General features: G+C 39.0%; 1 protein-coding gene and 1 long non-coding RNA gene across 4 annotated transcripts; both read right to left on the bottom strand.

Moving 5' to 3' along the window:
* Positions 1–7,488: 7,488 nt before the first annotated feature.
* Positions 7,489–41,281, bottom strand: LOC309489648 (myosin heavy chain, fast skeletal muscle-like; the record flags this gene model as incomplete). 3 transcript variants are annotated; one of them, XM_082158514.1, is made up of 41 exons in its annotated part: positions 7,489–7,640; positions 7,782–7,913; positions 8,030–8,125; positions 8,215–8,319; positions 8,431–8,601; positions 8,690–8,815; positions 11,153–11,356; positions 11,477–11,785; positions 11,891–12,015; positions 12,107–12,272; positions 12,368–12,551; positions 12,638–12,834; positions 13,045–13,163; positions 13,366–13,492; positions 13,568–13,957; positions 14,063–14,153; positions 14,237–14,382; positions 14,476–14,652; positions 14,758–15,000; positions 15,922–16,177; positions 16,283–16,419; positions 16,525–16,648; positions 16,743–16,860; positions 16,951–17,038; positions 17,129–17,193; positions 17,293–17,593; positions 17,685–17,855; positions 17,940–18,089; positions 18,186–18,304; positions 18,456–18,594; positions 18,676–18,779; positions 18,861–18,959; positions 19,053–19,116; positions 19,228–19,320; positions 19,475–19,586; positions 19,758–19,785; positions 19,889–20,045; positions 20,130–20,273; positions 39,808–40,022; positions 41,005–41,044; positions 41,183–41,281. In XM_082158514.1, the coding sequence occupies 41 exons, from the start codon at positions 41,279–41,281 to the stop codon at positions 7,626–7,628; spliced, it is 5,946 nt and encodes a 1,981-aa protein (XP_082014640.1). In that variant the 3' UTR covers positions 7,489–7,625. The 3 variants fall into 3 exon arrangements, with proteins under 3 accessions (XP_082014640.1, XP_082014639.1, XP_082014638.1); XM_082158513.1 differs by lacking the exons at positions 39,808–40,022; positions 41,005–41,044; positions 41,183–41,281 and adding exons at positions 20,368–20,586; positions 21,115–21,166; XM_082158512.1 differs by lacking the exons at positions 39,808–40,022; positions 41,005–41,044; positions 41,183–41,281 and adding exons at positions 20,368–20,586; positions 21,115–21,166 and having other exon boundaries at positions 18,456–18,779.
* Positions 41,282–54,517: 13,236 nt separating this feature from the next.
* On the bottom strand, positions 54,518–60,923 carry LOC309489673. Its single transcript, XR_014202476.1, has 3 exons — positions 60,532–60,923; positions 56,737–56,830; positions 54,518–54,554 (listed from the first exon to the last, which is right to left on the bottom strand). It is a non-coding gene; the product is annotated as an uncharacterized lncRNA (long non-coding RNA).
* Between the last annotated feature and the right edge of the window lie 25 nt (positions 60,924–60,948).

Raw genomic sequence — 60,948 nt, 5'->3', positions numbered from 1 at the left:
GGCTGAGTTCGCCCTGGCTGTGTGGAACACTTGATATAACATGCTCTTATCAGAGCTCAATATTACAGGAATGATGCTATTCTAGCCCCTCTTCCTGGATTCTCTGTGAGTCCCTTGTGATTAGGCACTGTATGAGCCCCGGGCACCTGCCCTTGGGACTTTAGTGTTATGTCTCAAGCACGCACGGCGTTTTACATTGTGTTCCCCTAGCGTAAGATATCTTACGCAAGTACGAGAGACCTCTCGTAAGAGAACGTACTCGGTTACTAACGTAACCTCGGTTCTCTCTAGAAGAGGGAACGAGTACTTGCGTATCTTGCCGTGCATGCGTCATGTTCTGATTCGCTTCAGCGATGAAAAACTGACCAAACCAGCCTCTCTGGGCCGTATTTATAGCCCTGGCCCCACCCGATTTCGGCGGGACATGACGTAATGGGCGCGAAGCGCCCTCATTGGTACTGACGTCATGAGGAGCCTCTATCGATAGGCTGGTGCAGTTGCCGCAGAGCAGCCAATGGGCGCGCGAGCTGTCTCGCCCATGTCTGCATGCTGCTGCAATGTGTTTTACATTATTGCAAAATTAAGGATAATTTTTGGCTTCAATATCTCGAGGAAAAGAGGTTTTCCCCTAGCGTAAGATATCTTACGCAAGTACTCGTTCCCTCTTCTAGAGAGAACCGAGGTTACGTTAGTAACCGAGTACGTTTTCTGTGTCGGCTGCAAAGATGAAGTTGACGATACGCAATCTTCGCAGTAGCCTGAACGCGCCAGAGAGAAATGCGCATTTCATACGGATTACATAAGCAGAGAGCAGTCTGTTTTCTTTCGTTTTGAATTGTTCTGTTTAAAAGTGCACATTTTAAGCTGTCTAAAAATATATTTATCAGGTCTGTGAGGCAAGTAGGTTACCTTATACGCTGAGTTTTGGTTCATTTATGAGACGCGCTTCAGTTCACACGCCGGCGCCTACGTGTCCTGATTATCTATTTTCTACTATATTTACTTCTTATTTATTAAATCCTGGCAATTGGTTGATGAAACATTGATTAAAATTAAGATACAATTAATACAAAACGAAATTCACTTAAAAAAAAGGCTTTGTGCTTTCTGTTTGAGGTCTCTGTCAAAGTTTTAAAGCAGTCCTTTTAGTGCCGCTTTTAGAGTGGTCACGTCTGTAACATTGTTTTTTCCTCATAAATGGGAACACGAAAAATAAAATAAAATGAATGTTTTATGTTCTGTGGAGAGCCAACCCTTCCTCATCCGGTGGGTATTACTTTTGGTTTGCGCAGTGTAATTCACAGAATTAAAAAATATTTTGCTACCTAAATGTTAAAGATTTTTTGTGTCCTGTAACGCATGTGTAGCCCTAGACTATTTCCCTCATATTAAATATAAAACGCATACTGATATTTTTCAATATGTATTAAATGCATTTTCTGAGAATTTATATTTCAAGTTTTTACTGCAAATGTCCCGTTTATAACGCTGGAACTGCCCAATATTAAATAATTTATCCTCAACTAGTTTTGTGGTGTAGGTCTACGTATTGTATAATGTTAACTTCAAAAAAGGGGTGTGTCGCGATTCTGCCTTCTCACACCGCGACACCAACACAGTGTAGCGATTTCGGATTCATATTGCATATTGGTACAGCCCTAATTATTAGAATATAGACATTAAGAGAATAAATTGTTATGCAAGTACTTTTACTTTTAATACTTAAAGTACATTTAAAATCAGGTACTTTTTACTTTTTACTTAAAGGAGCCGTATGTAAGATTGTGGCCAAAACTGGTACTGCAATCACTTTCAAATTACTGTAGAGCGGTGTATCCCCTCCCCCTCCCCCCTGACTGGAGGTTGCCAGATAGGCTGCAGGATCCAGCAGGAACGTAGGCTGCTACGTAGCTGTGGTAACTAGAGCAGAGCTGGCAACCCCGATGCGGAAACACTACTGACTTCGTGATTGGTAGATAGGTGGAGGGTGGCGCTAGTTCAGGCCAAAACACAAGATGACAACATCAACATCAGTTGAGGGCTGCAACTTCACTTTTAAAATGACAATATCCTGGCCGGACTACTGTAGTCAGTGATATAAGTATTTGAAATGAACATGATTTCTTAATGTCTAGTGACATATCAGGGCCATTTTATGATTAATTGAAATACATTTATTACATACAGCTCCTTTAAGTAGGGTTTTCACTGTGGTACTTCTACTTTTACTAAAGTAAATATGTCTCTGGTTATTTGTACTTTTACTTAAGTACTGAGATTCAGTACTTCCTCCACCACTGACTAATATCGGCACTCTTGGTAAATATGAGCAAAGGTGCCTGTGACTGAAAATAAATCTGCATTGTTTCTCCTTTTGATCTTTCATTTCATTTTTTTTTTTTTACAAAATTCTAACCTTTCATTGAAGTAAAACAGTTGAAAGTGGGGGGAAACTTACATTATGAAATAAATGTTTTTCTCCAATGCATGTTGGCCACAATTATTGGCACCCCTAGAAATTCTATAAAAAAAGAGCTTTTCGGCAGCAAACCCCCAGATGGGTTTAGTGCAAACAGGGATAAAAGGTTCCCCATGCCCATGGTTAAATATACTGCTAGATCTTTAATGTTGTGGGCCTATTTTTTTGCTGGAGGTCCTGGACATCTTGTTCAGCTTTATGGTATCATGGATTCTAGCAAATACCAACAGATAAAACCAAAAATAAAATCTGACAGCATCTGCTAAAATTTTTATAATGGACCATAGTTGGATCTTCCATCAGGACAACGATCCAAAACAAACATCAAAATCATCTAAAAAATGTGTCGCTGAGAACAAAATGAAGCTTCTGCCATGACCGTCCCATTTCCCTGACCTGAACCCTATAGAAAATGAGTGAAGTGAACTGAAGAGAAGAAGCGCCAACATGGATCTGGGAATCTGAAGGATCTGGAGAGATTCTGTATGAGGAATGGTCTCTGATCTCTTGTCAGGTTTTCTCCAAACTCATCAGGCATTATAAGATAAGACTCATAGCTGCTATGATCATGCCAAAATAATGTTGCAATAATTGGCTGGCAATAATTGTGGTAAACGTGAACTAGAGAAAAACAATTATTATATATATTATATTTTTTTATATAATAGAAATAAAAATATATATTTTGCAATATATATATATATATATATATATATCATGATTTATAAATAAGGTTTTAAAAAATGCCCCAGGAAATCAATTTATAGCGGAAATATCACCTCTTTATGGAAAAGTTTATATTGCTGTCAACATTGTTTTTGGAAGATACATTAAAAATGCAGTTAGCTTCTGTGTACGGATCTACAATGCATGGCATAAAATGTGGTTAATAGTGGATAATTTGACGTGCTTCCGTGTAAAGTGTCTGTTATCAGCGGATTATGTTCATGTGTGCCCAGACATTTTAGAACTCACTAGCTGATGTTTTACGGCCATGTCCGGAATATAGAGCAGGCCTATGTATGGTAAACCTATATACAGTTAGGGTGATATTAAAGGACATAAACCGTGATATAAGATTTTGGCCATATTGCCCATCTCTAAATCATTTAATCCCTGCGTGCGTGACCTGTAAAGTCACATCCACAAACCTCTTTTGTATTTTTTGGTCACACCACAAGGGGTCACTGTGGCCTCAAAGCTTCAGCACTGCCACTCTTGAGCTCGAGCGCAACGCGTCATAATCTGAAGACCACGCCCACTGGGGCGGGGGGGACATTCCAAGTTCCAAACCGTCTCCATTGACTTTGCTTTGCGAGAGGCTGCTTCCTTGTCATTTATGACTTATAACAAAAGACAGAAAAATGCCTAAAAGCTGCTGTGTGACAAGGTGTACAGCAAACAAGCTGAAAAACCCAGAAATAAATGTTTATAAGCTTCCGAACCGTAAAAGCCAGCCTTTAAGGAGACAAAAGTGGATAGGCCTACAGGCAATAAGACGAGAAGCATCAGCAGGAAGAATGGGTAAATTGTGGGATCCTGACACTCAGTATTGTCTACGTGTGCAGTAAACATTTTGTCACTGGTAAGTCAAATATCCAAATGTCAGTTTTATATATTATATTTATCTAAGCTAAGCTGTAGCATTTTGACAGTATGCAACTTTTAGAATATGGATAAAGAAGCAAGCTATGCAGTAATGGTTATGCGTTAGTTACAGTAATTTTTAGGTTTGCAAGTGCGAAGCTACAGTTGCTTGCTAACGCATAACTAACACTAGCTTGCCAACTTATTTTAGTTATCGATATCAACTGCACCCCAACAATTTTTTTTTTTTTTTTTTTTTACAATATCATGTCGCGTTCCAGTGGGTGTAGTTCTCAGAGTAGTTCGAGAACTAGTTGCTCTCTGTCTCAATTGATCCACTTTTATGTCCTGAAACAACCGTTTTTTGGGGTCGACAGCTTATCAAAATTTATTTCTGGGTTATTTAGCTTGTTTGCTGTACACCTTGTCACATAGCAGCTTTTAGACATTGTTTTGTTTTTTGTTATAAGGAGGCAGCCTCTCGCAATGCAAAATCAATGGAGACGGTTGGATTGTTTCCCCCCCCCCCGGTGTGGGCGTGGCCTAAATACATCTCTATGTCTGTAAAACACGCCCCCCTCATTAACATACAGAGCAATAAATGTATAAATAAATAACTATATAAATAAATAAATGTATAAATAAATAAATGTGGAAATGAATAAATGTGGACATAAATACACATAAATAAATGTGAAAATACATAAACGTGGAAATAAATGCATAAATAAATAAATGAAAACAAAATGTGGAAAAAAATATAATTATACATAAATAAGGAAATAAAAGTATAAATAGTCATTTAATTTAGTTTTTTTTACATTTCTTCGCATATTTATTTATGTATGTATTTATTTATTATTAAGTCAGGTTTGGCATTCCATACTTATCACATTTATTGATCTATCTATCTATCTGTCTGTCTGTCTGTCTGTCTGTCTGTCTGTCTGTCTGTCTGTCTGTCTGTCTGTCTGTCTGTCTGTCTGTCTGTTTGTTTGTCTGTCTGTCTGTCTGTCTGTCTGTCTGTCTGTCTGTCTGTCTGTCTGTCTGTCTGTTTGTTTGTTTGTTTGTTTGTTTGTTTGTTTGTTTGTTTGTTCGTTCGTTCGTTCGTTCGTTCGTTCGTTCGTTCGTTCGTTCGTTCGTTCGTTCGTTCGTTCGTTCGTTCGTTCGTTCGTTCGTTCGTTCGTTCGTTCGTTCGTTCGTTCGTTCGTTCGTTCGTTCATTCGTTCATTCATTCATTTTTACTTTCTGCAGGTTTGGTCTTCCATACCTTAATGCACACTAAACCCACACTAATGCTGCGTCTCAATTCGCCTACATTTACTACACCCTAAAAGTATGTACTCTTTTTGTTTAAAAAAAAGTACATACTTTTGAGTGTGTAGCAGAAGAGTAGACAAGCTTGGGACTATCACGTCATAAAATAGCGTCTTTAACAGTTGCTCTCTGTCACTTAGTTACACGCATCCTGTCACGTAAACTGACCTGTCAATCATATTGTCAAAGATAAAATCCTCCACATTTAATTTAATTTAATTTCCTACTGTATCGGAGAGAAATGCAGTAGCACGTTGATCTGCAGTCACGGGTCTTTCATGCGGAGACTCTCCTCATAGTCATATGCATAACAATGCATTTAGAAGTTAATGGGCAAAAAACGGATCTTTATAAAAGTTCACGTTGTTGTTGCAGATGAAATAACACGGATAACATTACATAAATATTTTTTATCAGCTTAACCATATGGGGTCGACAGCACGTTTTGCTGGATTTTTTTTCACATAGCAGCAAAGTAGACTTAAAATAGGCCTAATCCGTCATTTGTGGTCATACAGACTTAAGAAATATGAAAAAATAAACTGTAAAATGTCTACTTTTGTTTGTGTCCACTTACAATCGAATCAAAACATTGTGTTTTTGTAAAATAAAGAGAATAAACAGGGTATGCTTTCTGCCTCTCGGTCTCGTGAACTTTTTTTCTGGAGCGCATCTCTAAACAAAACTCAGCGAATACTAGCGACACTAGTCACACAGACATGAGCAATATATCTTTGTGAGCATTTAAGTTTCTGCTATTACATGTAAATTATTTATTTCAAAACGAAAACAAATATTCTGTTTATGTAATCTGTATGAAAAGAGAGAGATGTCAGTCATTCTGATGGCAACTCATTATCGCACGCAATTGAAACGCAAATGATCTGAGGCAATCCATGCAAACCTGTCAACGCCCACATCAGCTCGATAAAACACATCAAGTTGTATCAGATTAATGTACTTTACGTCTTCTTGCGACACTGTAAGGAATAATAATAGTGCAATAGTAATATAAAAAAAAAAATACCTTAGAAGTGCTGGTTGCGGTTTCATTTCGAGGAGCAACGGATCCAGCTGAGGATTGTGAATAGTTATTTATTTATTCTTAAGTGCTTTGCTCTAATCGCGATATAGTGTATGTAAACCGCAAAAAGACAGCCGCCAGACTAAAGGACCCCCCAAAAACGAGCGTCAAAGTTTGGTGTGCTGGTGATTCGTGAAATAGTCTAATCTAAAAAAGTCTAATTTCTTAACCAGTCAGGACATTTGGGCCTGATGGGTAAGGAGTAAGATTTGGTTTCTGATTGTATTACATCATAAACAGCTTGAACAACTGACTTTTTATTCTGACTGTGTTTTTTTTTGTTTTTTTAATTTTTTTTTATTTATTAATATTGGTACACACTGTGTTTTACTATACTTTTTGTCACTGTTTACACTCTTATTTGTGTTTATAATCAATAAAAAAACATGGGAGAAAAAATAAATAAAATGAAAATAAAACAGGTGGTGTGCCAAAGTTGTAGGCTGGGGATAGTTGTGGGTGGAGCGGCGATTCCACATGTAGGTGAATTTATGTCTACACTTCTGTGAAGCCCTGACTCTGCCCCAGTACAGTTTGTGTTAAGCCATCGCAAGTCTGGTTGTTTGATGAGAAAGAGATGAAATGTAGTTGAAATAAACGCGTTAAGAATCCAAACAGCTGTTGCAGAGGAGGAGGACTATTATTCTGTTGAGAGGAACCATAGAGAGGAACTGATGAACAACTGACGGCACGGTTTGATGTCTCGTTGACCAATCAGCGGAAAAATGGGCGTTTCATTCCCGCTCAAATGTAGAGATGAATAAGCTGATTGTTTTCAACCCCAGAACGTAAAAACGAAATATCAAGCCAAAATCTTTTCTTTTTTTAAATGATAAATGAAAAAGGCGCAGTGTTCTATATTTCTTTCAATATTAAGTAAAAAAGTGAATGTTCGGAAGATATCGTGTTATTCCTGACAAAGCTATTATGTACTTTTATAACTTTAGAAATATTTCAGTACTTAAGTGATAATGTCATTATTTTGATCAATTCATTATTTGTTATTTATTTGTGAGTAACATTCCTCTAAAGATCACTCTAAAACAAATGTTTGCACATGGTAAGGACAGATTTATTTCAAAAAGAATTTTAAAAGTAATTCTACAGAACAATCATATTATATGACTTCAGTAGAGGCTCCCTTTGGGTTTGGGGGTTTCACTCTTCTTTGGCCTAAAACAAAATGAAGCACATTCATAAGTCATGTAAGTAATCAGTACATTTTCAAGAATAAGCTGAATACTACATATGTTTCTACTCTGTAAATGTGAGAACGCATCTACTGAGTACAGACTCTGAAATTATGCAACTGACCTTTCCAGCATCACGGCTCTTTACTCTGAGCTTGTTGACCTGAGACTCAGAAATGTCAGCACGCTCCTCAGCCTCCTCAAGCTCATGCTGCACCTTCCTCAACTTGGACAGGTGAGTGTTGGCTTGCTCCTCCTAAAGAGTAACATTTTTACCATGCTTGTAAACTAAGCTGTGGAGCAGCAGTGATATCTCACCAGTAAATAAATTACTAATTAATTAAAAATCAATGTGTAAAAATATATACATACCGCCTCCTCAGACTGCCTCTTGTAGACTTTGACCTTCAGCTGCAGCTTATCAACCAGATCCTGAAGTCTGTTGATGTTCTTCTTGTCCTCCTCAGTCTAAAAACAATTGCATAGATTTATTCTAAATATTTGACTATAAATGCATGTATGAATGACTCAATGGATTTAGTCAGACATGGTCATACCTGATAAGAGAGCTCTTTCACTCTCCTCTCATATTTGCGGACACCCTTAACAGCATCAGCTCCACGTCTCTGCTCAGCTTCAACTTCAGCCTCAAGCTCACGGACCTTTGATAGCACATAAAAATTCTCAGACAAGTACAAGTGTAGTCATTGGGAACCTGAAATAATGCTTTAATTTTAAAATGATGTTTGTTGTGATCCCTTAAAAGTTCTCACCCTGCTCTCCAACTTCTGGAGTTGTTTCTTTCCTCCTTTCATGGCCAGACTCTCAGCCTCATCCAGACGGTGCTGCAGGTCCTTCACTGTGACCTCCAGATTCTTCTTCATCCTCTCAAGGTGAGAACTGGTGTCCTGCTCCTTCTTCAGCTCTTCTGCCATCATTGCAGCCTTTTGCATTAATACAGAAAGTCATTAGATCCACATTTTTCAAGTACGGAAACATCTTTTGAAACATTTGGCAGCTACTGTTGCTCACATCAGTGATGGCCTTCTTGGCTTTCTCCTCTGCATTTCTGGCTTCCTGTACAGTGTCATCAACTTCACTCTGGACCTGAACAAGGTCAGCCTCAAGCTTCTTCTTGGTGTTCAGGAGACTTGTGTTCTACAAAATTAAAAGCAATAGTTTAACCATTTTGAAAGATGCTCTCAATTTCCTTCATTGTAAGTAGGGATTCTCCGATCAGTATTTTTGCAGCCGATCCTGATCATTCAGGCTTTACATAAAATGTAAGCTCTCTGTTGACTCCTTTCACCCTGAAAGGCATTTTTAATGATTTCACATCTAAGTGGCATACTTTTTCATGCTTGACATAATTATTAGAAAGTATACATGACATGTCATAAAATCAAGTTTGAGCTTGTTCACAATCATGTCAACTGCATCTGATCCAAATTCTGTGTTGAAATCTCAAAGCAATCAAAAGTTATGGCATTTAGAACCATGGTAGCCTTTTATCAAAAGTCCCAAAACCTCTCCAACCAAGTGATCTGAGTGTTTTACTGAACATAAGAACTACTTACATGTGTAAATGCCACAAAGCATAAAAATATTTATAATAACATAGAATAAGTAACAAGCAATAAGATCCCGAATGATGACTGATGATCTTCCAGCGCTGTTTCAGCTGTGCGCTCCAATTCTATGGCACACAGTAAATCTCCTGTCAATCTGAGCGATCAAACCAATCAAAGTGCGCTCCACATCATCTCTACCCACCATACCCAAGATCCAGTTTCCATTTTTTTTACTTTCAAATGACAATGGAAAAACTGCATCATTATCGCGACACAATCAGATCCTGGAAGTCCTATAGCCTAAGCCAAGGAGCATGTCATGTTACTCCATACGGATTTTCTTAAGAGCTACGCATCATGTTATGTTGTGTGGGCTCATTTGAATCGAGACAGCCTGTTCTCAATAAAGATGTGTGATTTACTATGTTTTACTGATGTTTCGCGAAGTTGCAAAACAAAACGTGGCACAAAAGCCTCATCTGTATACTGTTTACATGTTTACAACATTACTGTTTACCATTTTTATGGTATTATGTCAATAAATTGCGATCGGTTTGTGAAATTGGCCAAATTTAGAGACTACCGATAGACTATCGGCCGATACCAATCTGCGGCTGATCGATCAATGCATCCTTAATTATAAGAAACAAAATGCCCTTACTGGACAAACCAGGGACCTATGCAAGGATTCTGTTCGTGGACTTTAGTTCTGCCTTCAACACCATCGTCCCATCACTGCTCCAGACCAAACTGACCCAGCTCTCTGTCCCTAGCTCCATCTGTCAATGGATCACCAGCTTTCTGACAGACAGACAACAGCTAGTCAGAATGAGCAAAATCACGTCCGACAGCCGCACCATCAGCACCGGTGCTCCACAGGGATGTGTTCTCTCACCACTGCTCTTCTCCCTGTACACAAATGACTGCACCTCTAAAGACACCTCTGTCAAGCTCCTGAAGTTTGCGGACGACACTACTGTTATCGGACTCATCCGGAACGGTGACGAGTCTGCGTACAGACAGGAGGTGGAGCAGCTGGCTCTTTGGTGCAGTTATAACAACCTGGAGCTGAACACGCTCAAAACAGTGGAGATGATCGTGGACTTCAGGAGAAACCCCCCTGCACTCCCTTCACTCACCATCATGGACAGCACTGTGACTGCAGTAGAGTCATTCAGGTTCCTGGGCACCACCATCTCTCAGGATCTGAAGTGGGACACTCACATAGACTCTATTGTGAAGAAAGCCCAACAGAGACTGTACTTCCTGCGTCAGCTGAGGAAATTCAACCTGCCACAGGAGCTGCTCGTACAGTTCTACTCAGCTGTCATCCAGTCCATCCTCTGCACTTCCATCACCGTCTGGTTCGGCTCTGCTACCAAAACCGACCTCCGTAGACTACAGCGGATAGTTCGGACTGCTGAGCGAATCACTGGCACTACCCTTCCCACACTCAAAGTACTGCACTCATCCAGAGTGAGTAAAAGGGCTCGCAAAATCACTCTGGACCCGTCACACCCAGCACACTTTCTGTTTGAACTGTTACCGTCTGGTCGACGCTACAGAGCACCGAGCACAAAAACAACCAGACACAGGAAAAGTTTCTTTCCCCAGGCCATCTACCTCATGAACACTTAAATGTTCCCCTACTGTTGAACAAACATGTGCAATACTTCCCTCAGACATTTCATTATAGCACCTTATAACTTTATATATATTTATAATTTATAATCTTTTATTTTTATTTTATTTTTATTTTTTCTATTTTTTATTTATACCTATGTTACTTGTCACTTGTCTTGTCACTTTATATTGTATGTGTACTGGAAGCTACTGTCACCAAGACAAATTCCTCGTATGCGCAAGCATACTTGGCAATAAAGCTCTTTCTGATTCTGATTCTGATTCTGATTCTGATTCTTACTTGAGAGTGCAGCAGCCCAACACGCTCACTGATATCCACCAGCTCTTGTTCAGCCACTTTGCGGCCTCTTTCTGTCTGCTCCAGAGCAGCTCTCAGCTCCTCAATCTCAGACTGCATCAGAGTGTTTCTGCGCTCCACCATGGCCACCTGCTCCTTCATGTCTTCCTGTCCTCTCTGGGCATCATCAAGGTGCAGTTGGGCATCCTGAACATAACAATAGCTTTAGAATAAGCTTTCAATGTGCTTTCTGGTGACCTTAACCTAACAAAAGTTAGATTATACAAACATATTACTACATCCCAAAGTCGAACAGAAGTCAAATACCTTGAGTTGTCCCTGAACGTTCCTGAGCTGTTTCTGGGCCTCAGCAGCCTGGCGATTGGCGTGGCTCAGCTGAATCTCCATCTCATTAAGGTCTCCCTCCATCTTCTTCTTGATTCTCAGGGCATCATTCCTGCTCCTGACTTCAGAGTCCAGAGTGCCCTGCATGGATTCAATGACTCTCTGGCTGTTCCTCTTGATCTGCTCCATCTCCTCATCCTTCTCTGCAAGCTTCCTGTCAATCTCACTTTTGACCTGATTTAGCTCAAGCTGGACACGAAGAATCTTGGACTCCTCATGCTCCAGGGTGCCCTATGAAATATAAAAACAACATGTAATTTCAGAATTAAAATAATATTTTAACAACACAGTAAAATGGTTTGAGCAAGAATGACATATTAATCTCCAGATACTCACTTCGGCCTCTTCCAGGGCCGTCTGAATCTCTGACTTCTCAGTCTCCACTGTCTTCTTGGCCTTTTCCAGTTCATGGATGCTCTTACCAGTCTCACCTAACTGCTCTGTCAGATCTGAAATCTCCTCTACAAGTTATAAAGAAAATATTATCAACATAAATATATTGTGAATCACTACATCTAATTAATAAGTCGCTTTGGATATCTCGAATCTTACGCTGCAGATTCTTGTTCTCTCTCTTGAGGGTCTCCAGCTGATCCAGACTCTCCTCATAGGAGTTCTTCATCTTGAACAGTTCAGTACTGAGTGAACGAGCCTCTTTCTGGGCACCTTCCAGCTCTGCCTGACCTTCCTCATATTTCTGCTTCCATTCTGCCAGGACCTTTGGTCCAGATATTTCAGGGTCAGGTTTCATATGTAACATGTTGAACAAAGCCCATTCTGGCCATGCTTTTAAAAAAGAGAAATTGATTGTACCTTGTCAAAGTTTCTCTGCTTCTTGTCAAGGTTGGCAGCCAAACCATTGGCTCTCTCCACATCAATCATGAGGTCCTCCACCTCACCCTGGAGTCTCTGTTTGGTCTTCTCCAGAGATGCACATTTAGAGTTTACTGCCTCAACTTGTTCCTCTGCCTCTTGCAGACGCTGAGCCAGCTTCTTTCTGTTATATTTTTTGTAACATTTAGTCAGAAGATGCATGCAATTGTACAAATTATTAACACATATCACTTCTTTTGATGTTCATACTTGGACTCTTCAAGCTCCTCAGTGCGCTGGATGGCATCAGTTTCATATTTGGTTCTCCACTGAGCAACCTCACTGTTGGCCTTTGACATTCCCCGCTGCAGCTCAGCCTTTGCCTCCTGCTCTTCCTCAAACTGCTCACGGAGCAGGTCACAGTCATGACGGGCAGATTGCACAGCATGGGCCAGTGCGTTCTTAGCCTAAAGGACAAAGTCACATAATATGTACATTAATTCATTTAGCTGACACTTTTATCCAAAGCAACTTACTAATTAGCAATACAAAATGTGATAGCTTTATTGTATTACATTAGCTTTGTTGTATAGTGTTGTGTTAAGTTTTTTGCATTATATTAGCTTTGTTGTGTAGTAAGTGGAAATTATGTGTTTGTTTTCATTATGCTATATTACCTTAACCTCCTCTTCAATATGCCTCTTAAGCTCCTCGATTTGCTGAGTGAAAGCTTGTTTGCCTCTGGTGAGCTGAGAAACCAGAGCCTCCTTCTCTTCCAGCTGACGGCCAAACTCACCTGTATAGATTTAAATTCACTGTGTCAGATTGTGCTGTCTCTATCAGTTACTATTAAAACAAACTCTTGGAAAGCAAAATGTAAATAAGTGTGTTTTCTTCTGATAAGACTGTCAGAAATTCAGTGCTATATATAATCTTAATACACCACACCCAGTTACTGTTGGAATGCTATTAATTTATTCATGATTGTCATTAGTTACCATTTTCAGTTTGAAGTCTTGCTCTATGAGCACTGAGGTCATTTAACTGGCGAATATTCTCATCATTCTTGGATTTTATTTCACTAAGTTGGTCCTCAAGTGTGCGGCACATCTTCTCAAGATTGCCCTGCAAATACAAAAGTCATTAGATAATTGAAAAACTTCAACATGTTATGTATTCTTTAAACATAAAATGTCCTACTTTTCCTTTGGCAACAGCTTCCATGTTGCTGGAAAGATCATCAATCTCCATTTTGAATTCGCTCTTCTCTTTCTCAAGCTTCTGCTTGACACGCTGCAGGTTGTCGATTTGCTCTCCCAGCTCGGCCACACTGTCTGCCTGCTTCTTGCGGAGGGCAGCAGCAGTAGCTTCATGCTGGAGGGTGGACTCTTCAAGATCACGACGCAGCTTCTGGAATTCAGCTTCACGCTTCTTATTCATCTCGATCTGAGCAGAAGTGGCTCCTCCAGCCTCCTCAAGCCTCTCACTGATCTCCTCAAGTTCCCTGGAGAGATCAGCTCTCTGCTTCTCAACCTTGGCACGAGCAGCGCGCTCAGCCTCAATCTCTTCCTCCAGTTCCTCAATGCGGGCCTATAGTGGCAAGTAGTTCATTCGATTTTTATTGTTCATTGTTTATTGTTTTATTGTTTATTGTTTAATTATATTGATCGTAATGTTGAAAAAATCTCAAAATACCTGAAGCTCCTTGATCTTCTTCTGGAGTTGAGCACCCAGAGATTGTTCATCTTCTATCTTGCTAAGCAGCTGGCTTGTTTCAAAGTCTTTCCTGTGGGTGTTCAACAATAAGTGGTTTGCAAAACAAAAACAAAACTTAAAATGATGTTTTCAAAGATTTCCTGCTTTAATTACTTTTTTATTTTCTCCTCTGATTGCTGCTTGTCATTCTCCAGGTCCATGATGGACTCTTGGGCTAATTTCAGGTCTCCTTCAAGCTTTCTCTTGGCTCTCTCCAGGTCCATGCGGAGCTTCTTCTCTTGTTCAAGGGAACCCTCAAGCTACAGGACAATGATAAATAAAATATGTTCACAGAAAAAAAAAAAAAAAAGCTAATTTGATGAATTAATAACATGTTTAGATTATCAACTCACATCATCAACTTGCTGCTCAAGCTTTGTCTTGGATTTGGTCAGGGTGTTGACTTTGTCCTCCTCGGCCTGAAGATCATCCAGTGTCTGTTGATGTGACTCTTGGAGGGCTTTCTTCTCCTTCGTAAGCTTGGCAATGCTCTCATCCTGAGCTGCCATTTCCTCTGTCAAGTTCTTCACCTGTGTGATTTTTGTTCCAAATAAGCTTATATTTTACACTTCATTTTCTATATCAACACATAAAACAGAGATTAAATCTAATCTTAAACCAACTCAATCTCCAACCTTATTCTCAGTGGCATGTTTCTCCTTCTCCACTTTAGCCAAGGTGAGCTCCAAGTCATCAATGTCTTTCTTCAGCTCAGAGCACTCATCCTCCAGTTTCCTCTTCTTGGCTGTCAGTTCAGCATTGATTTCTTCCTCATCCTCCAATCTCTCAGTTGTCTCTTTGAGTTTAGCTTCAAGCTGGATTTTGCTTTTGATCAGACCCTCACACCTCTCCTCAGCATCTGAGAGATTCTCAGATTCCTGTTAAGAAAATAGGTTGCTATATCATTGGAAACCACATTGCTCATTTTAACGTGTCAGACTGCAACTCATACTGTGTGTGAAGAAAATCTCTCTTGTGTTAAATTTAGGGCAAGTTAACGCGACAATAATGCTTTAACAGTAAAAAAAAAAAAATTGTGACTTTAATGTAGGCTTTATTTGACGCTATGAATCACCTGTAGGTCAAGCGAGGGTTGCCAGATCTACGGTTTTTCCCTACAGCAAACATTATTTGTAGCTCCTCCCATCCAATAATAGACAAAATAAGTATATTCTTTCACTTTAATATATCTCGAAAAACATGCATGAATCTCAGAAGGTATTCTGATTTCATATATATATGAAAGATACAGTATACAACTTACTGAAATCCGTATCATGACTCATAATCACTCAATCTGGGTTTCAACCACGGAAAGATGTCAATAAAACAGCTTGTGAACAATATCACTTAATTTTACATTTACCTCAGGAAAGTTATCAAGTTGTCACTCACAGTTTGTTAATTAGCTATAAAAACACTAGAGTAAGAGCTTATTTACTGTTAATTATATATGTATGTTTGAATAAATTCGCCATGAAGTGTTTATAAAAACTACCATATAACTGAGTTGTACAAACATTTCAGCTTTTATTTGAGTGTAAATAGCCTATTATATCTGGATATAAATAGCAGTTGAATATAATAGCTCTGTTGTTAATTTAAAATGATAATTTTATAGTGTACCAAATGAGAAGGTTCTCTGTATTGTTTGCAGCATTATTTGGGAGAGATTTTTTTTCCTTAAGAAAAATCGAATTATTGGTATCAGTACTGGCATCGGCCGATATCGTTCTGAATAATCAGCTATCGGTATCAGCAGAGAAATTTATTATCGGTGCATCTCAAAAAATACTCACAGATGCTACTTGTAGCTGTAGATCATTTTTCTCTTGCAGCAGTGATACCATCTTCTCTTCAAGTTCCTTCTTTTTGGCTTCAGCCTTGGCAAGATCTTCTTTGCATTTTACAAAGTCCTCTTTCATGTTTGCCAGCTCTTTCTCAGTTTCGGCACTCTTCAGTAGAGGCTTAACCTTGTAGTAAACCTTCATCCATGGCCAGTGTTTGACATTCATGAATGAACGGATGTTGTATTGGATGGTGTAAATGGACTCCCTGTGAAAAATTCATCATTAAATGCCATAATCATTATAATTATATAAATTATAATTTCTTTCCACAGTTATTGTTGATGTCATCTTTACTAATTATAATACTCACCTCCTTTCCATCATCTTCACAAATTCCCTCCTCATCACGTAGCCACGGCAGAGAGCCTGAGTCATTGTGACCAGAGCAGCCAATTTCTCATCACGCATCTCCTCAAGAGTACCCAGAAGACCAGCTTTGAAGAACACCTGAATTTATGTAAAACAGTAAATAAAAAAATATTGATTTAACCTGTATAAGCTAAATGACCATGATCACCGAATCTTTGAAATTTGTAAAGCTAAATAATGAACCTTTGTGGTTCCAAATCTGTACTCGTCATGATTAACGTCGATGGATCCCAGGAGTTTCTCACTGGCCTTCTTGTTATCCATAAACTGTCCCTCTGGGATAACACTGGCATTCAGCACCTTGTATCTATGGAAGATGGGAAGATTTATCTAAATGATTTATATCTTCTAATAAAGAGTCTCCAACAGGAAATTGTATTTTCATGTGGTGTCATTTATACCTCTGTTTGAAGTCACCATAGAGGATTCTGCTGGGGAAGCCCTTTCTGCAGATTCTGATACCCTCCAGAACACCGTTACACCTCAGCTGGTGGATAACCAGGAAGTTCTCCATGAGACCTATAACGAAGTTTACACCATTAACTTGGTAAATTAATTTCATCATATAAATTGAGTGGCAGAATATCTGTAAACTTTTTAATACTTTACCTGGAGTCTTGGACTCGTTGGGAATCAGGCAACGCACAAAGTGAGGGTGAGTGCTCCTCAAGTTGGTCATGAGTTTGCCCAAGTTCTCCTGTGGAGAATAGAAAAGTGTTACCATGCTTTGTATTTCTCTTTTTCTTCAAATACAGAAATATTGCTGTGAGGTCATCTCTATACATACCCTGAACTGGGAGGACACAGTCTGCATGGAGCCACCCTTCTTCTTGCCTCCTTTTTTACCAGCCTCTATTGAGATAAATATACAAAAGAAAGTATAAATGCAAAAACAAGAAAGTTAGTTCAAAACTTAATCAAAGTTTGGTTAAATAGATTTTTTTTCTTTACCCTCAACAACAGGTGGGTAGAGAGTAGCCAGCAGTTTGACAGAAGACTTCTGGTAGAGCTGCACAGCAGACTCATTCAGTGGATCCTTGTTCTTGTCCAGCCAGCCAGAAATGTTGTAGTCCACAGTTCCAGCGTAGTGAACCAGGGAGAAGTGGGCTTCAGCCTTGCCTTTGACAGGCTTTGGTTTCTGGAAAGCATTGCTCTTCCCAAGATGCTGATCATATAACTTGTTCTTGAAGGAAGTGTCTGAAGCCTTGGGGAACATGCACTCCTCTTCAAGGATGGAGAAGATACCCATGGGCTGTTTATAAAAGAATGTTGTTTAAGTATTACAATTTTAAGATTTCAAGCATAGAAATTAGAAATGAATAAGTTCATAAACCAGTAAAAACCTTCTCAATGAGCTCAATGCAAGCAGCCAAGTCCATGCCGAAGTCAATGAACTCCCAAATAATGCCTTCCTTCTTGTACTCCTCTTGCTCCAGCACAAACATGTGGTGGTTGAAAAACTGTTGCAGTTTCTCATTGGTGAAGTTGATACACAGCTGCTCCATGCTGTTGAACTGGATGAAGAAACAGAACCATTTACTGACTTCTGAATATCACTCAATGTTCCATTAAAAACGAGATAAAATAATCATTCTTACATCAAAGATCTCAAAGCCAGCAATATCCAGCACACCAATGAAGAAGTTTCTTTGTTGTTTTGTGTCCAACATCTGGTTGATACGAATGACCATCCACAAGAACATCCTCTCATAGATAGATTTGGCCAAGGCGCTAACAGAGTTGTACACCTGTAAGTAGAATAGAGTGGATATTTCATTCTGCTTCTGCAGTAATTAGCCAGAATTTGAGGTTAAACACATGGCATGCTGGAAATGTTACTATACCTGTGCCACGGTCTGGCCTTTGGTCACAAACTCATTTCCGACCTTGACTCTGGGGTAGCACAAAGCCTTCAGCATATCAGCAGAGTTCAAACCCAGAAGATAGGCAACTTTGTCAGCCTCTGCAATTAAAAAAGTTGCACAAAAATCCATCCCTTTTCTTGCCATGAAAACTAAATGAAAACCACCCTTTTCTTTGTGAAAATAGAAATAAGGATCTCTCCATTCAAAGCACTGCATGTTATGACACATATTAGTACAATTTAGTCTCACCCTCTGTGCCATCAGGCTCAGCCTGCTCCTCACGCTGCTTCTGCTTGAACTTCATGTTGCCATGATGAAGCACTGCTCCAGTGAACTTGTAGATCCCCATTTTCTCCTCATTAGTAAAGCCCAGAATGTCAATAGCAGTCTGAAAATTACAGAGAAGAATGCACTCTAGGATCTTTTCTGCCATATAAACATACAGTATGTCAATATTCAAATGACTCACATCAGTAGCAACCAGCTCCTCTTTATCATCAATGCTGGCCACTGTGATCTGACCCATACTGCACATAGGGTAGTCATAGGGGTTGCTGGTGATTAGCGTCATTTCTGTAAAATACACAGATTTTTAGAAACAGTGTCTTACAATATTATCTGGCATTTAACACTGAATGAAATGTGTGCACCTACCAAGCAGCTCAGGCTTATGGTTGGTCATCATCTGGTAGAAGATGTGGTAGCCTCTCTCATCTGGAAGCTGGAATGTCACTCTAGACTTCTCCAGCAGATCTGTTGAGAGAATGTACTTGAGTCACAATCATCTGAAGAGTGACAGATCAAGACAAATGTTCAGGGTGGATCAATGAAATCGTGTCCACCTACATGTCTCAATGTCAGCACTAGCCAGTTTTCCAGTGGTGCCGAAGTGAATTCTGATAAATTTACCCTGTTTGAAACAAAATGGCACAATACATAAATAATCTCTTTATATAAAACTCCATTAGTCAATCCAACACAATTGACTAACTTTATTGTAAATAAAAAGTGGTTTACTTACAAAACGAGAGGAGTTGTCATTTCTCACAGTCTTGGCATTACCATAAGCCTCAAGCAGAGGGTTGGCAGCAATGATCTGGTCCTCAAGAGAGCCCTGTGATGTTTGAAGGGTTTTCAGTTATTTTCAGTTATTTTCTATTTAATGACTAAACACTATTTATAGGCACTTCACAAATTCACATATCATGTGAGATCAGTGTAAATCACCATCATTCAAAATAAAATGTATGTAGTTTTATATATCATACCTGCATTTTGCCAGGAGTATCTTTCTTCTTTTCACCACCTGCCACTGCAACTGTGGCAAAGTACTGGATGACACGTTTGGTGTTCACAGTCTTTCCAGCACCAGATTCTCCACTGGTTTATGAGAGATTATAGAAAACAGAAGTTTAAAAGACATGTAGACTTTTCAAAGTATATTCAGAAGTTCATTCTTAAATTCTGTTTTGTAAATATCTCCATATAGACTTGCCATTTACATTATACTTAAATTTTTGTCATGGTCTGAGATTAAATGAAAATACTTACGTAATCAGGACAGACTGGTTTTCTCTATCTGTTGATTGTAATGTGTAAAATATCCGATAAATATTTCTTATATTAACATCATCAAATTCACCTTAATGAATTCTATAGAATTCAATTCCATAATGTCTTACCAGTCAGCATGAACTGATATGCGTTGTCAGAGACAGAGAAGATGTGGGGTGGGGCCTCCATACGCTTTTTGCCTCTGTAGGCAGACACCACTTCTGCATCATACACTGGGAGCCACTTGTAGGGGTTCACAGTTGCGCAGAAGAGTCCAGAGTAGGTCTGAAATGAGCAGAGACATGGTCAGATTGCAACAACACAGACCAAATGAACTTAAATGCTTTTGTTTGTTGTTTCAGAACTTACGTAGATCATCCATGCAGCATAACGCTCTTTGAGGTTATACAGCACAGAGGCTTCATTGAGATGGGTCATCATGGCCATGTCCTCAATCTTGTCATACTTGGGAGGATTCATTGGGTAGACGTCATCTTCCTTTACTGTTCTCTCCTTTAAATTTGATAAATTAGATATTAGATATAAAAGAAAACAATGTAATAAGTAATTTAATGAGCATCTACATTAAGTAGAAATTAAAACTTGCCTCCTTAGTGTCAAGCAAAATAACTGTGGCTTTGCCACCCTCTTTGCTCTTGACTGTTCCCTTGAGGTACAACTCTTTGGCATCAGCCACATAGCAGGCAGTCTTGGCATCAAACGGTTTGTTCTGAGCCTCAATTCTCTCCCTCTCAGGCTTACGAAGGTAAACGGCAGCCTTGCCATAAACGGCCATCTCAGCGTCCGTACTCATGGTGGCGGCTTACTAAAATTTGGATAAGAAACATTGACATGCTTTTTGAATCAATAAAATAAGTATTGATAATCAAACATACTGTCCACAAACAGTATTCATAGAGGGTCTCATGTAGTTAAGGTCTTTATAGAATATTAAAGTGAAAAGGCCTATTCAAATGTAAAAAGAGTGAACACAATAGTCCTTAATTTATGGCGTCTCTAATGAAATCATCTGTCACAATATGCATTTTGTTGATACATTATAATACATAAAAAACCGCATTAACAAATGAAACTAAACTTTTTCAACACTTATTTTTTTGTTTCAGTTATGTACCACATGTTACATCAGTTATATACCACAGTGTCCATATTTATAAAAAGTGTCAAGAGTCCCACTTAAAATCTGCCAATAGACAAGTATAAAATTCTTAAGTAATGTATCAATAAAAAAAACAGCACATCTACGATAAATACGTCTACATGCATCTGAAAACATGCTAATATTCAACCATGTCTTTTTAATGCAGTAATGCAGTGTGTTGCTACCACCTACCTTCCTCCTTTTGAAGACCAGATGAAATTTTAACACCCTGTAAAGGAATAAAAATAAAATAAAATAAATATACATTTGTCTATACATTTAGGCATATATGGTAATAATATCTTTTTAAAGACTTTTTCTGTCATATCAATTCACTTAGTATAATCTCATACTAATAACAACATCACATGCAAAGTATTTCAGCTTCTTACCACAAGCAGCAACTCCTCTAGGCTCCTATGAGACTGGCTGTGCTCTCCTCAAAACTTATATTGAGGTCAATTTGCACACTAAGCAGAGGCTATAAATGGATACGCTTTAGAGTCCTAATTTATGGTAAGAAGCTACACCTATTCTCAGTCATCAACAGATATGACATCATTTTACACATCAGTTATAGGTATCACATACATTTGACAATGCAATAGTTTGATAATGTGTCCGTAATTTAAATAAATTACATGATAGTCATAGTCATAATCATATATATTTTTTGAATTTACATATTTTTAAATATCTTTTTACATTTATACTTCATAAATATTTCATTTTTAATTGATTGACAAGAAAAAAATATCTATTGATTTTAATTTATGGGGAATTATTTTCAGTTGCAGATTAAATTGGAATAATATTAAAACAAACATATAAAGACACATTTGATATCTAATATTTTTCACAAAGTCAAGCACGTATAACAGAAATAGCCATATAAGTGATTGACTGCATGGAAGATCGCCATCCAAGCTGTCTCTTAAAAAAATACCATGAAAGTTCCCTCCCAGTGTATGAGTCTAGTGTCTATTTATACCTAATGTTTTTGATGGGTAGACTATATTACTCAATGAGGGGAAAGATTCAGTGATTTTTCCATTTGCTTTGTCGTGAACTGCTGTGTTTCCATTTTTATTTCTGTTTATTGCAATGTTTCCATATTTTAATGTTAGACATCTTTAAACTTAATTAGAAGTGGTACAATAATTTGGACTCATTCAAAGTTTATACTTTAAAGGGTTAGTTCACCCAAAAATGAAAATTCTGTCAGTAATTACTCACCCTTATGTTGTTCCAACCCCGTAAGACCTTTGTTCATCTTCGGAACACAAATTAAGATATTTTTGATTAAGTCTGAGAGCTGGCTCACTACACCATAGGCTTCTAAGACATTATAACTTGCTGGCCCAGAAAATGCATTAAAGACATTGTTAATATAGTCCAAGTGACTACAGTGGCTCAATCTTAAGTTTATAAAGCGACGAGAATACTTTTTGTGCGCAAAAACAAACAAAAATAACGACTTTATTCCACTATTTATTTCCTTCTCTCTGGGCCTCGAGTTTTTTCACGTAGTGTAATAGCACAGCGCTTCTGTGTTATATTAACTCTATTACTATATTAACGATGTCTTTAATGCATTTTCTGGGCCAGCAAGTTATAATGTCTTAGAAGCCTATGGAGGAGTGAGCCAGCTCTCAGATTGAATCAAAAATATCTTAAGTTGTGTTCCGAAGATGAATGAAGGTCTTATGGGGTTGGAACAACATGAGGGTGAGTAATTACTGACAGAATTTTCATTTTTGGGTGAACTAACCCTTTAACATGAATTTTAAGTTAACATGGAACAAATGACAAAGTATTTTTGCAATCACAACAGTAGTCATCACAACAGTAAAGAACGTCTAACCTCAAATGCCAAAAATATTGTTGTGTATGAATAAAATGACCTAAAGCATTTTTTTAAAATCATTGCTCATTTTAAGGTTTTAAAGACTCACTTGTATTTGCTTGTAGGGGGAAAGTTGCGAATGAGTACAAGGGGCCCAGAGCTTTACATAATATTGACAGTAACAAATATACAATCAGGATAATAACATGAACAGGCAGACAGACAGTGATTATATCACATACAAAAAAAAAAAAAAGTACCAAAAAAAAAAGTAAGTCTTGCGTGCAGATCTGGCACCAGCCAAGCGCTGATGAGGGGGCGTCTGAAATACTGAGAGGGGGCGATCACCAGATATGCAGTGTATATAAGGCCTACACAATCACGTTACCACGGCACGACAACACCACCAAAATCAAGGTATGCCTGCTTAACCCACATGCTCAGCTCATTGCGACCCGTTTAACGGAATATTACGATTAAAACAACCTGAACCGCTACAAAGACAATATAACGCTGACAACTGTGACTAATTATCAAACATTTTAAATCACGAGCAAAATATTTAATCATATCTTTAGCCTCAGTAGAGCTGCAATCTTCTCTTCAATGAGTGAAACCTCCTCAGCAGTAACTCTTTCCATTCGTCTCTGAATTTTCTACTTAGGTCATTTTCAAATGCCAGCTGGATCAAATGTGCTTCTTGTCTATGCAACATGCTGTGTCTGTGCTCAGAAAATATATTCTTCAGCGTTGAGAGAGTTCTCGCACATAGTCGAGGCCCCAAATGTTAGTGCGTGTTTGAAGGCAGTCAGCACCACTGGCATGGCTTGGAAAACGCTGGAGTTATTTGAAAGAAGTTTGAACAACATCACTTTCTCGTCCTGGCCTGTGCACTGTGTTTGCCAACACTGACGTGCAACGGTGAACCGAGACTCCACCATTTTGGTGTTTGTTAAATCCAGTAGTAGTGGCACTTTCCCCACATTCAAAAATTTCTCACTACCAGGGTCCAGTGCATCCAACGCTGCCATGTAGTTGCTATTACATTCGCTGAAACGCACAGACATTTCTCCAATGAAAATAATGCTAAATGCAAAGTCAACTAAAACTAAAAAACGCTAAAAAACTGCCGCTTGCACTCCTGTTCAATGTCCACTTCACGCTGACCAACCCTTTCATCCACAATGTAGTCTTGCAGAGTCTTACTGGGCTGTCGCTGCCATTTGGGAGGGGCAGGAACCGCATCATCTGCACCTATACTTTTAGCCCACAGTTTCGCAAACTCTGCATCTGATCATACACTTTCAATGCAAGAAGCGCTGCCAATGAGCCGAATTGCCGTCAATAGATCCGTTTGTTCAGCTTGCTGCATCCTATTCGGTGGATCCATCAGGCCCAAAACTTTGTACATCACACAGGCAAGAAATTTGAAAGTCGGTTCTGTGATGGCCTTGTGAAGTCCAACAGGTTAAATTTTTACGTCAGCACCTTTTCTTGTGGTTGTGATTTCATTCAGATAATCCACAAGCGTGTCGTGTGATTTCAGCACCACGAACACCGTCTCAAGGTGTCCAGTCCATCGTTGATCCAGCAGCCTTTTAAGCTTCTCTCCCTTTTACTGTGCAGCTACAGTTGGCTTTCTCAGAAATTTTTTAATTTTACAATTTTAGAATTCTTGAGTGTGTCCACGATTGTGTGTGGGTCCATGTACATGCTGAGTCAGATCAAAAGTTTTTAAAACAGTTTTGATTTCTTTTGCCATATTGGTTTCTGCATTATCTATGTGAATGTTAAAATCTTCAGCAATGGCAAAACAGTCAAACTCTGAGGTAATTGTTGATAACAGTTCTGTAAAATCCTCAGCAAAGGCTGGAGAGTATTTTGGAGGCCTGTAAATAATGATAAGTAAAATGCGTGGAGCACCTTTTAACACAATACCCAGATATTCGAAAGACGGGTAATTCCCAAATGATATTTGCTTACATTGATAGATATCTTTAAAAAGAGCAGCTAGACCCCCACCTCTCTTAACAGCTCTGCAGACACTCATAAAAGTAAAATTAGGAGGGGATGTTTCATTGAGGACTGTTGCACTGCAGCTGTCTTCTAGCCAGGTTTCCTTTAGAAGCATAAAATCCAGGTTGTTTGTGGTTATTAAGTTGTTGACTAGAAGTGATTTATTTTTAAGTGAGCGGATGTTTAAAAGTGCTAACTTAACAGTCTTACTTTTTGTGCCCACATCAATCTTAGTTTGACGTGTAATAGGCACAAGATTAGTTGGGTTTGCTGTACGGCTATTGAAGGCCTTAAACTTTCTATCTTGTAATAGAACAGCAATAGAGAAAGATACAGGCACACTGGGTTCCCGCTTGTTCTGTAAACATTTGAGAAAGTTACTGTTATCATAGCGGGGCCCCAACACATATCACTGAGAGCATAGTTAACGAAAACTATGACGGAAAATGTTCGTTGACGACCTGTTTTTCCCTGACTAAGACAAGACGATGAGAGACGACACCCATGTCATTAAACGATAATTGTGACTATATCAACACATGCAATATCGATGACGAAAAAAGACAAGACTGAAATGTGTTTAAAAAATAAAAACTTGACCAAAACTACTTGTTTTTGTCATATAAAGGAGACGACAACACATTGACTGTTTTTACGAGTTCCATGCTTACGGTTGCCAGATTTCAATCATTTAAACCCCCCAGTCAGAGCTTTTCTGTTAAAAGAACACGTTTTTTCGCACTCTCTCTACACTGCTGAAGAAGCACGGATGATCTGAAAACACAGTGCGTCTCATCGCCATGCCTCCAGGCTGCCTGCACAGTCCCTTCAGACGAAGAAATGGATGACATGTTCTCTAGGCACCCTTTTAAACTTCCTGGTCACACTAGTAGTGACGTCATGGCTGTCGCCGGCCAATACGATTGCAGTGATTATACTGAACTTTAGTCATCAGTCATGCTGAGGCGTTCCCCAAAGTGTCTCAGGACGCAGTGTCTCGTTCCCTGTTCTCAGGGAACAAGAGTTAACAGTCGTAACCCGAGACGTTTTTGAACGATGGTGCGCAGAGAGATGAATTCTTTCGTTCTTATGCTCTGTATCAGATGTTCTCTGCTTTCTGCAGGAACTATTAGATAAAGGTAGAGCCTTTTTAACAGTAAAAGTTCATCTCAGCTTGTCATTTGGGGCTGGATTCAGAAACAATAAGCTAGCACCCCTTAATACAGTATAACGATTTATGAGGGTGTGAGACGGTTACTTCCGGTCACTAAGTCTCTGATCCCATCCTGGGATTTATCTGTGGTTCTGGACGTGTTCTTCCAGCCCCCTATTGAACCATTAAAGAGTATTGATTTACAGTGTCTTTCTTTAAAGACAGCTTTACTGCTTGCACTCACTACATCAAAGCGGGTGAGTGAATTACACGCTTTGTCTGTACATTCTCACTGTATGCGGTTTTCAGTGGGTGGATCGAAAGTTACACTGAAAACTAATCCGGAGTTTGTTCCTAAAGTCAATGAGACATCAGAAGCACACCTTTTTCTACATCAGAAGAAGAGCGGTTAAACTATCTGTGCCCGCACTTACGTGCAGAGGATGAGTTTGTTACTAAAGAGCAGTTCGCTCTTCGTCTCTTGTGCTGACAATTATAATGGGGGACCCATTTCGTTTTACCACTCTCTCACTGAGTGGTAAACGCGATTGTAATTTGTTACAAAGACGCAAAAATTTAAAATATTTACCTCTTGGGCACTGTTCAGGGGTGTCTATTTAGGACATATGGAGCTGGGCATCACCGCAAACATTTGCAAGATATTATAGACTGGATGTGACTGAGCCATCTCTGGCTCATTCAGTGCTTGGTGTGGGAGCGTTGTGTGATACATCATAGCACTCCACACGTGTCATTCACTGATATTTTTGTATTTCAGAAAAATACCTTGTTGCTTGCTCATTATAGGGTATTATATTATAAATGCATGCATTATATTATAAATTAATTAAATTAAATTATATTAAATATAATAATTATAATATATATATATATATATATCCCTCTGATGGTCTTCGTTTAGGAGTCACGTTCGTGGCCTTCCCGGTCAGACACCTAAAAATGAAACTTCCTCCATCCCAGTAAAAACCAATGCAATTTATTTTTGTTCTATAATATTTATTATTTTTAATTTAGTATTTTGAGACAATTTGATTGAACTTATTAATATTTATGCAATATTTATAGTCCATTTTTTGCCATTGAAAATAATGATTTTTATTTTTTTATTATTATTATATATATATTTTTTATATGCAGTATTTTCGGTTAAAATAGAGACTAGGCTTTCAAAAAAAAAAAAAAAAAAAAAATTAATTAAACATAAAATTAAATAAATCATGTTATTGCATGGGTTTACCACTAGATGCCTGTATAGCTCTAAATGGAGATGCTTGTGAATTCTAGTTGTTTTTGGACCAAATTACTTACTTTTAAGATGTGGATTGAATGTATTTTTTTTTTTTGAAATTCTCAAATAATACTTTTTGCCAAGGTTTATAACATTTTATTAATTATTATTTTAATAATTTTTATAATTATTATATTAATATATATATATATATATATATATATATATATATATATATATATATATATATTAATTATAATTATTAATTATGTTATGTTTTTCACTCTTGATGTTTTAGAGTTTCACCCCTTCATTGCTGAGCACTTTTTTTCTGCATTGTGGCCGATTTGTAGACATTTTTTGTCTTTTTGTCAATTTCCCATTCATTTCCTATGGGTGTCATTTTTGACCGAACACCAAAATCGTGACTCATTTTTTTTACGACCACTTAGCATGCTCGGATCATGAACTCAATTTTTTTGTGTGTTCACATACCTAATGCCAGAAAAGTCGCCAAGTTTCGTAACATTCCAATGAAGCTGTGATTTTTAAAAATTCAAAACAGATTTTTTGTAATCTGAATTTATTGGTGTGTATGTGTATAAAAGTGTGTTTCTATGTGTGTGTGTGTGGGTGGGTTCAAATTTTTTTGCACTCGTGATGTTGTAGAGTGTCACCCCTTTACTGCGGTGTACTTTTTTTTAGAATTGTGGCTGATTTGTAGATTGTACAGACAAAAATTCAGAGAATTTTTGTGTTTTTGTAAATTTCCCATTCATTTCCTATGGGTCGGTCATTTTTGACCGAAGACCACGAGTGTGACTATTTTTTTTACGACCACTTAGCATGCTCGGATCATGACCTAAAATTTTTTTTGTATTCACATATCTAATTCCATAAAAGTCACCAAGTATCATAACCTTCCGATGAAGCTGTGATTTTTAAAAATTCAAAACAGAAAATTATTCGGTCAGAAATGACCGAGGACCATCAGAGGGATATATATATATTTAAAATATGTATTATAATATAATATAATTTAATGAAAATGATAAATGTGATAGGTTACAGATAGCTTTTTCCAGGTATTATATTTACTTTTTAGATCTCTGGATCATCTGTAGAGGCTTAATTGTGCTAACTGGAAGGCTAGTTCACAGAATATTGCATTAGTCAATAACATCAGTCCAGGGTGGAAACTTTATAGCAGAAATGTTTGAGCGAATGCATTCAGTAAACATGAAACCTTTTGAACTTTTATGGAACCTTTAAAAGTTCAAATTTGGATTCAAGACACTCTTGATACTCAGCACACTTGTGATGTGAATAATAAGGTTTAATGTAATCATATAGATCCGATGTTAGTGTTGTACTAGTGTATCTTGTTGGAAAATCACACAAAGGCTAATTATTTGCTGAAATAAACAGTTTTATTAAGAAAGGTACTTTTACATTAAACATTCATATTATATGACTTAAATGCTCCTTTCAAGTGTTAAAGATTCATTCTTCTTTGGCCTGGGAAAGAAGGAAAAGTTAAACATTAGTCTTATTAACAAAAATGTTCTTCACTTTACATAATGAAGAGAATACAGATGTGCAAATGCCATACAGGATATGTACATCAGCAAAATGCAATTATTATAGTTCCACTACTACTTTTAAGAGGTAGTTCATATATTTGGATAAACAAGTTGAATAAATAATGCAAAAAACTCATCTACTTAGTCTAACCTTTCCAGAATCCCGGCTCTTTACTTTGAGCTTGTTGACCTGAGACTCAGAAATGTCAGCACGCTCCTCAGCCTCCTCAAGCTCATGCTGCACCTTCCTCAACTTGGACAGATGAACATTGCCTTGCTCCTCCTAAAGTTTTTTTTTTTTTAATATGGTTCATGTATCACGTTTCATCAAATTAGCATTCCAATATAAATAATTACAGTGTCAAAATGTTCTATTAGATTTTACATACCGCCTCTTCAGACTGCCTCTTGTAGACTTTGACCTTCAGCTGCAGTTTGTCAACCAAATCCTGGAGTCTGGTGATGTTCTTCTTGTCCTCGTCAGTCTTCAAAAAATACACATTTACAAAATTAAGCATTGATCCTTTATTAAAATAGGCATTGTCAGTGCATACACTATTATACAGACTCTTTTGTCTAAACAAACTTGTGAGGAATATGGTCATACCTGATAAGTGAGCTCTTTCACTCTCCTCTCATATTTGCGGACACCTTTAACAGCATCAGCTCCACGTCTCTGCTCAGCTTCAACTTCAGCCTCAAGCTCACGGACCTAAAGAACATATTGTTATTCAAACAAATCATAATATAACATACTTCACCTTGCCCATATCATAACTATAAAGAGGCTTACTCTGGACTCCAACTTCTGGAGTTGTTTCTTTCCTCCTTTCATGGCCAGATTCTCAGCCTCATCCAGACGGTGCTGCAGGTCCTTCACTGTGACCTCCAGATTCTTCTTCATCCTCTCAAGGTGAGAACTGGTGTCCTGCTCCTTCTTCAGCTCTTCTGCCATCATTGCAGCCTTTTGCATTAATACAGAAAGTCATTAGATCCACATTTTTAAAGTAAAATGTATGTAAGCGTCTTATGAAACATTTGGCAGCTACTGTTTCTCACATCAGTAATGGCCTTCTTGGCCTTCTCCTCTGCATTTCTGGCTTCCTGTACAGTGTCATCAACTTCACTCTGGACATGAACAAGGTCAGCCTCAAGCTTCTTCTTGGTGTTCAGGAGACTTGTGTTCTACAAAATGGAAAGCAACAGTTTGAACATTTTGAATGATGCTCTCAATTCCCTTAATTTCAGGGAAACAATATGCCTTTACCTGAGAGTGCAGCAGCCCAACACGCTCACTGATATCCACCAGCTCTTGTTCAGCCACTTTGCGGCCTCTCTCTGTCTGCTCCAGAGCAGCTCTCAGCTCCTCAATCTCAGACTGCATCAGAGTGTTTCTGCGCTCCACCATGGCCACCTGCTCCTTCATGTCTTCCTGTCCTCTCTGGGCATCATCAAGGTGCAGTTGGGCATCCTGAACATAACAATAGCTTTAGAATGAGCTTTCAATGTGATTTCTGCTAGGCTGTACTTACCATATGTTAGATTATTTAAAAAAAATATATGAATGCATCCTAAAGTCAAAAAGAAGAATTCCTATGCATACCTTGAGTTGTCCCTGAACGTTCCTGAGCTGTTTCTGGGCCTCAGCAGCCTGGCGATTGGAGTGGCTCAGCTGAATCTCCATCTCATTAAGGTCTCCCTCCATCTTCTTCTTGATTCTCAGGGCATCATTCCTGCTCCTGACTTCAGAGTCCAGAGTGCCCTGCATGGATTCAATGACTCTCTGGCTGTTCCTCTTGATCTGCTCCATCTCCTCATCCTTCTCTGCAATCTTCCTGTCAATCTCTCCCTTGATCTGGTTTAGCTCAAGCTGGACACGAAGAATCTTGGACTCCTCATGCTCCAGTGTACCCTATGAAAAATAAAACAACATTTAAATATGATAATGAAAATACACACAGTGTGTTGATGAATACAACAACACAGTATGATGGTTCTAGCAAGAATTCCATATTGATCTCCAGATACTCACTTCAGCCTCTTCCAGGGCCGTCTGAATCTCTGACTTCTCAGTCTCCACTGTCTTCTTGGCCTTTTCCAGCTCATGGATGCTCTTACCAGTCTCACCTAACTGCTCTGTCAGATCTGAAATTTCCTCTATAGAGAGAAAAACATATAATATGTATCATAATGCACATGCATTAATCATATGTGCTTACTTTTTAATGTTCACTGAGAATTAGAACATTTAAAGGGATACTTCACCCAAAAATGAAAATGTTATCATTAATTAATTACTCACCCTCGTGTCATTACAAACCCGTAAGACTTTCGTTCATCTTTGGAACGCAAATGAAGATCTTTTTGATGAAATTTGAAAGTTTTCTGTCCCTCCATAGACAGCTACATAATTGATTCTTTGACACTTCAAAAAGGTTATAAAGAGATCATAAAACTAATCCATATGAATTGAGCTCTCAGATTTCATCAAAAATATCTTAATTTGTGTTCCGAAGATGAACAAAAGTCTCACGAGTTTGGAACGACATGAGGGTCAGTAATTAGTAAAATAATTTTCATTTTGGGTGAACAATCCCTTTAAGTTTTTTTTCTAATTTAACGGTTTCATTCTTACGCTGCAGGTTCTTGTTTTCTCTCTTGAGGGTCTCCAGATGATCCAGGCTCTCCTCATAGGAGTTCTTCATCTTGAACAGTTCAGTGCTGAGTGAACGAGCCTCTTTCTGGGCACCTTCCAGCTCGGCCTGACCTTCCTCATATTTCTGCTTCCATTCTGCCAGGACCTTTGGTGGAGATATTTTAGGATAGAGTTTGTTTAAAAAATGTTGAACAAAGCCCATTCCAGCAATACTTTAAAAAGAGAATATAATATGACTAAAACTGTTTACCTTGTCGAAGTTCTTCTGCTTCTTGTCAAGGTTGGCAGCCAAACCATTGGCTCTCTCCACATCGATCATGAGGTCCTCCACCTCACCCTGGAGTCTCTGTTTGGTCTTCTCCAGAGATGCACATTTGGAGTTTACGGCCTCAACTTGTTCCTCTGCCTCTTGCAGACGCTGAGCCAGCTTCTTCCTGTTAAGTAATACACATTATTTTTAATTCTAATCTATAAAATAGCTGTGAGAGTTAGGAATATTATACAGTAATATACATACTTGGACTCTTCAAGCTCCTCAGTGCGCTGGATGGCATCAGTTTCATATTTGGTTCTCCACTGAGCAACCTCACTGTTGGCCTTTGACATTCCCCGCTGCAGCTCAGCCTTTGCCTCCTGCTCTTCCTCAAACTGCTCACGGAGCAGGTCGCAGTCATGACGGGCTGATTGCACAGCATGGGCCAGTGCGTTCTTAGCCTAAGGGACAAAGTCGCATAATATTATTGTATTATTGTCTCTACAGTAAAGTAATTGACAAGTATGTGCATGAATTGATTATGCTGTATTACCTTAACCTCCTCTTCAATATGCCTCTTAAGCTCCTCAATTTGCTGAGTGGAAGCTTGTTTGCCTCTGGTGAGCTGAGAAACCAGAGCCTCCTTCTCCTCCAGCTGACGGCCAAACTCACCTGTATAGATTTAAATTCACTGTGTCAGACTTTTCTATGTCTCTATCAGTTTATTTAAAAACAAATGGATGTAAGATTGTATCAGTGTTACAGTCAGAAATTTACAGCTGAACAATCTTAATACACTATTATTTTTTATTAAGTATTGTTGATAATTATTGTTAATTATTGACATTAATTACTTTTGATATAATATGAATTTGTTCATGAGTTACCATTTTCAGTTTGAAATCTTGCACTTTGAGTACTGAGATCATTTAACTGACGAACGTTCTCGTCATTCTTGGACTTAATTTCACTAAGTTGGTCCTCAAGTGTGCGGCACATCTTCTCAAGATTGCCCTGCAAATACAAAAGTCATTAGATATTTGAAAGAACTTCAAGACTTGTTGTATGTGACCCGTGCTGGCAAAATGAGTCACAATGAGCACATTTTCAAAAATGAGTTATAGTTATTTACTTTTATTCTTCTCAAAAAACCTGATGATGTATGATGATGTATGATGATGTATTATTTGTTGGAATCAGACAAAAAAGGACTGCGCTACACCTATTTGAAGTCAATGGAGTCAGCAAAGTATATTTTGAGAAAAATCTAGTTAAAGTTTTCTGAAGGATCCAAAACAAAATCACCCAGCAACCATACCTTAAAATCCATGGTAATACCACCAAATTTGGCACACACCAAATCAAAACCAAATATCTATAGGAAAAATATATATACATTTTTGTTCCATACCACAATTGTTTGATTAACATTGAGACAGCAGCCTGTATATTGAGACCTCCTGTAGTGCACGTATGACATATCTAATATAATGTTACATAGCAGATGTTTTTCCCCAACAGTTAACCAAACGTTCACTTAAGGCATAACAGATATGTGAATATTCGCCAAGACAGATATTTTGAAATACTGCAATTCTGTGGACATGTGTATATTGGGATTGCGTGCTGTCTGAGAGGGGCGTCTTTGTGCTTTGTGTTGATCTGTCAGTCAGTGCTGATCTGTCAGTCAGTGCAAGTAAGATCATTTTGTTTACATCAGCATGAGTTTAAAAATCATATTTCATTGGTTCAGACTTAAGCCATCGAGAATTCGCTATGAATATTAAAACTTGTGCTGAGGGGAAGCACCAGTCGTTGAGAAGTGAGTAAAGAAAAATGGCAATTTTTCATGGATTATTAGAACAAAGGAAAGATTTAGGAAGGTACACCTCTCAGAAAACGTAAACATAAAGATAATTTTAGATGTTTAATTAGCATTGGGATCGCTAGAAGAGGGCTTAATGAACCAATTTTTGTGAATGAAAATGAAATTCGACCAAAATTTAAATTTGCCTGTAGCTCGTAATTAGCACATGTGTATTCCGACACATTTTGCCAGCATGGGTCACATATATTCTTTAGAATATTTCCCAACCTTTGCTTTGGCAACAGCTTCCATGTTGCTGGAAAGATCATCAATCTCCATTTTGAATTCGCTCTTCTCTTTCTCAAGCTTTTGCTTGACACGCTGCAGGTTGTCGATTTGCTCTCCCAGCTCGGCCACACTGTCTGCCTGCTTCTTGCGGAGGGCACCAGCAGTAGCTTCATGCTGGAGGGTGGACTCTTCAAGATCACGACGCAGCTTCTGGAATTCAGCTTCACGCTTCTTATTCATCTCGATCTGAGCAGAAGTGGCTCCTCCAGCCTCCTCAAGCCTCTCACTGATCTCCTCAAGTTCCCTGGAGAGATCAGCTCTCTGCTTCTCAACCTTGGCACGAGCAGCGCGCTCAGCCTCGATCTCTTCCTCCAGTTCCTCAATGCGGGCCTATGGTGGCAAGTAGTTAATTTGATTTTTGGTGATCTGTATTTGATCATAATGATGTAATGTTTGAAAAAAATCTCAAAATACCTGAAGCTCCTTGATTTTCTTCTGGAGTTGAGCACCTAGAGATTGTTCATCTTCAATCTTGCTGAGCAGCTGACCCGTTTCAAAGTCTTTCCTGTTCAACAATAAGTACTTGTAAAAAAACAAACAAAAAACATAACACAACAATAAAAATGTTCAATGTTTTCAAAGATTTCCTGCTTTAATTACTTTTTTATTTTCTCATCAGATTGCTGCTTGTCATTCTCCAGGTCCATGACGGACTCTTGGGATAATTTCAGGTCTCCTTCAAGCTTTCTCTTGGTTCTCTCCAGGTCCATGCGGAGCTTCTTCTCTTGTTCAAGGGAACCCTCAAGCTACCGGACAATGATATATAAAATATGTTCACAGCAGAAAACAGTTGATTTGATGAATTAATATAATTAATTTACATAATCAACTCACATCATCAACTTGCTGCTCAAGCTTTGTCTTGGATTTGGTCAGGGTGTTGACTTTGTCCTCCTCGGCCTGAAGATCATCCAGTGTCTGCTGATGTGACTCTTGGAGGGCTTTCTTCTCCTTCGTAAGCTTGGCAACGCTCTCATCCTGAGCTGCCATTTCCTCAGTCAAGTTCTTGACCTGTAGGATTTTTTGTTCCAAGTAAACTTAAATATTAAAATTCATATTCTATATCAAAATATAAAATAGAGATGAAATCTAATCTTAAACCAACTCAATCTCTAACCTTATTCTCAGTGGCATGTTTCTCCTTCTCCACTTTAGCCAAGGTGAGCTCCAGGTCATCAATGTCTTTCTTCAGCTCAGAGCACTCATCCTCCAGTTTCCTCTTCTTGGCTGTCAGTTCAGCATTGATTTCTTCCTCATCCTCCAGTCTCTCAGTTGTCTCCTTGAGTTTAGCTTCAAGTTGGATTTTGCTTTTAATCAGACCCTCACACCTCTCCTCAGCATCTGAGAGACCCTCAGATTCCTGTTAGTAAAATAGATTGCTATTTCATTGGAAAAAACCTTGCTCATTTTTAATGTAGCCAAAATTCAGTTAATTATAAAATATACTCACAGATGCTACTTGCAGCTGCAGATCATTTTTCTCTTGCAACAGTGATACCATCTTCTCTTCAAGCTCCTTCTTTTTGGCTTCAGCCTTAACCAAAGCCTCTTTGCATTTTGTATAGTCCTCTTTCATGTTTGCCAGCTCCTTCTCAGTCTCTGCACTCTGAAGCAGAGGCTTAATCTTGTAATAAACCTTCATCCATGGCCAGTGTTTGACATTCATGAATGAACGGATGTTGTATTGGATGGTGTAAATTGACTCCCTGTGAATAATTCATCATTAAATGGCATAATAATTATTAAGTTTGCAGTTATCATTGATGTCATATTTACTCATGACAATAATCACCTCCTCTCCGTCATTTTCACATACTCCCTCCTCATCACGTAGCCACGACAGAGAGCCTGAGTCATTGTGACCAGAGCAGCCAGTTTCTCATCACGCATCTCCTCAAGAACACCCAGAAGACCAGCTTTGAAGAACACCTGAATTTATGTAAAACAGTCAATCAAAAGATATTGATTTAACCTGTATAAGCTATATGACCATGATCACTGAATCTTTGAAATTTGTAAAGCTAAATAATGAACCTTTGTATGTCCAAATCTGTAGTCGTCATGATTAATGTCGATGGATCCCAGGAGTTTCTCACTGGCCTTCTTGTTATCCATAAACTGTCCCTCTGGGATAACAGCGGCATTCAGCACCTTGTATCTGTGGAAAATGTATCAAAATACTTCATATCTTTTAATTAGGAGCCTCCTAGGAAATGTTGTTTTCATGTGGTCCCATTTACCTCTGCTTAAAGTCACCATATTGGATTCTGCTGGGGAAGCCCTTTGTGCAGATTCTGATACCCTCCAGAACACCGTTACACCTCAGCTGGTGGATAACCAGGAAGTTCTGCATGAGACCTAAAACAAACAGTTTACACCATGAACTTGGTAAATTAACTTCATCATATATATTGAGAACCAAAATATCTGTACGTAAATTTTTTTTTTTTTTTTACTTTACCTGGAGTCTTGGACTCATTGGGAATCAGGCAACGCACAAAGTGAGGGTGAGTGGCCCTCAAGTTGGTCATGAGTTTGCCCAAGTTTTCCTGTGGAGAATAGAAAAAGTTTGGCATGCTTTGGATTTCTTTATTTTTTTTTTTTCTAAAATAATGCAATATTGCTGTGATGTCATCTCTACACATACCCTGAACTGGGAGGACACAGTCTGCATGGAACCACCCTTCTTCTTGCCTCCCTTTTTAGTATTATCTATTGAGATAAAAATACAAAGGAACATGTATAAATGCAAAAACAAGAAAGTTAGTTCAAAACTGAATCAAAGTTTTGTTAAATAGATTTTTTCTTTACCCTCAACAACAGGTGGGTAGAGAGTAGCCAGCAGTTTGACAGAAGACTTCTGGTACAGCAGCAGAACAGAATCATTCAGTGGATCCTTGTTCTTGTCCAGCCAGCCAGTGACATTGTAGTCCACAGTTCCAGCGTAGTGAACCAGGGAGAAGTGGGCTTCAGCCTTGCCTTTGGCAGGCTTTGGTTTCTCGAAAGCTTTGTTCTTGCCAAGATGCTGATCATATAGCTTGTTCTTGAAGGAAGTGTCTGAAGCCTTGGGGAACATGCACTCCTCTTCAAGGATGGAGAAGATACCCATGGGCTGTTTATAAAAGAATGTTGTTTATTGTCAAAAATTTGAGATTTCGAGAATAGGATCAATGGAAATTTATAAATTCATAAACCATTAATAACCTTCTCAATGAGCTCAATGCAAGAAGCCAAGTCCATGCCGAAGTCAATGAAATCCCAAACAATGCCCTCCTTCTTGTACTCCTCTTGCTCCAGCACAAACATGGTGTGGTTGAAAAACTGTTGCAGTTTCTCATTGGTGAAGTTGATACACAGCTGCTCCATGCTGTTGTACTGGAGGACAAAAAATGACAGAAACATTTACTACCTTCTGAATATCATTCATTTTGACATAAAAAGAGAGAAAAGAATCATTCTTACATCAAAGATCTCAAAGCCAGCAATATCCAGCACGCCAATGTAGAAATTTCTTTGTTGTTTTGTGTCCAACATCTGGTTGATACGAATGACCATCCACAAGAACATCCTTTCATAGACAGATTTGGCCAAGGCGCTAACAGAGTTGTACACCTGTAAGTAGAATAGAGTGGATATTTCATTCTGCTTCTGCAGTAATTAGCCAGAATTTTAGGTTAAACACATGGCATGCTGGAAATGTTACTATACCTGTGCCACGGTCTGGCCTTTGGTCACATACTCATTTCCGACCTTGACTCTGGGGTAGCACAAACCCTTCAGCATATCAGCAGAGTTCAAACCCAGAAGATAGGCGATTTTGTCAGCCTCTGTTAAATACATTTTAAAATAAATTATCTTTGCTCTATAGAGTCTTTTGTGTAAAATTATAATAAATCAGGCACTAGGTACTCTCCCTTTTATTTTTAGATTTATTGATATGCACGCAACTTCTAGTTTATATTTACACTAAACATTTTATACACAGTTTCTGTTATCAGCAAAGTCAGTGCAATGGTTACTATTTTAAAGCCCAGGATAACACAAGTCTCACCCTCTGTGCCATCAGGCTCAGCCTGCTCCTCACGCTGCTTCTGCTTGAACTTCATGTTACCATGATGAAGCACTGCTCCAGTGAACTTGTAGATGCCCATTTTCTCCTCACTTGTGAAACCAAGAATGTCAATAGCGTCCTGTAAATTACAGAGAATAATAAAATATATGATTTGCCATATTTAAATAGAATATCTCAATATTTAAATAGCAATGACTCACATCAGTAGCATCCAGCTCAACTTTATCATCAATGCTGGCCACTGTGATCTGACCCTGACTGCACATGGGGAAGTCATAGGGGTTGGTGGTGAGGAGTGACATTTCTGTAAAATGCACAGCATTAATGAAAGAGCATATTACAATATTATCTGAAACATTGAATGAATGAAATATGTGCACCTACCAACAATCTCAGGCTTATGGTTGGTCATCATCTGGAAGAAGATGTGGTAGCCTCTCTCATCTGGAAGCTGGAATGACACTCTAGACTTCTCCAGCAGATCTGTTGAGAGAATGTACTTGAGTCACAATCATCTGAAGAGTGACAGACAAAGACAACTGTTCAGGATGGATCAATGAAATCATGTCCACCTACATGTCTCAATGTCAGCACTAGCCAGTTTTCCAGTGGTGCCGAAATGAATTCTGATGAATTTACCCTGTTTAAATCATAATAGCATAATACCTAAATAATAATAATTATAATCTCTTTATAGAAAACTCTGTACAGTAAAATTTAACACAACTGACCATCTGTACTGTAAATAAACAGTGGTTAACTTACAAAACGAGAGGAGTTGTCATTTCTCACAGTCTTGGCATTACCATAAGACTCAAGCAGAGGGTTGGCAGCAATGATCTGGTCCTCAAGAGAGCCCTGTGATGTTTGAAGGGTTTTCATTTATTTTCAATTGTTTTTCTATTTCATGACTAAACACAATTTATAGGCATTTCACAAATTCACATATCGTATAGTTTGTGGGAGGAGTGTAAATCATCATCTTTTAAAATAATATATATGACATAGTTTTGTATCTCGTACCTTTATTTTACTGGCCTCTTTCTTGACACCTGACACTGCAACTGTGGCAAAGTACTGGATGACACGTTTGGTGTTCACAGTCTTTCCAGCACCAGATTCTCCACTGGTTTATAAGAGATTAGAAGACAGAAGATTGAAAGACATGTAGACTTTTCAATGTATATTCAATCTTTGTTCAGTCTTAAATTCTATTTTGTAAATATCTCCATACATTTTCCATCTATGTTATACTTTTCATTTTTGTCATGGTCTGAAATTAAATTAAAATACTTACGTAATCAGGACAGACTGGTTTTCTCTATCTGTTGATTGAAATTTGTAAAATATCCGGTAAATATTTATTATATTAACAGCAACATCTAATTCATCTTAATGAATTCTATAGCATTCAATTCCATAATGTCTTACCACACTGCATGAACTGATATGCGTTGTCAGAGACAGAGAAGATGTGGGGTGGGGCCTCCATACGCTTTTTGCCTCTGTAGGCAGACACCACTTCTGCATCATACACTGGGAGCCACTTATAGGGGTTCACAGTTGCACAGAAGAGTCCAGAGTAGGTCTGAAATGAGCAGAGACGTGGTCAGATTGCAACAACACAGAAAAAATGAACATAAATGCTTTATATGTCATTTCAGAACTTACGTAGATCATCCATGCAGCATAACGCTCTTTGAGGTTATACAGCACAGAGGCTTCATTGAGATGGGTCATCATGGCCATGTCCTCAATCTTGTCATACTTGGGAGGATTCATTGGGTAGACATCTTCTTCCTTAGCAACTCTCTCCTATAAATTTGATATATTAGATATAAAAGAAAACAATGTAATAAGTAATTTAATGAGTATTTACATGAAATGGAAATTCAAATTTACCTCCTTAGTGTCAAGCAAAACAACTGTGACTTTGCCACCGTCTTTGCTCTTGATTGTTCCCTTGAGGTACAACTCTTTGACATCAGCCACATAGCAGGCAGCCTTGGCATCAAACGGTTTGGCCTGAGCCTCCATTCTCTCCCTCTCAGGCTTACGAAGGTATATGGCAGCTTTGCCATAAGCGGCCATCTCCGCGTCTGTACTCATGGTGGCGGCTTACTAAAGATAGAATTATCCATTACAAATTTCATAAATATTCAACAAAGGCAAGACACATAAAATATAAAACACATGAATTGTGTTAGGAAAGAGGCATATTCCTAAGTGTAGGCTTACACATAAATACAGACACATAAAACAATACTAGATAAACATTTAGATAGAAAGCAAGAACCAGGTAAGGGGCCCATTAATGGCAAAAATGTCGATTGAATATGTCTTTCTGGTGATGAAATTGAAATGCTGGTGGCAGGGGATGGCACATACAGTACAATATGAATTGTGGCATATATGAAGTTTCAGGACAATACAGAGATTTTCACTGCCGACTATGAGTCTCACTTGTGGTCTCTCTGCCTGAGTGCATCCTCCTGCTACGAGTATGTATGAAACAGACAAATATTTCCTGACAAATATTAAGAAATTTCTGACAGATTTGGTTTCATTATATTAACTTTTCTAATGATTTATATTTATGCAAATCTCATGATGGATTATGATAGCAGCACTGCATCCCAAGTTGAATTTAATCAGACCATCAGTTCTGTAGTTTGAACCAATTTCATGTTTTGCTCTATTATAACATCATCAATTGACACTTTCCTGCTTCTTTTTCTGTTTCCTCAGACTGAGTCTGCACAGAAATGTGTCAAATGTCCTCTGCATTTAGGTCAAATTTATATAACTTTCCCACAAGAGGTTCTATGGGCTCTCATAGCCTCAAAAGTGGAAGAAGAAAAACAGAATACAATACAACAAAATAAAAGCGAATACAATAGGTGGTATATTTGGCACAAAAATAAAGGGTCAGTGGGACCCCTTCCTTAAATTCATCTTACTAATACATTTTAAACACATTTCTTTGTAAATAAATTACAGGTTTTTAAAAACAGCATGCTTCACCAGTTTTCATCTATAATACAGACTATAACAGCTGTTTTCCTCTACCCAAATCTACACACTGAATCATAAACTCACTTGCCTTTTGTCCTTGAGACCAGATGAAATGTTCACCACCCTTGGATAAAAAAAAATAAATAAAAAAAAACAATTTATTAAAATGTAATAATATAAATAAAAACACAATTGCTTTGAGTACAGACGCATAAGTGATGATGTTAAATTCCTTTCAGTCACAGTCAGCACAGGCTCTTACCACTTGATGGAACTTCTGAGGTCTTCTCTGCATCTCTTCTGGTCTACCCTCTTGGCTTTTATAGAAGTTGATCATGCACACTAAGCAAAATCTATACATGGGCAGCCTCGTATATTTTGATATATGATGCGCTTTCTTGAAACCTTTATTGCTTCAAAATATATAGGTCACAGCTTCCATCTCAAAGTGCATGTGTATTATAATTATTTATTTTTAGACTATTAATATCTTACTTTGACATATGACACACACTGGAGTAAATAAATCCTTTTTTGGGATGAGGGGTACATTCAGCCACCCCTCCCCATCCCCCTTTTTTGAATCAGAAAACATTTCACCTTTTCACCCATGGAAGTTCTTGTAGAAGGCTAATATGGCAGCAATTGGGCTAAACAATAAAATATGTTACAGATCTGACAAGATATATTGTTCAAGAATATAGAAAAACACTGTAAAATATGTCTTATACAGTGAAAACACACAACAAGTGTCAGTTTTTCTTTGTAGAAGAAAGCCAGTAACGATAAAAAATGCACATTCCCATCCTTCAAAAATCCCTTTGTTATAATTTCTGCAAATTTTCAAAGATTGTAGACATTTCTTCGTCTTTAACAGCTACAGTCTAAGCCTCAGCCACATGGAGACTAAAATGATTCAAAACCACATGTTCACCCTTGAGTGATCAAAGCCAGCAAACAATGCTAATTACCATGCTGTAAACAGAATATCCCTCATATCTCTCGTTGTACGTCACTAGATGTTCAGTTTTTGTAAAGTTTTTGTAAATGCAGTTGTCACTACCTTAAATTACTAAACTGTGTGTGTACAGAACAGGATTAAGCACTAAAAGGTGAACTGACAGCTGAATTTAGCTGCAGAATGTACGTGGCCTTAAAGCTTCCTTCTAGAGGTATAAAGCTACATCCACCAAACTCGGCTCAAACCTTCAGACTGTTCTGACTTGGGTTGCTATATCTTTTCTAACTAATTGGACTTTCGGTTTTCCTAAAATTATGATCAATACTCAGAAAAATCCCATAGACTTACATTGATGGAATGTTCAAGAGAGCCATGGTGTCACGATCTCACACACAGGAAATCGGGCGAAGATCCAATCGCAGTAAGTATGTTTATTATAGGGTAATCCAAATCGTTGTCATACAGGCAGGGGTCAAACTCCATATAATCAATTCAATAAACAAGAAACAAGAACAGGCTAGGATAGAGCTGAAACAGATCTCAACGTGGTGGACAATATACAAGGACTCCGTGACACATACTAAAACAGACAGGGTTATATACACAGGGAAATGACAATGCTAATGGGGAACAGGCTGAGTGCAATGATCAGTGATAAGGGACAGCTGAGTGCAATGAAAAGACAGGGATCATGGGGAATGTAGTTCAAGAGTGTGATGGACACCGTGGGGAAGGAGGACATCTAGTGGTGACCCAAGGAACATAAACCAGACACTGTGACATAACCCCCCCTCTACGGAGCGGCTACCAGACGCTCCAAGACGTGACAGACAAACAAGAGTCCAGGCGAGAGGTGGACTGGTGGAGGATCAGGGGGAGGGATGGGGGGCCAGTTCATCTGGCGGCCAGGGCGGAGACGACAGTCCATCGGGCGGCCAGGGCAGAGCAGACAGTCCATCGGGCGGCCAGGGCAGAGCAGACAGTCCCTCGGGCGGCCAGGGCAGAGCAGACAGTCCCTCGGGCGGCCAGGGCAGAGCAGACAGTCCATCGGGCGGCCACGGCGGAGACTTTCCCTCGGGCGGCCAGGGCGGAGACTTTCCCTCGGGCGGCCAGGGCGGAGACTTTCCCTCGGGCGGCCAGGGCGGAGACTTTCCCTCGGGCGGCCAGGGCGGAGACTTTCCCTCGGGCGGCCAGGGCACAGGAACAGGCACCACCGGCTCAGGAACAGACACCACCGGCTCAGGAACAGGAACAGACACCACCGGCTCAGGAACAGGAACAGACACCACCGGCTCAGGAACAGGAACAGACACCACCGGCTCAGGAACAGACGCCACAGGTTCGGCGTCGGTCATCCTCTCCAAAAGCACAGGCTCGGCAGACGTGACGTGAACAGGCTCTGCGGTGGCCATTCTGTCCGAAGACACAAGCTCGGCAGGCGTGACGTGAACAGGCTCGGCGGCGGCCATCTTGTCCGAAGACACAGGCTCGGCAGGCGTGACGTGAACAGGCTCGGCGGCGGCCATCTTGTCCGAAGACACAGGCTCGGCAGGCGTGACGTGAACAGGCTCAGCGGCGGCCCTCTTGTCCGAAAACCCAGGCTCGGCTGGCGTGACGTGAACAGGCTCGGCAGAGGCCATCCTGTCCGAAGACACAGGCTCTGGATCGGCAGACGTGCCAGGTCGCTGGGGTGGCGCCGGCAGGGCGAGCAGCTTGGGCGGGGCCGGTAGGGTGAGCAGCTTGGGCGGGGCTGGCAGGGCGAGCAGCTCGGGCGGGGCCGGTAGGGCGAGCAGCTTGGGCGGGGCTGGCAGAGCGAGCAGCTCGGGCGAGACCGGCAGGGCAGGGTACCAGGGCGATGCGTCAGGGATGGCAGTCACCTCCGGAATGGCCTCCGGGTTAGGAGCCACCGGACAGGTCATTGAGGGGGCCTTTCTCCTCCTCCTCCGTCTCCGGACCACCGGAACTGGGACCACCGGAACTGGGACGACTGGACTCGGGACCACCGGAACTGGGTCCACCAGACTCGGGACCACCGGAACAGTTACGGAGGGAGCCTTTCCCCTCCTCCTGTGTCTTGGAGCCACCGGACTCTGGACCACCGGAACTGGGACCACCGGCACAGGGACCACCGAACTCGGGACCACTGGGCTAAACCCTGGCTCAGATCTGGAACCGCTGGACAGTTCGGGCTCGGGGCTGAAAAAAGGCAGAAGCGGAGAGTGGTGTTGGGGTCCATATCCACCACCTCCTCCCCTGCGGCCTCCACGGGTCCCACGAAAAATTACTAGACGGGTTCCCTTAAACAAATCTCTCCTCTCCCGTTCGGTGGCTGGGGAAGAGAAGTCTGAAAACATACCGCTGGATCTTTGTGGTGACGGAGTCCTTCTGTCACGATCTCACACACAGGAAATAGGGCGAAGATCCAATCGCAGTAAGTATGTTTATTATAGGGTAATCCAAATCGTTGTCATACAGGCAGGGGTCAAACTCCATATAATCAATCCAATAAACAAGAAACAAGAACAGGCTAGGATAGAGCTGAAACAGATCTCAACGTGGTGGACAATATACAAGGACTCCGTGACACATACTAAAACAGACAGGGTTATATACACAGGGAAATGACAATGCTAATGGGGAACAGGCTGAGTGCAATGATCAGTGATAAGGGACAGCTGAGTGCAATGAAAAGACAGGGATCATGGGGAATGTAGTTCAAGAGTGTGATGGACACCGTGGGGAAGGAGGACATCTAGTGGTGACCCAAGGAACATAAACCAGACACTGTGACACATGGCTGATAAAATTCTAATTTAAACACCCAGAAGCCCGCTAGACTCAATTAAAAGTACCAAGGGTCAGAGGGTGACCACAACCATCCTCTCACTGGCAACACTCTTTGCCTTCCTCTGTGACTACTAATTACTTAGTTCTGGCATGAAAGTCTGAATGGTAGAGGCTGATAGGTCTTTAACTTATTGGTAGCAATCATGTCGTTACTTACATAGCACAGCTGATTGGTTGCTGTTGCATCAGCGACCAATGAGCTTGCTGCACAAATATTCAAATAGTTGGCATTGTTTGCTTTTACAGTCTGCAGTGCACTTTCAGAACCCTCCCCCCTCCCTAGCTTCGCCTGTATAAATCTACTATGGGTTTAATCAACGCATTCTCATGCTAGGGCGTCATATACTGACACTTTTGACATTTCGTCTACATTGAACGCACATGGCACCCTTTAGCGTCAATATGAGACGCACAGAGCTTTGTTCGGTTATGGGTAGGTTTAGGTCTGGGTAGGGTTAGGGTTAGACCGCTAGGAGGCGCCTTCTGGCCCATATCTATCTGCGTCTCATATTGACGCTAAAGGGTGCCATGTGCGTTCGATGTAGATGAAATGTCAAAAGCGTCGTGTATTTTACGTGTGCAGCAACAGAAGCATGTCTTACATGCTCACATAAACATCTGTGAAGGTGTTCGCAGTAGCAAGTCTCGGGCAGAGACTTGACATTCACCGTGAGACTCACGCAATTTACACTTTTCACACGCTCTCAAGCCACACATTCATTTTCTCATGCACAGAAAAATCGCGAAGCAAAGAGGACACGGAGACCGACAGACTAGACAGAGCAGGTTACTTATGATAGAAAAAAAATCTAAGTCTATCTCAGCTCTCAGATTCGTTACATTTTATTACGAAATTCAAACAATAAATACTGTTTTGGCGCTTGTAAATGTGACGTGACAGATCCCTAGCGGCACGTGAACCGATCATCTCTAGCTAGTAAATAAACACTAATGTACAATGTTGAAAGATACAGTACAACTTACCGAAATGTATATTCCTCAAACATAATATCGATCAATCAGTGTTTTTCAACTGCGAAAGGGATCAATAAAACAGCTGGAGAACAATTATGTCATAACATTTACCACAGGAAAGCCATTTAATGACCATTATATAGCTATAGCACCTTAGTTGGCTAGAAAAAAATAACTATTGGGAGTATTTAGCTAAATATGTGTATTCTACTATATTACATATGATATTTTTACTTATATCATTAAATAAAGTAGTTATTATAATAAAAAAACGCATTATATTTAATTTGAGTTATTTTAACCTTAAATAATACTACCAGCTGATAGGGCTGTATCATGGCTGTATGTTTACAGCATTAGGTGAGTTTTGTTTTTTGTTTTTCTTGAGAAAAATTAACGCCTATCTTGTACAGCCTACCTAATATTTATCCAAATGAGTCGATATTAAATCAAATCACAAGAATTGAATTGAATTGAATTTGTGAAATTTGTGTCAAGCAATAATAATAAAAACTTAGCTTACCAGAAATTGTTGAGGGTCCGATTTAGGTCGGAAGTGCAATAGCAGTGCCTATTCATTTAGCCCGGTTTCAGATAAAGCTTTACTTGCTTGACCAGCCTAAGCTTTTTTCCTTTTAAATCCTTCCTTCACAAGTTTAAGAAGAGTGATCAGTTATATGAAAATCAGAAATGAAGGGTATAAGTGTGATGTAATGACTTAAATTTGTTGAATTTTTATTATTACTACTATTGTTTTTACTTGCTATTTTTACTTGATCAGTTATCAGAGAATGATAAAAAGGGGGAATTGTAATGGAAAAATTTGATTTCCATTGATCTTCAACATATATTGCAACATAATGTGTCACATGTCTATATTGTGGAATGTGAACAGGATATATGTATGTTTGTACACCTGACGTAAGCAAGACACACACAGTAAGACAAATGGTTAAGAACCTTTAACTCTTTAGGTATGGAAGATAATTTAGCCAAGGGGGGTTAGAGGGGTCATTCTATTCTAAATGTAATGTGATGTGGATGTGGCCATGCTGGGTGAGTGGAAAACTACAGAGGAAAGACCTTGAAGAAGGAGTATAAGAAGGGAATTTCCTGGGCTGGGTGTCAGGTCTTGCTCACGTCACGGGGTAGCTGCTGTGATTTTGTGACTAAGCCTCTTGCAAGAGAATAAATATCTTTTAAAATACAATTTGATTCTTGGTGTCTCTTATGCAGTGATGATGTCACCGTCCCGTACACGGGACGCCTACGTTTACGTCACTATATTACAATTAAATCCTAATTTAATCATGACAAACTATATATTGTTGGAAAGGTCTAAGATTCCTAAATAGATATTTCAGCACTGTTTTTTGTTACAATTTATGCAGAAACAGTAATAGATGAATTGATGACAAGAGTGCACCTCAAAAAATCGACATCATAACAGGAGTTCTGGCGTTTGTCACAAAAAGTCGACACACACACTTTTAATAATTGCTAAATGCTAAAAGTTCATAATAAAACATTTAATCTAGTATTTGTCAATAAAAAAATATAAAATAATATTATCTTCTAAAAATTATGACATATATATTATCCTCTAAAATATTATATTATATTTTTTATCGCCTTTTTTTATTACATTACATATTTTAGTAGTTATCATAAATTAGGTATCATTTGAAAGCTTACGATCTCAGAATTCATCCTGTGAAAACTGTTTTGAAATTGGACATTGTGTTACCATAGAAACGGTACTCTAAATTATTTTATCAGGCTCCTCCCCTTTTGGGCATCATTATGTTTCATAATTTATGATAAAAATATTTTCTAATCTTGACAAAACACATATTGTCAGAAAGGTCTGAGTCTCAAGGTTCCATATTTTGTGACAGAAGTGATATTTGGACAGAAATTTATTAATTTGTTATGTTAGAATGTGTACAGTTAAATTCAATGGAATTCAATGACACCCGGTGGCTATTTTTGGTAATACGCCTAAACAAAATCTCATGGGAACTTCAATTTTTGTGATATCAACTTCAAATTTGGAACACAACTTGGTTAGATATATGGCTTTCATTTTATAGTAATTTTTTTGTAAAACATATTTTGTAAAATATATATTTTATATAAAATAAAAATATTAAATAAATTATATTTGATTTAATGTAAATTTAAACTTCCATAACTTTTTCATACTTTAATTTTTTGAAGTGCTTTCACTTCAGCAATAATCTGCTATTTTTCCCCTTTAAAACAAGACCAAACTTAGGTCTATACTCCAAAGCATTCTTGAATTACAACCATTTAAGCTTGAATAGTGCATTTTAATGTACATTCTCAAAAGGGGTGACAGCTATTATTTTTGCCACAACAGTATCAAACTGCCAGAGTAACGTGATTTCAGTAAACGAGGCTTCATTACGTCATAACTGTTTCGAAACACTTGATGATCTCTGTCAACCCATAAATCATGAGTCACTGAGAACCAATGAACAAGTGTCTATGGGTTTTACCTTTGTAGACGTTTTATACATTTGTAGACAGTCGAAGATTCGATGCTTCGATTGGAGGAGCCTGATTCGACTACCGATCTCACGGTCGAATCTTCGCAGAGGTGTTATGAAACGAGGATCATGCCACTTTGGCTATAAGGGCACTCAATGTTTGATTTCACATAGAACTACCGGTTTTCTGTCAATACGTTAATATTCAGCCTATTATTTATGATAATGCTGTATATAAAAATGTGCAAAGAAAGTTCCAAATCCAAACACCCCGTGACAGATTTAAGTTTCACTTTCAATCCGTGACCGACAGAGGAGCGTCTTGGCGGCAAGGATTTAAATATTTTACAATGTCTGGGATAAGAAAATCTAAAGTGTGGATGTACACCATCAGAAAGGATATTCTCCAAGGCTGGATTTAGCATCAGGAAAATGATCGCACTTCTGCCGGCCAACGTTAACAAGTTGGTTTTCCACAGGACTGCTTAACGTGAAAAAAGCTTTTAAAACGCTTAAAAGGCACTTTAATGTGGCTTAATGTATGTACACAGTACACACTTTATTAAGAAACCATACTACTATGTGCAGATAAGCAGATGAACCCATATGAACGCAATGCGTTTTCATATTTTAATTTAACTATTTTAGGAGATTATGTCGTTAAACGTTTTTCACGTTAAGTGTTTTAGAATGTATTTTATCCGCGCGCACAATTTGAAAAGACTCCAACGGACACAGACAGAGTGAAAGACTGGATTTGTTCTCTCGATCAGGTAGGGTACAAGTGATTTAAAAACTTTTCAGCCGGTTCTAATTTGATTTGTGGATGCTGTGAACATTTTTAGCTAAAAAGACTGCCACTCCAGTTTAGCATTTATTGTTGTTTCTGCAGTTAAAAAGACAGTTGAAAATTCTGGCTACTATCGTTATTTTAATAATTTCTTTATTTTAATTGTATTTATTGATCTGTCAGGGTTATCTTATCTAACTATTTGTGGCTTGTGTTTTGAATATATGTTCCCCTGCACTTTAGGCACATTTGCTCCTCATCTTGTGACTTATTCTGATTTATTTCGGTTTGTATTTTTATTTATTAGAAAGATATATTCTGTTCTAATTTAATTTAGTAAATTAATTGTTTATTTTTTCGGTGCATGATGCATCGATGTTGTGCTGTAGCCTATTGAGCCTGCTCGCACAGGTAATTTAGCCGATTTAATTTGATTTGCATGTGAAATGTAAATCCTGTCTGCATTGTGGCCTTTCTGGAGTAATGAAAGTTCTTAGTTTTATTGATCCAAAATGTTTTTATACATTTTCTTCTATATCTTTGTGTGATTTTCTGTACATTGCGGCTTTGAAATGTTAAAGCCCCGCCCCCATACACATGATTCGACTATAGGCAAGACTTGACGATTCTGATTCGACTATGAAAATCCATAGTCGGGGACACCCCTAGACATTAGTATAATTAAAATGAATAATGGTAGTTAATAGTCTTATTGGCCTGTTCTGCTGAGCCATTCATAGAAAATAATCCTACAAAATACAGCGGGCTAAAGAAAACATTGTCGGACCATACCGCCTAAAACTAAATCCTAATGCAAAGACGAGATATGACGAGAAAATAAAGGGAATCAAAGGACTGGATCCTTACGAGCATAGCAACTGGTCAGGGGACGTCAGGGGACGTCAGGGGACGGGGGGGGGGGGGGGGGGGGGGATGATGTAAAGGTGATAAATGGTTTACATCTGGGGGCTGGGGGCAGTGTGTTGTATGTATGAAGGGAGTGAGTTTACTGGTGTTGTGGACAAATCAGTGTAGAATGCAGGTAAGCCCATCCATCCCCAGCCCACTTCCAACCACATTGTACCCCTGATTGGCTGCATGCATCAAATAGCTCAATGTGTCTTGCTAGTACTGTTTTGTATTTCTCTACAAGCTATTAATAATGCTTTTATTGTCTTAGGTGAATCACTCCATGCGACTCAGCCAGAAGCCCCTACAGCCATGGGTCATACTTACAGCATGTGGGGAAGTGGAGAGCGCTCACTGCACTTGTATGGCTGGCCTGGCAGAGAAGTGCACACATGTGCCAGCCCTCCTGTACAAGATCGATACAGCTGTGCGTCTGCGGGGAAATGTGACTCCAACAGATGTTGAAGCGTACTGGGTGATGCCCTCCAATATAACCAAAGTGCAGGGAGTGCCTGGCCATACTATTGACTTTACAACAAGCTCAGCCCAAAAAAAGGCACTTGATCGGTCAGTCTGTGGAGACACCAGCACAGCACCCAAGATCCGGACCCGCTCAGGTGGCACATGTTTACCGCAGAAGACACTTGCCGATTTAAAACCCCTCACAGAACTCATGCATGCACACAGGTCCGGACTGTGCTCTGTAATGGAGGAATTCTGCCACCTCTATGCTGACCCCATTCAGCCATGTGTCCTGCCCAAGTCACTGCAGCGTCTTCGCGACCCACGAATGGATGGCTGTGACTTGTCGATCCATCTTCAGCACTGTGAGGGCCTGACACACCTTGTGGCAGTGACAGCCACAGAGGCAGCTGCACTTGAAAAGAACACAAGACAGCAGCACAAGTCTGACATATGGCACAGCACACGGGCTGGAAGGATAACCGCCTCCATCATACACGCTGTTGTCTCCACCTCCATAACCAGACCAGCAAAGTCAACTGTGGAGAAGGTGTGCTATCCACAGAAACCTTCACTGAGACAGACTGACAATGGCCCAGAGGCCATTAAATGGGGGAGAGAAAAAGAGGATACGGCAAGGGTCTCCTACTTCAAACAGACGGAGCTGCGGCACAGGGACATGAAAGTGGAACACTGTGGATTCATAATCAACCCTTCTTTCCTTGAAATAGGCACGACTCCTGATGCACTTGTGCATTGTGCATGTTGCGGGAAAGGATGTGTGGAGATTAAATGCCCTTTTAAGCACCAGGACCATAACATTCTGCAGGCATGTACTGACAAGGAGTTTTGTCTGCAGTTCACAGAAGGAAGGATGGAGTTGAAGCAGACCCACAAGTACTACAAACAGGTGCAAACTCAGATCTTTGTCACCGAGTCACAGTTCTGTGACTTTGTTGTTTGGACGACCAAAAGCCTTGCAACTGTGCGTGTCATGCCTGACGTAGAACTTTGGGAGACACTTTTGCCCACCGCACAATTTTTTTTTTACAAGGTTGTCCTACCTGAGCTTGTAGCCCGTCACTACACTCAACCCCCACCCCCTGTGCCTTCAGCTGAGCTACCTGTGCCATCAGCCGATTCCCAGCCCACAGACAAACCCCCCCAAAAAAGCACAGAACACAGTCAGAGAAACATTGGCCACATTACAGCCAGGTAAAACACCCAAGCACAAGGTTGTCCCACCAGCCCCTACCAGCACACCCCCTTCAGCTGATCTACATGTGCCTCCAGCTGAGCTACCTGTGCCATTATTTGATTCACAGACAAAAACAAAAAACGAGCACGAAAAAACACAATCAAAACACCATTGGACACACTGCAGCCAGTTAACACCCCCCAGCCCAAAAGAAGGGCATGTGAAAAGGCTGTGTTGTGGTGCTTTTGCAGACAGCCTGAAGAGCTTGATAACATGGTTGCTTGCGATAATCAGAACTGTCCTATACAGTGGTTCCATTTAGGTTGCGTGGGACTCAGCAGCGCACCAGCCAGAGAAGAGGCATGGCAATGCGATGCTTGCACATGTCTGTGACTTATCACCCACAACCTACCTCATACATTTCCAGTTATCTTTTCTATGGACTCTTTATAATGTAAATGTCTTCATCTAAATGTATTTACATGTTAAATATGTAAATAAACTGAAATTAAGGTTGTTACTACTATTTAAGTTATGTAATTGTGTTTGCAACCAAAGAACACTGATTTTGCACAATTCTTCCTTAATACAGATAAAGGAGGCAGCATTTCATTCAGTCTTTGTGTATTTTATTTACAGAGATGGCTAAAAATCATCACATGTGAGAAGTGACATTACAAAATCTTTTGGAAAACAAAAAAACATATTTACATATTAGATGTGAGCATGGTGTATAATTCTAACACGACGGCTTTACAACAATACTTGGACACATATTGGTCAAAGCACAGCACACAACCACAATTTTATCCAGCAAAGTCTTATCCTCCCCCTCACAAGGCACCACAAATCCCAGGCGTGTTGTGTCATTTAATATGTTAAACTTAGAGCGCATACACCCTATCACTCGCTCCACGTGGATCCTGACATGAGCTAACTTCCTGGTCTCTTCCACATCTTTTGCATTAAGTTGGCTGTGGCCCCTGGTGAAAGCAGGTATTTTCAGTGTAGCACCCACAAGGGCAACACTTTCTTTAATATCAAATCCACGGTCCGCTAACACTAGGTCTCCAGGCGAGAGCTTCTGAAGAAAGCCACAGTTCTCGGTGATCTACTTATCACTGGCACGCCCAGTGGTGTTATGCCAATGAGATATTTCATTGTGTGCCTGCTTTTGTAATTTGAATATGTCTGTGCCTTTGCACATAGATTTTGTGCCCTTGCCATGAAAAGCTCAAAGCAGTCAATAATAACAGTAACACGATTCCCAAACATCTCTACATACTGATGTGGCATGCTTGCCTGTATACAATGTCACTTTGGCCAGTACACCAAAGGGCTGAGGTGTGCATGCAGTACATTGATGGTCTCAGTGAACAGATTGGATGCGGTTTGTCGGCTAATGTCAAAGAGGTGTGCAACATGTTCGACAGGCAGATCAAGTCTTAAGCGCATAAGGATCAGGAGGAGCATTTGAAAATGGGAGAGTTTTCTTTCTTTTGTTTGTGATTTTGGTAGACTGGGAATTATTTGCATCAGCACACCCATCAATAGACTGAAAGATGGAAGGCCAGTGTAGTACTTCACCTTTGAATCATTCTTTGAGAAAATTCTCATCCAGGGCCTTTTTGGAGAGCTCTCCCTTCAGTTTTCGATTCTCCTCCTGCAAGCGGATTATTTCTTTGAGTCTGAGGCCACACATGGTGCACTTCTGCTGTTCATCTGCATTCCCCATTGGAGCACCATCATCCCCTGATGTTTCAGTTTCCATATCTTCCTCTCTCCCTGCATTGTCTGGGGCTGGTGGTAGGGGCTGAGTCTCTTGTCCTTCCATCTCAGCCACAGGTGCAGAGTAGTCTGATTGTAATAACAATAACTCTGCACACAGACCCTTAGTGAGTTTGCACTGAACTGCAAGTCTAAAGGTCCTTGCACACTTAGGTTTTTATGATTCGGTGGCTCTGAATTGTCAAAACACAATTCAAAATACTTGCTACGGATGCGAAAAACGCAGAAAATCGAACCTGATCCGAATTTTTTTATGACGGATGAAAGTTTCAGAGGCAGTGTGTAAATGTGATTGACACAACGTGAGGTCGTATTTATTTTTCATGTGCGGAAATTTCGGACTCAGTGTGCAGTGACCTTAATGCAACTAACAATATAATGGGACCCACACAAAAAAAGTATTTTAATATCAATTCTAAGTTATTGTTCGTAATTACATTATCAAGGGTATATCAATATCATGTATATACTCCAGGGGTCTTTTAATAGCTAAATCAACAATGTGAAAGAAATGTAATCAGTAGGACTTAAGGGGACATTGGACTTGCATGATGATGGACTTGCATGATGGTAAAAATGACCTGATGTTACTTGAGGCCAGGGTAAATGGTAAAGTGGTGTTTTTAGCTCATCTTCCACTCTAGCAAGAACATGTGCTTGGAAAACACTTTTGTTTCTTTAGCCATACAGGAAGATACTCATGTTGGTGTTTCGTTTTCTTATACATTGTTTTAATTCATTCATTGTTTTATAAGGCGAAAAGAATGGTTTAGGATTTTATGTACATTGTTAAAAAAAACTTCAGCTTATACAACCAACTGATATACACACTGTGGACATGATCAGGGAAATTAATTAGCTTGCCTAAATTAAAAGTTTAGTTGTGATTTGGATGGAATGACACAATGATAATTTGTAATCCGTTTATTATGTTGTGTATTTTTGTGAACATTTCAATAAAATGCAACAGAATCCTCAGACTGGTTAAAACAGATATTCTTCATCTGACTGGGTACTGCAGTGACTAGGAACTCTCCAGTGGACTTTCTGTCTGTCTACCAGGTACAGTATATAAATACAGCTTGAATATATCTACTTGTGTTATAATGGTGTGAAGTTACAAATAATGAAAACCATTAACGCACACTTTCATTGGAAGTGTAAGTGAGTAGGGTTCGCCTTTATTCATTTCTGTGGGTGGGAAAATTACAATGTTGTAGCAGCAAAACTTCACAAAAAGAAGACATCAACATTTTTTTGCATGCAAGCCTGGAAAATGTACCCTTGACCAGAAATATATGGACATCCTCTTATAAATAATGGGTTTGGCTATTATAAAAAAAAAAAAAAAAAATGCAGATCTATATACTACAGCATACATTCCAGAGAATTTTGGGCTTTCAACATTGAGGCAACTGTTTGGGATATTTCAGCATGAAGGGTTCATATACTGTCATTTTACAATTGCTTCTTCTGGCTATCATAACAATAACTGCTCAATGGAAGAGATGCAAAGACTAAAAAAAAAACAGGTGTATTTCTACCCAGAGAGATGACCAACAACCTTATCATCTGCACTCAATTATACCAAAATACACACATAATGAAGGATGTAAAAACATTATTAAGGATTTTGAACAACAATCAAAACATTATCAATAAATAATAATAATAATATCAATAAATGATAAAGTATTTAACTTTATTGTCATTACACAAGTACGGGTACAAGGCAACGAAATGCAGTTTAGGTCTAACCAGAAGTGCAATAGCAGCAAGTGCAGGATATACAGTGGTTCCATAAGTGCAGAACATGGATATGTACTGAATAAATATAGAGTTGAATACTATTATAAACAAAAATTTACAGATAGATTTGTCCTATGAATATAATATACAGATAACTATTACTGTGAACAGAATTTACAGCTAGATATGTACTGAATATAATATACAGATGGCTATTACTATAAACAGAATTTTTACAGATAGATATGTACTGAATATAATATACAGATGACTGTTACTATAAACAGAATTTTACAGATAGATATGTACTATGAATATATATACAGATGGCTGTTACTATAAACAGAATGTGAGCATAATATACAGATGGCTATTACTATAAACAGAATTTTACAAATAGATATATGTATAAGTTAGGCTAAAATGAGCAGTATAACAATGGATTTAAAGTAGTGCAAATAAAGTTTGGACAGAAGCTATCCGAGTGAAAGTGCAGTGGAAAGTAATTGCATATTACAGTTAAAGTACGGTATTGCAAATGTATATGTAAACAGTCGGTACTGTAAATAAACAGTCGGCAGTGCAAATTGAGCATATTCCAGTCAAGGTAGTAGTGCAAGATGCATATGTAAACAGTTGTTACTATAATAACAGTCAGCAGTGCAAATGAACATTATAGTATTGCAAATAACAAAATGGAGGCAGGTGTGAGGAGGGAGAGGAGAGTCAATCAGTATATGAGGGGGATCAATGAGGGTTAGAGTTTAATAAAGAGACAGCTCTGGGGAAAAAACTGTTCTTTAGTCTGCTGGTCCTGGTCCGTAGGCACCTGAAACGCCTGCCGGAGGGCAGGAGAGAAAACAGTCTGTGGGCTGGGTGAGAGGAGTCCTTAAGGATGCTGCGAGCTCGATGCAGACAGCGTTTCCTCTGGATGTGCTCGATGGCAGGTAGTGGAGTCCCAGTGATGCGCTGGGCGGTTTTCACCACCCGCTGCAGTGCCTTGCGCTCTGCAACCGAACAGCTCCCATACCACACTGTAGCACAGTTGGTCAGGATGCTTTCTATTGCACAGCGATAGAAGTTCACCAGGATAGTGGAGGAAAGCTGATTCTTCCTCAGTGTCCTCAGGAAGAAAAGGCGCTGGTAAGCCTTCTTGACCAGGCTGGAGGTGTTGGTTGTCCAGGTCATGTCCGCCGAGATGTGGGTCCCCAGGAACTTGAAACTGGAGACACGCTCAACAGCCATTCCATTGATGTGGATGGTGTCGTGTGTGCCTCTTGACACTTTCCTGAAGTCCACGATGAGCTCCTTCGTTTTGGTGGTGTTGAGGAGCTGGTTATTTTCAGTGCACCATGTGGCCAGGTGCTTGATCTCCTCCCTATAGGCAGTCTCATCGTTGTTGCTGATGAGACCAATCACCGTAGTGTCGTCCGCAAACTTGACGATGGAATTAGATCCGTACACAGGCTTGCAGTCGGAGGTGAAGAGGGAGTAGAGAAACGGGCTTAGCACACAGCCCTGTGGTACACCAGTGTTGAGTGTGATGGACGATGTGATACTAGTGGACGTAATATAATTGGTTGAGCCATGTTCAAAGCCGTTGTAAATTAATCTACAAACATACCTGTGGCCTCATTACATCAGTATTACTGCACCGCTGTCTTGTGTTGTGCTGCAGCGTCTGTCCGTTGTTTGGCAACCATTCCACTTCTGAAGAACTACATTGCATGGCGGAAGAATATTTTGTTTATCAATAGCTTTACATTTTTGTGTCTGCGTGTTTATTTAATGTATGCAAAATAACCATTTTATAAAGGCAATAAGGCCAGTGAAGCTGTGATTTACAGTGAATTTAGAACAGAGTGTTTTAGTTGATTTAACAACAACCCTTACCTGTTCTAAATTCACTGTAAACCATGGCTTTTTGGGGCTTATTGCCTATAACAATGTATTGTTTATTACACCATTACCATTAATGTCCTTTTTAGCACAGTTCAAATCATAATTCTTTATGGGGGAAAAAAGAGTTGCAAAAATAGTTCTGCTATTGTTACAAGCCAAGGGACCCTAATCGGGTACTGTTTAAAACCATTTTTTCTTAAGAATGAACATACTAATGGCTGCTAGTGGAGCACTTACCCTCTTAAAAAAAAATATATATATATAATAATAATTCCTTTCCTTTTCCCTTAGGGAGGATCCTTGTCTGGCTTATGCTATTTTATAAAACAGTTAGTTCCAATCCTTGATTCTGATTGGTCAATAGCCGTGCTTTATTCACGATAAAACACGGCTATGACCGTTTCACCCAACGGTTCTATTTATCACTGCGCCCTTAGCAACACCCTTAGCAACCACACGTATCAACATAAACATAGAAAAAAACGTAAGAATTAAAAAGGCTAAAAAGGCTAAAAGAGATCCGCGTTAAATATCACCACAGTGGAGCCGATTGAAATGAGACAAATATTTAATGCGTGCACAATAAACGGAGATGTTCAAATAAATTTAAATAAACAACAATAAAAAAAGTATCTCTTGTTAGGCAGCATTTTAGCAACTAAATTAATAACATTAATAAAATAGATTAAAGACCTAACGTTAACTGTTATCTATCAAAATATGTGCCCTTGTGTTTTTATTTAGGCTATGTAAATATTTAGTTTAGTGTAGAGAGAAAATAACGGAATAAACAAACAAAAAAAATAACGTTTTCTCATGCTGAGAGATAATCTATGCACATTTGTGTGAGGAAATTTCACAAATATTGTGTTGTAAAAAATAAAAAGAATGAGACAAAGTTTGAGAACGGTTTGTTGTTTTTATTTGAGCTTTCATGCATATTACACATTGGAACGTTGTTTTTCACGGTCAGGGACTCTTTTTTTCTAGCGGAAGGAATGCTTTTATTGATTTAACTTCATGAAAGTTGCACTAATAATTTTTTTTTTTTTTTTTTTTTTTTTTTTTTTACACTAATATTGTGTGTGGTAACCTTTTATAAAAGCAATAAGGTACTTGAGGCAAGTGCTGTATCGTGAATAAGTAACGGCTGAAGGGGTTGCAGGCACTCCCTGCATCCTCAATAAACAAGCTACAGTTAGTCCAAAATGCCGCCGCTAGAGTTCTTACGAGATCAAGAAAATATGATCATATAACACCGATTTTATCATCACTGCATTGGTTACCTATAAAGCTCTGTATTAATTATAAGGTATTGCTACTGACTTATAAAGCCCTAAACGGCTTAGCTCCAGTCTATTTAACGGATCTTCTATCGCCCTATTATCCATCGCGCTCTTTAAGATCACTAAATTCAAGGCTTTTGGTCATACCTAGGATATCCAGAACCACCAAAGGAGGGAGAGCGTTTTCACATTTGGCTCCAAAACTCTGGAATAGTCTTCCTGATACTGTTCGTTGCTCAGACTCGCTCTCCCAGTTTAAAACTAGATTAAAGTCGCATCTCTTCAGCCAGGCATTCATATAATCCTACAGTTCAAACGACTATCCGGCCTCTAGCTCATAAATGCCAGAGGAGAACTGGCCCCCGACTGAGCCTGGGTTCTCCCAAGGTTTTTTTTTCTCCATTAGGTCACCTGATGGAGTTTTAGGACACCATTAGGTCACTTGATGGAGTTTTTCGGTTCCTTGCCACTGTTGCCTTTGGCTTGCTCAGTTGGGGATATTTTGGGGATATTTAATTTAATTTTATCAATCAATAAATTCCTCTTGAAACAAACTTTGTTGTATTCTTTTAATTTAATACTGTGAAGCTGCTTTGATACAATCTGTATTGTGAAAAGCGCTATACAAATAAACTTGACTTGACTTGACTTGACTCCGCGAAGCCGTTATTCACGATACAGCACAGCCTCTCGTACCTTATTGCTTACCTGAGCAATGCCTGCACTTTGTATTTTGAGCACTTCTTGCATTGTTTTTGCCTCTTCACGAATTTAGTCCTAATTTGTAAGTCGCTTTGGATAAAAGCGTCTGCTAAATGACTAAATGTAAATGTAGTAGATGCATGTGTGTGTATTCCTATGGCAGAGGTTGTCACAGAGGCTATCCACCTTTTCCCCTACTACTTTTTAGATTATGGGAGGCACTTATGGTTTGGAGAAGTTCCACTCAAAAACACTGAAACAAATCATTTCAAATCATAAGGTTGTGCTACAAATAATATTTTTAGTTTATTTAACCTTTAGTGGTTAAATTACGGAAATCACTGAAATATTATCACTTAATGTTCCAGTTAATGAACATTTTTGATTAAGGCAACATATGTTACACAATACAGATATATATCACTACAGTGAAATATTTTTAACTTATTTTTAATGTTCGATGGTTGAAGGGTCAGTAGAATAATCATGTTATTGTACCCAGTTTTTGAAAATGGATATTATTGCATTCACAGAGCAAACCTTTTGCTGATTGTTTACAGTTTAACAGAAGTTACTCCCATAATTTGAGCAGAGTCATGGGACAGAGGACAAGCCCTACTGCATAAAAGCTTTTTGTCTAGCAATGTTATCTATGTTGGTCTCAAACACCTTTTTGCCCCATTTAAACATCTATTTGTTGGGTTTTTTTTTTTTTTTTTTTTTTTTTTTTTTGATTGAGTAAACTTGCCTAAAGGCCAGGCAACTTAAGACAATGCTTTACTAAATCACTGACCTGAAAAGTTTAACATAAAATTTGTTCTTACATGTCACATTGATTTCTCATATTCACACATAAACACACAAACTTTTCTCATTTGTTTCTGTTGTACTGTACATGTTGTAATTTTATACAAATCAATAACTACATTTTTTTTAAGTCCAGTACTTAATCACATAACACTATTGCAAGCACCCAGAACAAGTTTGCATGGGCATGCACCACTGACATTTTCTTTGTAGATTTTCCCGAAATTCTGGTTGTATGTTACTTTTTCCATTTTTGAGCTTTTACTAAATGTATTTCCACAATAGACTTACTTGCTTAAAATATTGCTAAAACCTTTCATACATAAAAAAACATTAATAAAAGTTCGCTGTGTCAACATTCCCCATACACCACTTAAAGGCATTAATCATAAATGGTATATTTTTTCTTGCATGGGTAATAATGATGTTTGTATTCAATAAATGTCATGTTTCTATAAAGAAATTGAAAAAAAAAACTATATATATATATATATATATATATATATATATATATATATATATATATATATATATATTAGTGCAGTTAGATAAATGTTCAATATTTACTGCCAATTAGTAGTAAAAAAAAAAATATTATTTTGTAATATTTTTTTCCATCATGCATTCAACACTAATTGGCTTTGAGTAATAAATTACATAATTCCATGCAAAAGTCGGATGTTATTGAAGAAATCAAATCTGCTATGCTTTAAGGTCTTTACCGCATTCAGAGCCATTTCCTTAATGTTTCAAAACTTGCTTGGCATCCTATTTGCACATTCCTGCAAATGTTGCCAAATGCCAACCGTGACGACTGCCCTGTTGTGCCCTGCAGCTCAGTCTTGTCCGAGCCAAACAGTCTTCAGAAACATGTACTATATATACTTGCTCTCTTGGTCATTTATCTTACAGGACGTGTTATATATGCCTGTGTGATGTAAGTGGCTCAAAAGGAATTCAGAGGGTGGGGTCAAAACTTTTTCAATTATGGTAAATAATCCTATAGAATAATATAAGGGAAAACATACGTTTAAAAATTAAACGCTATTCTGAATGTTGTCAATGTCAGTAATGTATACAACCCTGCCTAAAACTAAATAAAAATATAGTCACTTTTTTTCTTTATCTCATGAGACAAA

Source organism: Leuciscus leuciscus (assembly GCF_965113295.1).
Source record: "Leuciscus leuciscus genome assembly, chromosome: 24".
In the NCBI taxonomy this organism is placed as follows: Eukaryota; Metazoa; Chordata; class Actinopteri; order Cypriniformes; family Leuciscidae; genus Leuciscus; species Leuciscus leuciscus.
The sequence above is the reverse complement of the archived record's forward strand: the minus strand, read 5'-3'. Positions and strand labels throughout refer to the sequence as shown.